Source organism: Crinia signifera, chromosome 19 (genome assembly GCF_055691185.1).
Source record: "Crinia signifera chromosome 19, ASM5569118v1, whole genome shotgun sequence".
NCBI classification, from domain to species: domain Eukaryota; kingdom Metazoa; phylum Chordata; class Amphibia; order Anura; family Myobatrachidae; genus Crinia; species Crinia signifera.
The window spans coordinates 139,546,614-139,616,642 of record NC_139226.1 but is presented as its reverse complement, the minus strand read 5'-3'; the positions used below and the strand labels follow the sequence as shown (position 1 = coordinate 139,616,642).

Genomic DNA, 70,029 nt, shown 5'->3' with positions numbered 1-70,029 from the left:
TGATTCACGGCACACACACCCCCGCGATTCTCGGCACCCCACCCCGTGACCCCCCCTCCCGTGATTCACGGCACACCCCCCGCGACCCCCCCTACCATGATTCGCCGCAACCCCCGCCCCCGTAACCCCCCTCCCGCGATTTGCGGCAACCCACCCCGCGACCCCCCTCCCGCGATTCTCTGCAATCCCTCCCCTCCCGCGATTCGCAGCATCCACCCCCCCACAACCCCCCTCCTGCAATTCGCGGCACCCCCCGCGACCCCCCTCCTGCAATTCGCGGCACCCTCCGCGACCCCCCCTCCCGCGATTTGCGGACACCTAAGTTGCAATACAGGGCATCTTTCATACAATTCTAACCATATTTCTCATATACAAACGTTCACAAATTAAGGGGGCGCAGCCCCTTACGACGGTGTGAAGAGCGCCCGTAGGGCGCGAGGAATCACCTAGTTATCATCATATTACAGGGGCTGCCGGACGGGGTCCCGACAGTCATTAACCCGACGTCGGGATCCCGACTGTTAAAACACAGATGGCCGGGTTCCCGACGGCCGTCGGCTATTTTCCCTCGTGGGGGTCCGCAGCGTGGCGAGCACAGCGAGCCCGCAAGAGGCTTTGTTGCGCTGGCCACGCTGTCTGAGACCAGGCAGTCGGGATCCCGACTGTCGGTGAATCATACCACACCCATTACAGGGTCCTGTGACCGTATACACGCATGTTGGCGGCAGCGCATGACAGAGGGCACGCATGTTAGCGGCAGCGTATGACAGTGGGGCGCGCATGTAAGTGGCAGTGTAGTACAGTGGGGCACGCATGTTGGCGGCAGCGCATGTCAGCAGGGTGCGCATGTTGGCGGCAGCGCATGACAGCGGCGCACACATGTTGGCGGCAGCGTATGACAGCGGGCGGGCATGTTGGCGGCAGCGCATGACAGCGGGGCACACAAGTTGGCGGCAGTGTAAGTAGGCCAGACTCTTACAATGGGACATGTTAGCGGGGAGGCCTAGCACTGAAGCGCTTGGCTGAGCTGGTCCTATAAAAGCATTAAAGCGCTTGGCTGAGCTGGTCCTATAACGGCACTGAAGCGCTTGGCTGAGCTGGTCCAATAACAACACTGAAGCGCTTGGCTGAGCTGGTCCTATAACAGCACTGAAGCGCTTGGTTGAGCTGGTCATATAACAGCACTGAAGCGCTTGGTTGAGCTGGTCATATAACAGCACTGAAGCGCTTGGCTGAGCTGGTCCTATAACGGCACTGAAGCGCTTGGCTGAGCTGGTGCTATAACAGCACTGAAGCGCTTGGCTGAGCTGGTCCTATAACGGCACTGAAGCGCTTGGCTGAGCTGGTCCTATAACAGCATTTTCTGTACGGAGATCACGTCGTGTTCGGACGTGCGCAGAAACGCCTCTGCACATGCACAAGTACTAAACATCAGCCTTCCGACCGCTCACGCAGCCGTCCGACTCATTCAGAATAAGGGCCTTTGTTAGAAGAATGAGGCCAGAGGCCTTGTGGGTCCAGTTACTGTATGTAGGCCACCTCCACCCCGGCTCTGTCATATTAGCAGCCAGTTTGCTCCGGTTCCTGTGAAATCATTGTGGAATGGGCGTGGAGTGGTGTATAATAGGGAGAATGTGCTGGTACCAGTACACATCAATCATATGCCATTCCTATGTGTGTGTGCTGGTACCAGCGCATTCTCCACTCAGTCCACACCCCAGAACATGAACTTTCCTCTCACTGGTGCAACCTCTCGGGGGGAAGTGTGTGTGTGTGGAGGGGGGTAGGGTTGGCTAGGGCGTCTTACACAACCAGGAACTCTTATCTTGGGTCCAAGTACACCGGTACATGTCACCATGTGCACTGCTTGTAGGGTAGCTCCGAGTTAGGAGAATGGGGCCTGTTAGGTTATAACCGGAGTAATATACGTTTATGTACAAGTAGTGCTGACAAGTGATCATTACTGGGAGCCCCCTCTGGTCACAGCATTGCTGTTAGTACAGGTTTCCACTGTGAGAGGAGCACGCTGGGATCTGTAGTTCCACAACTTATGTAGTATCGGCTACGGGAATCGCTCCCTTGTGCCCAGCCAGCATTAGAGGTCAGAGGCGGAGCTCTATCGATTATCGCCCAGCCTGGATCAGGTCTGAATAACCCCCATTGCCATGCAGTAACTTATTATTGGGTGTCCTGTGGGGGTTGGGATCACTTGGTCTACAGCTTGATGGTCGACAGTCATTAGGTCTCCACCATTAGGTCGACATGGTTCTATGTCGACATGGTTCTAGGTCAAAAGGTCATCAGTTCGACAGGTCATTAGTTCGACAATGCCTATGTCGACAGTCAAAAGGTCGAAATGGGGGTTTTCACTGTTTTTGTACCTAAATGTCAACACAGTCGACATGGACACAGTTTCAAGTGCACCGCATCCCCTCGCATTGCTCGCTGCGCTCGCGATGCATCGGGCATGTTTCCTCGCTGTACTCGGCACACTGTTTTGTTCTCCCGCCACGCCCTAGTGGATGGTAGGGCATGAAATACCCCGTCAGCACATGTCGGCTCAAAAACCAGTGAAAAACCCCATGTCGCCCTTTTGACTGTCTACTTAGACATTGTTGAACTAATGACCTGTCGAACTAACGACCTGTCGAACTAATGACCTTTCGACCTAGAATTTTCCTATGTCGACCTAGACCCATGTCGACATTTTCCCATGTCGACCTAATGGTGTCGACCTAATGACCGCATCCTGTCCAGGGGATGCGTTATACTCCGTGTGGATCCTGCAGCGATATACAGGACACATACTGTCATACTGTACACAACAGTCATTTTTGGGGTATTTAAACCAAAGGTTATTAAATTAACCCTTACACGTGAGACACACAGCACATCAACTAGGGTGTCAAAATAAATGTCCTGCACCCTAATTTATTATGCTGTTCTTTTCGGGGCGGCTCTGCAGTGACTAATTTAATACACTAAGCCACAAATATTAAATGATAAATGGGCCCCTAATGGGAGTTAGCCGCATTCTGTTCTGCAGGGTCCCCCATCCCCCCCCTCCCCCCCCCTCCAGGAATGGTCAGGGGGCTCCCAAAAGGTGAGCAACCCTTACAGATACCGGCGGGGCCCCCCACATCTCCCACGCGGCAACGTTAATTTTCCGCGATACGTGGCTTTCGGGGGGGGGGGGGGCTAAAGATGAAAATTGTGTTAAATTGATGTCCTCTACATCCGGCCCCGCCCCCCATGGAGTGCTGCTGACAGTCCCCTCTCCAGGCTTCTCTGGGATTTTATATCTGATCCTTAACAAATGGGCCCCCCCATGTATATAGGGCCTTATTCTAGTTCACTCTTAGAAGCAAATTCCTTCTTAGCTGGACAAAACCATGTGCACTGCAGGGGGGGCAGATGTAACAGGTGCAGAGAGAATTAGATTTGGGTGATTTTGTTGCTATGTAGGGTAAATACTGTCTGCTTTATTTTTACACTGCAATATAGATCTCACTTTGAAGAAAAACCCACCCAAATCTAATTCTCTCTGCACAAGTAACATCTGCCCCACCTGCAGTGCACATGGTTTTGTCCAGCTAAGAAGGAATTTGCCTCTTAGAGTGAACTAGAATAATGCCCATAGTGTGTACAGACCTTGGTAAGTGCTTTGAATATAAGATCAGAAAATATATTTTGTTTCTATTTTCATCAAACGATCAAGAAAGCAAAAAAAAAATCCTTTCAGTCTATTTTTCATTATTTGCACAACAATCTACCCCCGGGGAAAATGAACAATATATCATTTTAGTGCAATCAAAGCACTTGTCATTGTCATAAACCGGCTTCTGTGGAACCACAAACACGGAGCTGGATCCCGTACAAAGTGCTGCAGAGCAAACAGTGTCCCTGGCAAAGGCGAACGAGTGCAGAGGTGAGCTCGAGGCCTTGGGCCACTCCCTGGACCGGTGGTCGCTCAGCTGTGTAGATGGCAGTGTTACTGTAATGCGTACACTTATTGACATGCTTGTACCTTTTTTGGGGTCACCAACTGCCCATTGTAAGTATAGGAAAGTGACCCAGCCCCCTTTCCCCGTGCCCACACCCCCTTTCCAAATTTGTAGCGCTTTTTGCTCTTCAGATGTTGGAGGGTATGGGGGTGCATGGTCTCTGTAGATTCCAATGGGTCTGGCCGTCCTTATAGAATCTGCTGAAAATGTCCCTCCAAAAATGGCTGCCGCAATGGAGGAGACAGATTCTAGAGGTCCAGATGGATAAATGCTACTGGGTAGAGTATATAGCCACCCGGAAGTTACAGATTCCCAGTAGCAATATTTAGTCCCCCTGGAATATGTACTGTATATGTGTATATAAACTACAATTTAATGCCAAAAAATGCAAAATCATGCACTTGGGTCTCAAAAATCCAAAGACTAAATATAGTATACATGGGGGGCGGTGGTGGGGGGACGGAGACGCTGCCGGGAGGGGGTGCAGTGCGGGTGAATATGTAGGTGGGAGGGGAGTGGGTGGAGATGCTGTGGGGGAGGGGGTGGGTGCGGGCAGAGAACCTCCCAGGAGAAGGGGGAAGGAGATGCTGCCGGGAGGGGGTGCGGTGCGATACAACTCCCGTACTCTGTGCTTGGCCTCCCCCATGAGAAGCGGCTTCCCAGCATAACTGTGCGGGCAGCGGGTATGGTGGAAGAGGACACCTGGCCTCTTTCCTGAGCTCATGCCCCAATACCCCACAAACTCCCTCTTCTGCTGCCCTCTGTGCCCCTCCTGCCCTCACAACCTCCCCACATCACTGCCACCAATCCCCCCTGGAGCCGGTGGGTCGCTGCCGCAGAGCCAGGGAATGGTAAACACACTCCTGCCAGTTGGGTCCTATCTGCCATCCGGATGCCCGGGCCTCGATTTTTAACTGCCGCCTGCCAGAACTTTGGTCCGGCACCCCGCGGCGGCCGCTCCCGGGACCAGAGAACCCACCCGGGTATAGCCGGGCAGCCCTGCTCCCCCTGGGGCTAGCACAGCACACTGTCACCTGGCTGGTGCGGGTGGCAGGTCCCGTGGTAAATAGAAGCCAGTGGTTGGCGACCGCCATCTTGCCAACCACCCCACTGGACTGTGTAACACATGAGTGACAGATTGGAGCGCTGTATAACACTGGGCGGTGACTGTGTAACTCTGCCCAGCGTTATACACACACAAGATTGACAGATCTGGCTAAATATATAAGAGATATACATACACAGAATATCCAAAAATAAGAGCACTCACCAGTCTTCCAATTATGATGCAGATAAAAAGTTTAATACATCTCCACATTAGCACTGGGATAATGTCGACGTTTCCAGTCACGCTGGGCTCTTTGTGAAGACCAAGCTGTAGATAGGTCACAGCCTCAGAAGATCCCTCACAGCAATCAACTGAACGCCTTAAATACAATAGGGGCAGCGGGGCTCGAAACTTCGACATTATGCTAGTGATACTCTGGTGATATATGAAACCTTTACCTGCATCATAATTGGAAGACTGGTGAGTGCTCTTATTTTTGGATATTCTGTATATTTGGCTGTACCCCCTGTAACTCAGCGTGAGATATGCACCCCAGCTGTTGGATATGTGGATTGTGTGTACCAGCTCTATCTCTATATCTCTCTCTCTCTCATATATATATATATATATATATATATATCTCAAAAAAATATCACTAACAATTTGCGCTAGATAAAAGGCGGTCGCCAATAACACTAGACCCCCTACTAGAGGGATCCACACAATCCAATACACAACCCAATAGTGTTATTCGGCGCCCAGTAACACTATTGGGTTGTATATATATATATCTATATATATATATAGTTGGGGGGAAGACCGCACTCGCACTCATCCAGTGCAACTTGGGGTGCCTTATAAGAGGTGCATATTGTTAGGTATACACCCAAATATAGTCCAGGGTTCCCACACAAGTGTGTGTAGGATATAGGGCACTCGCCGGAATTATGAGTATCAAACTCAATAATCAATCATCAAAGACATGTGTTTATTTCACAGAGAGGTGCTCCATATGCTCCAACGTTTCGGTCCCTGCCTTGGACCTTTGTCAAGGAGCTTTGTATGGAGAAAGAGCCAGCGTAGTCAGGAATGGAAGGAACCTCCAGGATACGGAGTCAGTCGTGCTGACTCCGTATCCTGGAGGTTCCTTCCATTCCTGACTACGCTGGCTCTTTCTCCATACAAAGCTCCTTGACAAAGGTCCAAGGCAGGGACCGAAACGTTGGAGCATATGGAGCACCTCTCTGTGAAATAAACACATGTCTTTGATGATTGATTATTGAGTTTGATACTCATAATTCCGGCGAGTGCCCTATATCCTACACACACTTGTGTGGGAACCCTGGACTATATATATATATAGATATATATATATATATCTATATAAATATATACAGTATGGTATAGAATAGAGGACGCTAGTGTATCCACCGCCTTCTTCAATTACATCAATCATCTATTGTCAAAAGTGTTAGCTGTACAGAACAACTGGTAAAACAAATGTATTTTTATAAAATATTTCTTAAAACTTCATTATCCATGTCTGTTTGTTCGGCTTTATGGTAATAGTAGACCACACGATATACGTCCAAATCCCCTATGCGTTTCGTCTAACAGACTTCATCAGGGGTTAAACTGGACACATGCAGGTAGTATATGGAAACATAATGCAAATAAATCCTTAAGATAGAAATAGGGATATTCAGCATCCAAGTAACCTTCAGATGGAATTTTTGACGAAGATATTATGTAATTCAGCGACATTCAGCTTCTGCAGAATCTTGTACTTCAGCGATGTTGAGTACTTCAACGGGGGTACCAAAATAACTCAAAATACTTCAGTGGCAGGAAAGGGATCTAGCTCTGGAGCTTCTCAAAAAGAAGTACAAAAATCGGTACTTGTGTATTTTGGCGGTGCCCATCGCATCGCATACCATAACACATACGATGGTATGCGATGCGACGCGATATCGTACGATAGTGCACGATGGCATACAATTTTGAAATTGTATGCCATTGTACATGGCATACGATGCCATAGGATGTGATGCGATGCGATTAAACATTGTATAAGCACCCTAATGGGTGCTTATACTATGTTAAGCACCCAAATGGGTGCTTACAATGTTAAATGCACCCCCACGCCACCCCCCACTATAAACGTGAACCCGAAGCGTGGCGAGCCCGCGAGGGGCGGCGGTACGCGTCCTACGACCTTTTCATACCCCCACTATCCACGTCGGCGTGGAGTTGAGAATAGAATAGTGTGGCGAGCACAGCGAGCCTCCGAGCCTGAAGCGTGGCGAGCGCAGCGAGCCCCGCGAGGGGACGCGGATACCTTCACGGGTAAACGCGTCCCCTCGCGGGCTTCACAGGTGTCCGCGTCGCCACGGACACCTGTGAAGCCCGCGAGGGGACGCGTATAACTGTGAAGGTCGTAGGACGCGTACCGCCGCCGCTCGCCACGCTTCGGGTTCACGTTTATAGTGGGGGGGGCGTGGGGGTGCATTTAACATTGTTAGCACCCATTTGGGTGCTCAAAAGCACCCTTTAGGGTGCTTATACGATTTTTGGTCGTATAGGGGGTCAAAATCTCGTCGCATCGCATGCCATCGGGTGCATGGCATGCGATGCGATCTGTTCGTCGTACGACGGACATCGGGGGCGCCGCCAAAATACACAAGTACCCAAAATTCTGTATCTCGCTGTATAACGGGCACCTGGATCTGAGGGGGGGGGGGCACCATTGTCATAAGACCCCGGATGTCTCTGTGCCTACTGCAGGTGGGGGCTGTGTATATTATGCAATCTCCACCCTTTGATTGGCAGGGCAGTGGGTGTTGGGGGTGAAGGAGTAGTAGGCTGAGGAGGTGCAGAGACGCTATGTGGCACATGCAGGGCCCGAGAAGCCGCCCACTGCGCTGCTTTGTGTAGTACGGTGTTCACGTGTACAGTACGATTCCATGGTTGATAGAATTTGGCATGGCCCATTCCCAGGACTGTTATTTGGGTACTCAGAGAAGAAATACGCCCAATGCTCGGATTTACCCATATTGTACATGGTGCGTGGCAGTATATACCCCATAACAGTATACACAAGGTCTAGTTGCATGTGGCACACAAAGCTTTCCGAGTTATACCCCAGCATGAATGTCATTATATACTGTATGTGAATGGCAGGTTTGTGGTTCGTCAGTCCTGGATTCCAGTATGAATGTGAGAATGAGGATTTGCCTGTCCTGTGCATAGTACTGTATGAATGACAGACCTAGGCGTTGTCCATCCTTTACAGCGTGAATGACAGATGTAAACATCACCTCTCCCAAACTCTGGTAGGCAGGTTTGGGGCATTGCGCACCCTTCAGTGGAAAAGGCAGAGCTTGGGATTGTCCACCAGGTACTCTGGTATAAAAGTCAGAGATTGGGATTGTCCGATATGTACTCTGGTATAGAAGTCAGAGCTCGGGTTTGCTTACAATGTACTATTGTATAAAACTCAGAGCTGGGGATTGCTACCCTACACTTTGGTATAAAAGTCACAGCTTGGGATTGCTTACGATGTACTATGGTATAAAAATCAGAGCTCAGGATTGCTTACAATGTACTCTGGTATAAAAGTCACAGCTTGGTATCACTTACGATGTACTATGGTATAAAAATCAGAGCTCAGGATTGCTTACAATATACTGTACTCTGGTATAAAGTCACAGCTTGGGATTGCTTGTGAATTCAAGGCTCGGAGACTTGCGTTATGTATTGGAGTACCCGGACTACCCCAACCAGAAATTTTATCTCGGCATTAGCCGCAGTCTGTGAAGAAGCTGCAATAGGGTTATTGCTGGGAGTGGTCTCTCCATACGGGATGCAGTTAACGTGCCAACAATCGTGGTGCCAGCAGTCAAAGATCTTCGGACAGACAGCCAGGATCCCAATCGTAAGTATGTCGGGAAAGGATGGGGGTGTTAGGGTGTGGGGCTGTGGGGAGGGAAGGGGGGTTGGCACTAAGAGGGGAGGGTTAGGCATCAGGTAGGGTGGGTTAGGGGGCTGTGGGTAGAGGGTAGTAAGTATAATTACCCAGCCCCTGTCTTGAGTCTGATCATCGGTATGGGTTGTGGGCACCCCCTCCGCGGGTCTCCCGTCTCTGCAGGGGTGAATTTGGCCAAGTTGCAGCATTATTACACCGTACTCAGACCGACCCTTTTGTGGTTAGAGTTTGGATGTGGCCTAGAGTTTGCCTCTCCACATCCATAAAAAATAAAGCTGAGCCGGTTATGTAATTGACGTTGCTTCATTTTTTTATTTATTTTTTCTTTTTATTAAAAAAAGTGTGTGGCTATACACAGTGGGCATTTACAGGGGTCATGGCTTTGTACAGGTCACTAATTAAAATAGGATTTTTCATATACATCAAATTTATAATATGCAGCTTATCTCCTCATTTGTTCAACAAATAGGATCTATATATATATATAACATGTATATGGGTCCACTGTGCCAGGGAAGGTCTGACGTGGTCCAGGGAACTTCAGTAATACATGTTCTTGTCCCACCAGCCTGGAAGAGAGGAAAGGGCAGATTAGTGGCATGTGAGGAACCTACAGACAGAGACACATGTGACGTAACAGTTGATACACATAGGGAATGCGGTACAAGGTGTCCAGCGGAAGCGGAGACGGGCCATGCACAGTGGAGGAGGAGGCGGGCCATGCACAGTGGAGGAGGAGACGGGCCATGCACAGTGGAGGAGGAGGCGGGCCATGCACAGTGGAGGAGGAGGCGGGCCATGCACAGTGGAGGAGGAGGCGGGCCATGCACAGTGGAGGAGGAGGCGGGCCATGCACAGTGGAGGAGGAGGCGGGCCATGCACAGTGGAGGAGGAGGCGGGCCATGCACAGTGGAGGCGGAGGCGGGCCATGCACAGTGGAGGCGGAGGCGGGCCATGCACAGTGGAGGAGGAGACGGGCCATGCACAGTGGAGGAGGAGACGGGCCATGCACAGTGGAGGAGGAGACGGGCCATGCACAGTGGAGGAGGAGACGGGCCATGCACAGTGGAGGAGGAGACGGGCCATGCACAGTGGAGGAGGAGACGGGCCATGCACAGTGGAGGAGGAGACGGGCCATGCACAGTGGAGGAGGAGACGGGCCATGCACAGTGGATGAGGAGACGGGCCATGGACAGTGGAGGAGGAGACGGGCCATGCACAGTGGAGGAGGAGACGGGCCATGCACAGTGGAGGAGGAGACGGGCCATGCACAGTGGAGGAGGAGACGGGCCATGCACAGTGGAGGAGGAGACGGGCCATGCACAGTGGAGGCGGAGGCGGGCCATGCACAGTGGAGGAGGAGACGGGCCATGCACAGTGGAGGCGGAGGCGGGCCATGCACAGTGGAGGCGGAGGCGGGCCATGCACAGTGGAGCAGGAGGCGGGCCATGCACAGTGGAGGCGGGCCATGCACAGTGGAGGCGGAGGCGGGCCATGCACAGTGGAGGCGGAGGCGGGCCATGCACAGTGGAGCAGGAGGCGGGCCATGCACAGTGGAGGCGGGCCATGCACAGTGGAGGCGGAGGTGGGCCATGCACAGTGGAGGAGGAGATGGGCCATGCACAGTGGAGGCGGAGGCGGGCCATGCACAGTGGAGGCGGAGGCGGGCCATGCACAGTGGAGGCGGAGGCGGGCCATGCACAGTGGAGGCGGAGGCGGGCCATGCACAGTGGAGGCGGAGGCGGGCCATGCACAGTGGAGGCGGAGGCGGGCCATGCACAGTGGAGGCTGAGGCGGGCCATGCACAGTGGAGGAGGAGATGGGCCATGCACAGTGGAGGCGGAGGCGGGCCATACACAGTGGAGGAGGAGATGGGCCATGCACAGTGGAGGCGGAGGCGGGCCATGCACAGTGGAGGCGGAGGCGGGCCATGCACAGTGGAGGAGGAGACGGGCCATGCACAGTGGAGGAGTAGACGGGCCATGCACAGTGGAGGAGGAGACGGGCCATGCACAGTGGAGGAGGAGACGGGCCATGCACAGTGGAGGAGGAGACCGGCCATGCACAGTGGAGGAGGAGACGGGCCATGCACAGTGGAGGAGGAGACGGGCCATGCACAGTGGAGGAGGAGACCGGCCATGCACAGTGGAGGAGGAGACGGGCCATGTACAGTGGAGGAGGAGACGGGCCATGCACAGTGGAGGCGGAGGCGGGCCATGCACAGTGGAGGAGGAGACGGGCCATGCACAGTAGAGACGGGCCATGCACAGTGGAGGAGGAGGCAGGCCATGCACAGTGGAGGAGGAGACGGGCCATGCACAGTGGAGGAGGAGACGGGCCATGCACAGTGGAGGAGGAGACGGGCCATGCACAGTGGAGGAGGAGACGGGCCATGCACAGTGGAGGCGGAGACGGGCCATGCACAGTGGAGGAGGAGACGGGCCATGCACAGTAGAGGCGGGCCATGCACAGTGGAGGAGGAGACCGGCCATGCACAGTGGAGGAGGAGACGGGCCATGCACAGTGGAGGAGGAGACGGGCCATGCACAGTGGAGGAGGAGACGGGCCATGCACAGTGGAGGCGGAGGTGGGCCATGCACAGTGGAGGCGGAGGCGGGCCATGCACAGTGGAGCAGGAGGCGGGCCATGCACAGTGGAGGCGGACCATGCACAGTGGAGGCGGAGGCGGGCCATGCACAGTGGAAGCGGAGGCGGGCCATGCACAGTGGAGGAGGAGACAGGCCATGCACAGTGGAGGCGGAGGCGGGCCATGCACAGTGGAGCAGGAGGCGGGCCATGCACAGTGGAGGCGGACCATGCACAGTGGAGGCGGAGGCGGGCCATGCACAGTGGAAGCGGAGGCGGGCCATGCACAGTGGAGGAGGAGACAGGCCATGCACAGTGGAGGCGGAGTTGGGCCATGCACAGTGGAGGCGGAGGTGGGCCATGCACAGTGGAGGCAGGCCATGCACAGTGGAGGCGGAGGAAGCCATGCACAGTGGAGGTGGAGGCGGGCCATGCACAGTGGAGGTGGAGGCGGGCCATGCACAGTGGAGGAGGAGACCGGCCATGCACAGTGGAGGAGGAGACCGGCCATGCACAGTGGAGGAGGAGACGGGCCATGCACAGTGGAGGAGGAGACGGGCCATGCACAGTGGAGGACGGAGGCGGGCCATGCACAGTGGAGCAGGAGGCGGGCCATGCACAGTGGAGCAGGAGGCGGGCCATGCACAGTGGAGCAGGAGGCGGGCCATGCACAGTGGAGGCGGAGGCGGGCCATGCACAGTGGAAGCGGAGGCGGGCCATGCACAGTGGAGGAGGAGACGGGCCATGCACAGTGGAGGCGGAGTTGGGCCATGCACAGTGGAGGCGGAGTTGGGCCATGCACAGTGGAGGCGGAGGTGGGCCATGCACAGTGGAGGAGGAGATGGGCCATGCACAGTGGAGGCGGAGGCGGGCCATGCACAGTGGAGGCGGAGGCGGGCCATGCACAGTGGAGGCGGAGGCGGGCCATGCACAGTGGAGGCTGAGGCGGGCCATGCACAGTGGAGGAGGAGGCGGGCCATGCACAGTGGAGGAGGAGACGGGCCATGCACAGTGGAGGAGGAGACGGGCCATGCACAGTGGAGGAGGAGACGGGCCATGCACAGTGGAGGAGGAGACGGGCCATGCACAGTGGAGGAGGAGACGGGCCATGCACAGTGGAGGAGGAGGTGGGCCATGCACAGTGGAGGCGGAGGCGGGCCATGCACAGTGGAGGAGGAGACGGGCCATGCACAGTGGAGGCGGAGGCGGGCCATGTACAGTGGAGGAGGAGGCAGGCCATGCACAGTGGAGGAGGAGACCGGCCATGCACAGTGGAGGAGGAGACGGGCCATGCACAGTGGAGGAGGAGACGGGCCATGCACAGTGGAGGTGGAGGTGGGCCATGCACAGTGGAGGCGGAGGCGGGCCATGCACAGTGGAACAGGAGGCGGGCCATGCACAGTGGAGGCGGGCCATGCACAGTGGAGGTGGAGGCGGGCCATGCACAGTGGAAGCGGAGGCGGGCCATGCACAGTGGAGGAGGAGACAGGCCATGCACAGTGGAGGCGGAGTTGGGCCATGCACAGTGGAGGTGGAGGCGGGCCATGCACAGTGGAGGAGGAGACGGGCCATGCACAGTGGAGGAGGAGACGGGCCATGCACAGTGGAGGAGGAGACGGGCCATGCACAGTGGAGGAGGAGACGGGCCATGCACAGTGGAGGAGGAGACGGGCCATGCACAGTGGAGGAGGAGACGGGCCATGCACAGTGGAGGAGGAGGTGGGCCATGCACAGTGGAGGCGGAGGCGGGCCATGCACAGTGGAGGAGGAGACGGGCCATGCACAGTAGAGGCGGAGGCGGGCCATGTACAGTGGAGGAGGAGGCAGGCCATGCACAGTGAAGGAGGAGACCGGCCATGCACAGTGGAGGAGGAGACGGGCCATGCACAGAGGAGGAGACGGGCCATGCACAGTGGAGGTGGGCCATGCACAGTGGAGGCGGAGGCGGGCCATGCACAGTGGAGCAGGAGGCGGGCCATGCACAGTGGAGGCGGGCCATGCACAGTGGAGGTGGAGGCGGGCCATGCACAGTGGAAGCGGAGGCGGGCCATGCACAGTGGAGGAGGAGACAGGCCATGCACAGTGGAGGCGGAGTTGGGCCATGCACAGTGGAGGTGGAGGCGGGCCATGCACAGTGGAGGCGGAGGTGGGCCATGCACATTGGAGGCAGGCCATGCACAGTGGAGGCGGAGGCAGGCCATGCACAGTGGAGGTGGAGGCGGTCCATGCACAGTGGAGGTGGAGGCGGGCCATGCACAGTGGAGGAGGAGACGGGCCATGCACAGTGGAGGCGGAGGTGGGCCATGCACATTGGAGGCAGGCCATGCACAGTGGAGGAGGAGACGGGCCATGCACAGTGGAGGAGGAGGCGGGCCATGCACAGTGGAGGAGGAGGCGGGCCATGCACAGTGGAGGTGGAGGTGGGCCATGCACAGTGGAGGAGGAGACGGGCCATGCACAGTGGAGGCAGAGGTGGGCCATGCACAGTGGAGGTGGAGGCGGGCCATGCACAGTGGAGAAGGAGACAGGCCGTGCACAGTGGAGGAGGAGGCGGGCCAAGCACAGTGGAGGCGGAGACGGGCCATGCACAGTGGAGGCGGAGACGGGCCATGCACAGTGGAGGCGGAGGCAGGCTATGCACAGTGGAGGTGGAGGCAGGCCATGCACAGTGGAGGAGGAGGCGGGTCATGCACAGTGGAGGAGGAGACGGGCCATGCACAGTGGAGGAGGAGACGGGCCATGCACAGTGGAGGCAGAGGTGGGCCATGCACAGTGGAGGAGGAGACCGGCCATGCACAGTGGAGGAGGAGACGGGCCATGCACAGTGGAGGCGGAGGCGGGCCATGCACAGTGGAGCAGGAGGCGGGCCATGCACAGTGGAGGAGGAGACGGGCCATGCACAGTGGAGGCGGAGGTGGGCCATGCACAGTGGAGGCGGGCCATGCACAGTGGAGGCGGAGGCGGGCCATGCACAGTGGAGGCGGAGGCGGGCCATGCACAGTGGAGCAGGAGGCGGGCCATGCACAGTGGAGGCGGGCCATGCACAGTGGAGGCGGAGGCGGGCCATGCACAGTGGAGGCGGAGGCGGGCCATGCACAGTGGAGGCGGAGGCGGGCCATGCACAGTGGAAGCGGAGGCGGGCCATGCACAGTGGAAGCGGAGGCGGGCCATGCACAGTGGAAGCGGAGGCGGGCCATGCACAGTGGAAGCTAATCATTCATGCCTGGATTCTCCTGTAGCTGTGGTTGGCACATAACAAGTGCAGCCATCTTGTTTTAGTGGTCAACTGAACGCTCAAACCATCCACATTGTCTCTATGCTCACATGACTCACACATCCAATCCACTGCTAGATCCCTCTATATAAACTGCTCCCTGCCAGTATAAGTCTCCTAGGACGCCTGGGATTCAGTATTGAATCCCGGCGGTCGGGATCCCGGCGTTTAGAATCCCGACGCCGGAATCCCGACAGCCGAAATGCCGACAAGGGGGGGACGTGGATCACCCCCCCCCCCCCCCTTTGCGGGCTCGCTGCGCTCGCCAAGCAAGGGCCCGGTGCCTCGCTACGCTTGGCACACTAATTTATTCTCCCTCCAGGGGTGTCGTGGACACCCACAGAGGGAGAATGTGTCGGCATTGGGATTCTGAACGCCGGGATTCCGACCGCCGGGATTGTAACTGCATCCCGACTCCTGGTCCCGCGTGGCAGTTCCCTGTTCCTGTATCTCCAGTCCCTATAACAGTTACCTTCATTAACCTATTCCTGCGGATTCTGCCTGCACGGCACTCTGCCATATGCAGAGGTTGCCATATTCCCTTTGCCGCCAGAACGCAATCTAATATATGGGGAGCTGAAACGGTGCCGCAATGTTTTCCAATCATGTTCAGTCCAGGATTATATTGCAGGGGACCGCCATACAGACCTTTTACTCTCTTTTTGTTGTACGGATTTTCTGCCTATTATATTTGCTTATAAAATGCAATATAAACCAATAAGTAGTACAATAAAAGATGTAGAAAGGCAAATATTGCTGGGACTAATGAGCTTGTAAATATCCTTTTATTGTACTAGTTATTGGCTTATATTGCATTCTATGTGCAGATACTGTATAATAAAGTTATATTTTAATAATCAATCCGTGCACCAGCAAAAAGACACAATGACTGATAACAAGAGGCCAAAAAGGAGAAAAAGGTCTATTAACACCAGTGTGCTGTCTGCCTCCTGCCGCTACACCTGTGCTTCATCCAGTCTGCTTCCAAACCCCCTGGATACAGTCTCCTCACTACTTTATCACCTGTGTCCTGAGCCGACTACTGACTGTAAAAGTTATTCAGACATTGAACCCTTGTGTGTTCAGACTGATCTAGCGAGTACTTAGTTATTCATTGTACCACTGCCACATACAGGAATTCTACTGCGCTCTCCTAGAACTCTCAGTCTCCTACATTTCCATAGCAGTTTAACCTAATCCTCTTTACATGTATTCTAGTAGGCCGATAGTCAGCCCTGGCCTGCGGCCTCAGATTCAGGTCACGTTACACAGTCGGAGTCGCTCTGTAATCTCTGCAGCGGAATCTGGTCTTACCACTCTGTTATCAATGAAAGTTGTGCAGGAGCAGCAAGTGCAGCCAAATAGCTCAATTATGGCTACGACAAAGCAACACAACTGCACAACAGAGGGAAAGTTCATCTTACGTTATTGCATTTAATTAATGTCGTCAAACCTTTACACGCCTTCGGGGTCATTCTGAATGATTCGCCCCCCCCCCCATGTATTCACACAGGGGAGCGATATTTTCAGTCTGTGCATGTGCAGGGTCCCTGGGCGTACGGACCCGGTGACTTGCATAGGCGCCGAACCATTTGCACAGAAGAGTGCGGGCGTTCCCCTGGTAATTCGGCGATGACACGAGTGCAGGGGGATGGCAGCTTCCCGTACAGGGAGCACACAGATGTAGAGCACCAGAGAGTGTCTTAGATCTGAGAAACATTCAATGGTCGGCCACTGACAAATCTGCTGTTGGTCACCTACACACCACATACACCACCACCCCCCCCCCTACACACACACACACCGCTATGTGTGACCCCATCACATTTACTTACTGCCAGGATAGCGCCGGATGAACAGTTTGCGGATTTCATCATAAACAAAGATCAGGATAGCGAATGGTATAGACACAAACCAGTACTGAACCCTGGACATAAGCAGAGGGGAGAAACCGTTACACGTTGTGTGCTACATACTGTATACTACACCACACGTACATGACACAGGATACAGTACATGTACATTACACAGGATACATTACATGTACATTACACAGTATACATTACATGTACCGCGCTCTAATACCACACCACACGTACATGACACAGGATACATTACATGTACATTACACAGGATACATTACATGTACATTACATGTACCGCGCTCTAATACTACACCACACGTACATGACACAGGATACATTACATGTACCGCGCTCTAATACTACACCACACGTACATGACACAGGATACATTACATGTACCGCGCTCTAATACTACACCACACGTACATGACACAGGATACATTACATGTACCGCGCTCTAATACCACACCACACGTAAATGACACAGGATACATTACATGTACATTACACAGGATATATTACATGTACCGCGCTCTAATACTACACCACACGTACATGACACAGGATACATTACATGTACATTACACAGGATACATTACATGTACATTACACAGGATACATTACATGTACCGCGCTCTAATACTACACCACACGTACATGACACAGGATACATTACATGTACCGCGCTCTAATACTACACCACACGTACATTACACAGGACACATTACATGTACCGCGCTCTAATACTACACCACACGTACATGACACAGTATACATTACATGTACCGCGCTCTAATACTACACAACACGTACATGACACAGGATACATTACATGTACCGCGCTCTAATACACACCACACGTACATGACACAGGATACATTACATGTACCGCGCTCTAATACTACACCACACAGGATACATTACATGTACATTACACAGGATACATTACATGTACCACGCTCTAATACTACACCACACGTACATGACACAGGATACATTACATGTTCATTACACGGGATACATTACACGTACCGCGCTCTAATACACACCACATGTACATTACACAGGATACATTACACGTACATTACACAGGATACATTACATGTACCGCGCTCTAATACTACACCACACGTACATGACACAGGATACATTACATGTACCGCGCTCTAATACACACCACACGTACATGACACAGGATACATTACACGTACATGACACAGGATACATTACATGTACCGCGCTCTAATACTACACTACACGTACATGACACAGGATACAATACATGTACCGCGCTCTAATACTACACCACACGTACATGACACAGGATACATTACATGTACCGCGCTCTAATACTACACCACACGTACATGACACAGGATACATTACATGTACATGACACAGGATACATTACACGTACATTACACAGGATACATTACATGTACCGCGCTCTAATACTACACCACACAGGATACATTACATGTACCGCGCTCTAAAACTCACCACACGTACATGACACAGGATACATTACATGTACCGCGCTCTAATACTACACCACACATACATGACACAGGATACATTACATGTACCGCGCTCTAATACTACACCACACATACATGACACAGGATACATTACATGTACCGCGCTCTAATACTACACCACACGTACATTACACAGGATACATTACACGTACCGCGCTCTAATACTACACCACACGTACATTACACAGGATACATTACATGTACCGCGCTCAAATACTACACCACACGTACATTACACAGGATACATTACATGAACCGCGCTCTAATACTACAACACACGTACATTACACAGGATACATTACATGTACCGCGCTCTAATACTACACCACACGTACATTACACAGGATACATTACATGTACCGTGCTCTAATACTACACCACACGTACATTACACAGGATACCTTACATGTACCGCGCTCTAATACTACACCACACGTACATTACACAGGATACATTACACGTACATTACATGTACCGCGCTCTAATACTACACCACACGTACATGACACAGGATACATTACATGTACATGACATGGGATACATTACATGTACCGCGCTCTAATACTACACCACACGTACATTACACAGGATACATTACACGTACATTACATGTACCGCGCTCTAATACTACACCACACGTACATGACACAGGATACATTACATGTACATGACATGGGATACATTACATGGACCGCGCTCTAATACTACACCACACGTACATTACACAGGATACATTACATGTACATTACATGTACCACGCTCTAATACTACACCACACGTACATTACACAGGATACATTACATGTACCGTGCTCTAATACTGCACCACACGTACATGACACAGGATACATTACATGTACCGCGCTCTAATACTACACCACACAGGATACATTACACGTACTGCGTCCTCATACTCGCCTCACAGGTTACATTACACGTGCTACGTCCTCATACTCGCCTCACAGGATACATTATACGTGCTACATCCTCATACTCGCCTCACAGGATACATTACACTTACTACGTCCTCATACTCGCCTCACAGGATACATTATACGTGCTACATCCTCATACTCGCCTCACAGGATACATTACACTTACTACGTCCTCATACTCGCCTCACAGGATACATTACACGTACTACGTCTTCATACTCGCCTCACAGGATACATTACACGTACAGTACTATGTCCTCATACTCGCCTCACAGGATACAATACACGTACTGCGTCCTTATACTCGCCTCACAGGATACATTACACGTACTGCGTCCTCATACTCCCCTCACAGGATACATTACACGTACTACGTCCTCATACTCGCCTCACAGGTTACATTACACGTACTACGTCCTCATACTCTCCTTACAGGATACATTACACGTACTACGTCCTCATACTCTCCTTACAGGATACATTACACGTACTGCGTCCTCATACTCTCCTTACAGGATACATTACACGTACTACGTCCTCATACTCGCCTCACAGGATACATTACACGTACTACGTCCTCACATTCGCCTCACAGGATACATTACACGTACTACTTCCTCACACTCGCCACACAAGATACATTACACGTACTACGTCCTCACACTCTCCTCACAGGATACATTACACGTACTACGTCCTCATACTCGCCTCACAGGATACATTACACGTACTACGTCCTCATACTCGCCTCACAGGATACATTACACGTACTACGTCCTCATGCTCGCCTCACAGGATACATTACACGTACTACGTGCTCAAACTCGCCTCACAGGATACATTACACGTACTACGTCCTCATACTCGCCTCACAGGATACATTACACGTACTACGTCCTCATACTCGCCTCACAGGATACATTACACGTACAGTACTATGTCCTCATACTCGCCTCACAGGATACATTACACGTACTACATCTTCATACTCGCCTCACAGGATACATTACACGTACTACGTCCTCATACTCGCCTCACAGGTTACATTACACGTACTACGTCCTCATACTCGCCTCACAGGATACATTACACGTACTACGTCCTCATACTCGCCTCACAGGATACATTACACATACTACGTCCTCATACTCGCCTCACAGGTTACATTACACGTACTACGTCCTCATACTCGCCTCACAGGTTACATTACACGTATTACGTCCTCATACTCGCCTCACAGGTTACATTACACGTACTACGTCCTCATACTCGCCTCACAGGATACATTACACGTACTATGTCCTCATACTCGCCTCACAGGATACAATACACGTACTGCGTCCTCATACTCGCCTCACAGGATACATTACACGTACTACGTCCTCATACTCGCCTCACAGGTTACATTACACGTACTACGTCCTCATACTCTTCTTACAGGATACATTACACGTACTACGTCCTCATACTCGCCTCACAGGATACATTACACGTACTACATCCTCATACTCGCCTCACAGGATACATTACACGTACTACGTCCTCATACTCGCCTCACAGGATACATTACACGTACTACAGCCTCATACTCTCCTTACAGGATACATTACACGTACTACATCCTCATACTCGCCTCACAGGTTACATTACACGTACTACGTCCTCATACTCGCCTCACAGGATACATTACACGTACTACGTCCTCATACTCGCCTCACAGGTTACATTACACGTACTACGTCCTCATACTCGCCTCACAGGTTACATTACACGTACTACGTCCTCATACTCGCCTCACAGGATACATTACAGGTACTATGTCCTCACACTCGCCTCACAGGATACATTACACATACTATGTCCTCATACTCGCCTCACAGGATACATTACACGTACTACGTCCTCATACTCGCCTCACAGGATACATTACACGTACTTCCAGTGGCGGATTCAGGGGGGGGCACCTGGGCACGTGCCCCCCCTGTCATTTATTTTGTAGCTGAGGACCAGGGCTTTCCAACGAGCCCAGCCCTGTGTCTCTAGCCCCCCGGGAACCGGAGATATCGCCTGTCAAACCTGTAACGTTTTTTCCCCATAGGATAATATGGGACCAGTCACTTCCGACCCCCACCCGGTTCCGACGGCTGCCAGTTCCCGCCCTGGCATCACAGAAGCTTGTGGTTGATTTCATTCAATTCCAAATCGCTGGGCCTTCAATATGATATCAGGCTGGTCCAAATCGGACAATCGGTTCCAGAGATATTGCGTGTAAACCGATTTTTTTATTTTTGAAATGTAATTTCATGGCTGTTCATGTTCTTTGAGGGCAGATTACTCTGGAACCAAACGTCCCAGTTTCACGGGACCAAAATTATTCAAAGCCCGACCAAAAGTTCTTCAATATGATACTTGTCTCATGTAAATGGGTCAGTTGGTTCCGAAGATATAGCCGGTTAAATGAGATAACTGGTTAAAGGGGGGAGGGGTGGTTTTCTCTCCCCCTCACACCAGAAAATGCAGGGACTAGGCTGGTGTAAAAGGGGCCAACCTGGGAATGCATTTTCTGGTGTGAAAGAGGTATTATTTCAAATAGCCGGGAAATGCAGTGCTCTGAATACAGCCAGGCTCTGCCACTGTCAGTGGCTATCACTTCTGCCTGGCGGCGGCTGTCCCCCATTTACCACGAGCATGTATTCCCCCTTGGCAATGAGCATGTAATCCCACATGGCAACGAGCATGGAACCTCTGGCAATGAGCATGTAGAGAAGTAGCATTTATGTAGCATCATTTTTAATAGGCATTATGGTGTTTGGCATAACACATAATGGACATAATGGCGTGTAACTTAACGTGTAATGGACATTATGGTGTAAATGTTTAATGCGAGCCTTTGGTGGACAATGTCCCTGTTTATGAAGTGTATTGTGAATTTTGGCTTTATCTGTTTGGCATTATGTGAATTCTGGCTCAATCCATGTGGCATTATGTGAATTTTGGCTCAATCCGTGTGGCATTGTGTGAATTTTGGCTCAATCCATGTGGCATTGTGTGAATTTTGGCTCAATCCATGTGGCATTGTGTGAATTTTGACTCAATCCGTATGGCATTTTATGCATTTGGCTCAATCCGTGTGGCATTATGTGAATTTTGACACAATCCATTTGGCATTATTTGAATTTTGGCTCAATCCATGTGGCATTATGTCAATTTTGGCTCATTCCATTTGGCATCATGTTTAAGGGGCAAGTATAATGGGGTCTAGTATTTTGTTGCATAATGTGTAGAAGTTGTATATGGTGTTGACACGCCCCCTGTTGAGTGGCCACACACCCTTTTCCGGAGCGCGCCTTAGACGCGCACGCAACTACATCCCTCACTTTTGTCGCCATGGTGGGCCTGCATACTTTAAATGCCAGGGCCTATTTTTAATTCCATTCCCACCCTCTCCTGCCGCTCTCTTAGCATGTACACTGGCACCACTAACACCGCCCCTCCCCCACCCAAACCCTTTTTTTTTATCATGGTGCCCCCCCTGTCATTTTATCCTGGATCCGCCCCTGCGTACTACGTCCTCATACTCGCCACATGTATATTTCACAGGACTGGTATTAGGAAACATTGGGGTAGGGTAGAGGTCCCGACATCAGGTCATGTTTTGTGAATGTCATTAATCAAGTACAGGTGAGTTAATGTAGGTTGCTGGGCTAGTAATTTTCTACCTGCCCTCACAGACAGATATCCAGAAAACATGGCCTGTTGAGAAAACCTGAAGTTTAGGAATATTTCAAGATTCATGAATTTTTATTTGATTTCTTTTGGAGGTGGTGGCTCCCATTTACCCAGCTGGTTAGATACCAGGTGGAGTAGTATATGAGTGTATCTAACATGTACCACATTGCAAGTTCTCTGGAATATTTTGGATGAATGTAATGTTGCACAACCCTGTATGACACATTCATGTTTTATGTTAATTATGACTGCAAGCTGATATATTTTTATGAGAGCACCCAATAACATTGCATTGTCCATACACACTGTTCAGCATATTATTAATGGGCACCATTACACAGACCAGTACATGTCTCCAGCCGCCCCCCACTCACCTTATCGGGCAAAACTTTAATGCATATGGCATCCCAGGGCAATAAGATAGAAATGCTCCAATAGCAATTTGTGACGCCAGCCCAAACAGGAGGAATTTATTGCTGCAAAGCGGGAGAGAGGAAGCAGAGTTGAGGGGTTATTTCCGAGTTGATCGCTGTTATGTGAAGTCGCAAGTCTGCACAGTGGTGTTTATGGGCAAACAAAATGTACAATTGTCACCCTAATATTTTGTCAACTTACCTGAAAAAGCCCTGTTGGAACAAAGAATTTCTCCTGGTCTTTCGGATGATCAGATCAGCAAGCTGCTGCATAACAATGCTGATAAAAAATGCAGTGTATACCGTCCACTCCTCGAACTGCCGCTGAGCGAAGGTCTGCAACACAGGTCACCACGGGTCAGAGGAAGGAGAGTGGTGGGAGCAACACAGGTCACCACGGGTCAGAGGAAGGAGAGTGGTGGGAGGTACACAGGTCACCATGGGTCAGAGGAAGGAGAGTGGTGGGAGCAACACAGGTCACCACGGGTCAGAGGAAGGAGAGTGGTGGGAGCAACACAGGTCACCATGGGTCAGAGGAAGGAGAGTGGTGGGAGCAACACAAGTCACCATGGGTCAGAGGAAGGAGAGTGGTGGGAGGTACACAGGTCACCATGGGTCAGAGGAAGGAGAGTGGTGGGAGCTACACAGGTCACCATGGGTCAGAGAAAGGAGAGTGGTGGGAGCAACACAGGTCACCATGGGTCAGAGGAAGGAGAGTGGTGGGAGCAACACAAGTCACCACGGGTCAGAGGAAGGAGAGTGGTGGGAGCTACACAGGTCACCACGGGTCAGAGAAAGGAGAGTGGTGGGAGCTATACAGGTCACCATGGGTCAGAGGAAGGAGAGTGGTGGGAGGTACACAGGTCACCATGGGTCAGAGGAAGGAGAGTGGTCGGAGGTACACAGGTCACCATGGGTCAGAGGAAGGAGAGTGGTGGGAGCTACACAGGTCACCATGGGTCAGAGGAAGGAGAGTGGTGGGAGGTACACAGGTCACCATGGGTCAGAGGAAGGAGAGTGGTGGGAGCTACACAGGTCACCATGGGTCAGAGGAAGGAGAGTGGTGGGAGCTACACAGGTCACCATGGGTCAGAGGAAGGAGAGTGGTGGGAGCAACACAGGTCACCACGGGTCAGAGGAAGGAGAGTGGTGGGAGCTATACAGGTCACCATGGGTCAGAGGAAGGAGAGTGGTGGGAGGTACACCGGTCACCACGGGTCAGAGGAAGGAGAGTGGTCGGAGGTACACAGGTCACCACGGGTCAGAGGAAGGAGAGTGGTCGGAGGTACACAGGTCACCACGGGTCAGAGGAAGGAGAGTGGTGGGAGCTACACAGGTCACCACGGGTCAGAGGAAGGAGAGTGGTGGGAGGTACACAGGTCACCATGGGTCAGAGGAAGGAGAGTGGTGGGAGCTACACAGGTCACCACGGGTCAGAGGAAGGAGAGTAGTGGGAGCTACACAGGTCACCACGGGTCAGAGGAAGGAGAGTGGTGGGAGGTACACAGGTCACCATGGGTCAGAGGAAGGAGAGTGGTGGGAGCAACACAGGTCACCGTGGGTAAGAGGAAGGAGAGTGGTGGGAGCTACACAGGTCACCGTGGGTCAGAGGAAGGAGAGTGGTGGGAGCAACACAGGTCACCGTGGGTCAGAGGAAGGAGAGTGGTGGGAGGTACACAGGTCACCACGGGTCAGAGGAAGGAGAGTGGTGGGAGGTACACAGGTCACCACGGGTCAGAGGAAGGAGAGTGGTGGGAGCAACACAGGTCACCACGGGTAAGAGGAAGGAGAGTGGTGGGAGCTACACAGGTCACCACGGGTCAGAGGAAGGAGAGGGGTGGGAGCAACACAGGTCACCACGGGTCAGAGGAAGGAGAGTGGTGGGAGGTACACAGGTCACCACGGGTCAGAGGAAGGAGAGTGGTGGGAGGTACACAGGTCACCATGGGTCAGAGGAAGGAGAGTGGTGGGAGGTACACAGGTCACCATGGGTCAGAGGAAGGAGAGTGGTGGGAGCAACACAGGTCACCGTGGGTAAGAGGAAGGAGAGTGGTGGGAGCTACACAGGTCACCACGGGTCAGAGGAAGGAGAGTGGTGGGAGCAACACAGGTCACCACGGGTCAGAGGAAGGAGAGTGGTGGGAGCTACACAGGTCACCATGGGTCAGAGGAAGGAGAGTAGTGGGAGCTACACAGGTCACCATGGGTCAGAGGAAGGAGAGTAGTGGGAGCTACACAGGTCACCATGGGTCAGAGAAAGGAGAGTGGTGGGAGCTACACAGGTCACCATGGGTCAGAGGAAGGAGAGTGGTGGGAGCAACACAGGTCACCATGGGTCAGAGGAAGGAGAGTGGTGGGAGAAACACAGGTCACCGTGGGTCAGAGGAAGGAGAGTGATGGGAGCTACATATGTCACCGTGGGTCAGAGGAAGGAGAGTGATGGGAGGTACACATGTCATCGTGGGTCAGAGGAAGGAGAGTGGTGGGAGCAACACAGGTCACCACGGGTCAGAGGAAGGAGAGTGGTGGGAGCAACACAGGTCACCATGGGTCAGAGGAAGGAGAGTGGTGGGAGCAACACAGGTCACCACGGGTCAGAGGAAGGAGAGTGGTGGGTGGTACACAGGTCACCACGGTACAGAGGAAGGAGAGTGGTGGGAGGAACACAGGTCCCCTTGGGTCAGAGGAAGGAGAGTGGTGGGAGCTACAGTACACAGGTCACCACGGGTCAGAGGAAGGAGAGTGGTGGGAGGTACACAGGTCCTCATGGGTTAGAGGAAGGAGAGTACTTATAGATGCTTCACAATAAAGCAGGGCACTCACCAATTTGAAGCTTAAATCAGCACAATTTATTTGTAGTTTTTCAAATGATAGTCGACGTTTCGATCCTCTGGGTACCTTCTCCAGCTTGCTGTGCCTAGAATGATGTGCTGTCTTGACAAAGGCCCCCAGAGGGTCGAAACGTCGACTATCATTTGAGTGTTTGACCTCTTTGGGCACCGGGGCCCGTTGCTGAGTGTGTGTGTGTGTGTGTGTGTGTGTGTGTGTGTGTGTGTGTGTGTGTGTGTGTGTGTGTGTGTGTGTGTGTGTGTGTATATATATATATATATATATATATATATATATATATACACAGTATATGCAGTTACCCATTGACCAAGTTTATTCTGCCTTTACTCTGTGTTTTGACAGTGTAATATTCTCCCATGCAGTGTGCGCCCAATAATGACAAGTGCAAGGGGGCCCCCCTGTCTAAAGTACCCCGGGCCCCCCGAAGGCTTAATCTGGCACTGGCTGTGAGGCAGTAATGCTGACCATTACACCGTCCGTGCTTATCCCACATTGTCTTGTACTGTAAGTCGCTGTGTTGCTTGGTTAGGCCCTGCAGACCTTGTGGCACCATATAAATAATAAGAATGCATGTTGGCGCAGTAACTTACCCACTCCTGCCCATAGCTGTCCTGCAGTTCATTGTTTGTCGCGTCCTCCCATGGTACGCGCAGTCCGAGCAGCGTGTAGGGCAGATATCCCTGTTGTGCCAGAACGGTGAAATAACAGAAGAAAGCTCCCACAGACTGGATAATGCCTGCAAGCAGGAAAGTCAGGAATTGGCGCACGCCGTGACATGGTCGGAATTAGTGCGGCGCAGCCGATGTACTCACCAATCTGCACATAAGCATACAGGGCGAGGTTCATGTTCACCAATCTGTCCACATTCTTCCTGCGCGGTTGTCTGTTCATTATGTCTCTCTCCGCTCTCTCATAGGCGAAGGAGACCGAAGGGATCTGCGGGAACAGTCATCAGAAATGTGCGTCAGACATGGCGCAGGACGTCAGGTGCGGCGCTTAGTCATTCGCTGTCTGTCTCCCTTCGTTATGTGCACTACTGAGAGGATTCCTGGTAACACCCCAACTTAAGGAGCCACCATGACCGCCTCATCGATGGGCTTATCAATGTGTGACAAGAGTCATTGTGATAAATGGTGCTCCAGCCAATCAGCTTCCAACTGGCAAGGGTCCCATGCCCAACTGTCTTGTGTTTGAAAAATGAAAGTTGGGGACTTAAAGGTGGAAAATGCGGTTTAACGTTGAAAAATGTAAAGTCATTTATTATGGGAACAAAAATGAACAAGCTACTTATAGGCTAAATGGAGTTATTATAGGGAATTCCGCTGTAGAGAAGGACTTGGGGGTCATCATAGATGATTATTTGGGTAATAGTGCACACTGCTCAAGTGCAGCAACAACAGCAAACCGGACACTGGCATTAATAGGGGAATAAATTCAAGGGATGCCAATGTGATGGTGCCTCTTTACAAGGCATTGGTGAGACCACACTTGGAGTATTGTGTTCAGTTCTGGGCACCGCACCTTAAAAAGGACATAAATGAATTGGAACAGGTACAGAGAAGGGCGACTAAGCTAGTAACAGGTCTGGAATCACTAGAATACAAATATAGGCTAACCAGGCTGAATATGTTATCACTGGAGAAACGGAGGCTGAGAGGTGATATGATTAGTACAGTATGTTCACATACAGGATTGGGAATCATATGGAACTGGGAGATGATTGGTCAGTAACAGGCCTATACTTAGGGGAGGTAACTATGATCTAACAGTGTAATGTGGGCTAGGTGACATGAGGGAGATTGCTAGACTAATGAGGGAGAGAGAGAGAGATTACTACTATGTCAGGGAGTCTCCTGCAGAATGCAGGAGGGGAGGTAACTATGATGTAACCGTGTAATGTGGGCTAGGTGACATGAGGGAGATTGCTAGACTAATGAGGGAGAGAGGGAGATTGCTGATATGTCAGGGAGTCTCCTGCAGAATGCAGGGGGGGGGGAGGTAACTGTGATGTAACAGTGTAATGTGGGCTAGGTGACATGAGGGAGATTGCTAGACTAATGAGGGAGAGAGGGAGATTGCTGTTATGTCAGGGAGTCTCCTGCAGAATGCAGGAGGGGAGGTAACTATGATGTAACAGTGTAATGTGGGCTAGGTGACATGAGGGAGATTGCTAGACTAATGAATGAGAGAGGGAGATTGCTGCTACGTCAGGGAGTCTCCTGCAGAATGCAGGAGGGGAGTTAACTATGATGTAACAGTGTAATGTGGGCTAGGTGACATGAGGGAGATTGCTAGACTAATGAGGGAGAGAGGGAGATTGCTGCTATGTCAGGGAGTCTCCTGCAGAATGCAGGAGGGGAGGTAACTATGATGTAACAGTGTAATGTGGGCTAGGTGACATGAGGGAGATTGCTAGACTAATGAATGAAAGAGGGAGATTGCTGCTACGTCAGGGAGTATCCTGCAGAATGCCGGAGGGGAGGTAACTATGATGTAACAGTGTAATGTGGGCTAGGTGACATGAGGGAGATTGCTAGACTAATGAGGGAGAGAGGGAGATTGCTGTTATGTCAGGGAGTCTCCTGCAGAATGCAGGAGGGGAGGTAACTATGATGTAACAGTGTAATGTGGGCTAGGTGACATTAGGGAGATTGCTAGACTAATGAGGGAGAGAGAGAGAGATTACTACTATGTCAGGGAGTCTCCTGCAGAATGCAGGAGGGTAGGTAACTATGATGTAACCGTGTAATGTGGGCTAGGTGACATGAGGGAGATTGCTAGTCTAATGAGGAAGAGAGGGAGATTGCTGCTATGTCAGTGAGCCTCCTGCAGAATGCAGGAGGGGAGGTAACTAATATGTAACAGTGTAATGTGGGCTAGGTGACATGAGGGAGATTGCTAGACTAATGAGGGAGAGAGGGAGATTGCTGTTATGCCAGGGAGTCTCCTGCAGAATGCAGGAGGGGAGGTAACTATGATGTAACAGTGTAATGTGGGCTAGGTGACATTAGGGAGATTGCTAGACTAATGAGGGAGAGAGAGAGAGATTACTACTATGTCAGGGAGTCTCCTGCAGAATGCAGGAGGGGAGGTAACTATGATGTAACCGTGTAATGTGGGCTAGGTGACATGAGGGAGATTGCTAGACTAATGAGGGAGAAAGGGAGATTGCTGCTATGTCAAGGAGTCTCCTGCAGAATGCAGGAGGGGAGGTAACTATGATGTAACAGTGTAATGTGGGCTAGGTGACATGAGGGAGATTGCTAGACTAATGAATGAGAGAGGGAGATTGCTGCTACGTCAGGGAGTCTCCTGCAGAATGCAGGAGGGGAGTTAACTATGATGTAACAGTGTAATGTGGGCTAGGTGACATGAGGGAGATTGCTAGACTAATGAGGGAGAGAGGGAGATTGCTGCTATGTCAGGGAGTCTCCTGCAGAATGCAGGAGGGGAGGTAACTATGATGTAACAGTGAAATGTGGGCTAGGTGACATGAGGGAGATTGCTAGACTAATGAATGAAAGAGGGAGATTGCTGCTACGTCAGGGAGTATCCTGCAGAATGCAGGAGGGGAGGTAACTATGATGTAACAGTGTAATGTGGGCTAGGTGACATGAGGGAGATTCCTAGACTAATGAGGGAGAGAGGGAGATTGCTGATATGTCAGGGAGTCTCCTGCAGAATGCAGGAGGGGAGGTAACTTATGTACCAGTGTAATGTGGGCTATGTGACATGAGGGAGATTGCTAGTCTAATGAGGAAGAGAGGGAGATTGCTGCTATGTCAGTGAGCCTCCTGCAGAATGCAGGAGGGGAGGTAACTAATATGTAACAGTGTAATGTGGGCTAGGTGACACGAGGGAGATTGCTAGACTAATGAGGGAGAGAGGGAGATTGCTGTTATGTCAGGGAGTCTCCTGCAGAATGCAGGAGGGGAGGTAACTATGATGTAACAGTGTAATGTGGGCTAGGTGACATTAGGGAGATTGCTAGACTAATGAGGGAGAGAGAGAGAGATTACTACTATGTCAGGGAGTCTCCTGCAGAATGCAGGAGGGGAGGTAACTATGATGTAACCGTGTAATGTGGGCTAGGTGACATGAGGGAGATTGCTAGACTAATGAGGGAGAGAGGGAGATTGCTGTTATGTCAGGGAGTCTCCTGCATAATGCAGGAGGGGAGGTAACTATGATGTAACAGTGTAATGTGGGCTAGGTGACAGGAGGGAGATTACTAGACTAATGAGGGAGAGAGGGAGATTGCTGCTATGTCAGGGAGTCTCCTGCAGAATGCAGGAGGGGAGGTAACTATGATGTAACAGTGTAATGTGGGCTAGGTGACATGAGGGAGATTGCTAGACTAATGAATGAGAGAGGGAGATTGCTGCTACGTCAGGGAGTCTCCTGCAGAATGCAGGAGGGGAGGTAACTATGATGTAACAGTGTAATGTGGGCTAGGTGACATGAGGGAGATTGCTAGACTAATGAGGGAGAGAGGGAGATTGCTGCTATGTCAGGGAGTCTCCTGCAGAATGCAGGACGGGAGGTAACTATGATGTAACAGTGTAATGTGGGCTAGGTGACATGAGGGAGATTGCTAGACTAATGAGGGAGAGGGGGAGATTGCTGCTATGTCAGGGAGTCTCCTGCAGAATGCAGGAGGGGAGGTAACTATGATGTAACCGTGTAATGTGGACTAGGTGACATGAGGGAGATTGCTAGACTAATGAGGGAGAGAGGGAGATTGCTGATATGTCAGGGAGTCTCCTGCAGAATGCAGGGGGGGGAGGTAACTGTGATGTAACAGTGTAATGTGGGCTAGGTGACATGAGGGAGATTGCTAGACTAATGAGGGAGAGAGGGAGATTGCTGTTATGTCAGGGAGTCTCCTGCAGAATGCAGGAGGGGTGGTAACTATGATGTAACAGTGTAATGTGGGCTAGGTGACATGAGGGAGATTGCTAGACTAATGAGGGAGAGAGGGAGATTGCTGATATGTCAGGGAGTCTCCTGCAGAATGCAGGGGGGGGAGGTAACTGTGATGTAACAGTGTAATGTGGGCTAGGTGACATGAGGGAGATTGCTAGACTAATGAGGGAGAGAGGGAGATTGCTGTTATGTCAGGGAGTCTCCTGCAGAATGCAGGAGGGGAGGTAACTATGATGTAACAGTGTAATGTGGGCTAGGTGACATGAGGGAGATTGCTAGACTAATGAGGGAGAGAGGGAGATTGCTGCTATGTCATATAGACACACACATACATACATACATACATACATACATACACACACACACACACACACACACATACATATATATATATATATATATATATAGACACACACATACATACACACACACACACACATACATATATATATATATAGACACACACACATATATAGACACACACACACACACACATATATAGACACACACACACACACACATATATAGACACACCCACCCACGCTGTGACGTACGGTATTTCCTGTACTTTTATACTCACAATGTCTGTCCCCAGGTCAATGAACAGGATGGTGATGGTGCCAATGGGAAGCGGGCAGTCTGCAATGATGTAGATCAGGAAGGGGCAGAGCTCCGCAATGTTCTTGGTTAAGGTGTATCCGATGGATTTCTTGATGTTATCAAAGATCAAACGCCCTACAATGTGCAGCAATGATTAAGGGAGAGATGTGCAGTAAGGTCTATATACAGTACAATATATAGGAGAGAGATAAAGTGGAGAGGGGACAAAGCACCAGCCAGTCATCTGCTAACTGCTGTTACAGCCTTAGGCAGTGTTTGAAAAATGCCAGTTAGTAGCCATTTGGTTCTACTTGATCTCTCTCCAAGGCTTAGTACATAGACATGTCCTATGTCACTTCTCCCGTACAGTAAGTGAGGCTGGAAGCGTACAGCCTCTCATATCGCCACACGGAACCCAAACCCCCGCCAGGCCCTGAGGTATTACCAGGTTACTGTCCCTGTGATGATCAGTATTAGCCACAGAACCTGTTGGGCGAATTCAGAAACTACAGCAAACCCTTCAGGACAATTAGTCGGCTTTCACATCGCAGAACCTGCTTAGAGCCGCTATTCAAAACGTTTCTTAAAACAGGTCAGAGCAAGTTACACCCCTTTCACATCGCATGTTGTAAACAATTACCGTTTTTGTACCTTTCACATTGAACCCCATAGAAAACAGGTGGAGTGTTTGCTGCACCCCGAACACCCCCCCCCCCCCCAAATAAAAATAAATTCATATATGTTGCATATATAAATATGGTGGACGCTGGCTGACAGACGTCCAGGCAGCACTGAGTAGCTGGTCCCGCCCCGTGCATATATAATGAGCGGGACCCAGTGCAGTGCATATCTAATGAACGAGACCCAGCGCAGTGCATATTTAATGAGTGGGGCCCAGCACAGTGCATATTTACTGAGCGGGACCCAGTGCAGTGCATATTTAATGAGCAGGTCCCCACCCCGTGCATATATAATGAGCAGGACCCAGTGCAGTGCATATCTAATGAACGAGACCCAGCGCAGTGCATATTTAATGAGTGGGGCCCAGCACAGTGCATATTTACTGAGCGGGACCCAGTGCAGTGCATATTTAATGAGCAGGTCCCCACCCCGTGCATATATAATGAGCGGGACCCAGTGCAGTGCATATCTAATGAACGAGACCCAGCGCAGTGCATATTTAATGAGCGGGGCCCAGCACAGTGCATATTTACTGAGCGAGACCCAGTGCAGTGCATATTTAATGAGCAGGACCCAGCACAGTGCATATTTAATGAGCGGGTCCCCACCCCGTGCATATATAATGAGCGGGACCCGCTCATTACATATGCAGGGGGCGGGGACCCGCTCATTAAATATGCACTGCGCTTGGGTCCCCGCTCATTAGATATGAACGGAGCGGGACCAGCTCACTGCCTGGGTACTAAATAGTTCAGACCCATTCACACAACACAAAAAAATGGGTCTGAACCGTGTAGGATCCTTTTTAAACGTTTTCAAATACTGGTTTTCTGTAACGGGTAAATTCACTAGGGCGTTTTCACATCGCAGCTATTACCATTTTAATAGGGCAAATACCGGGTTTTAGCTGCGATGTGGGGTATTAGTCTGGCTCGGATTAACCCTTTCCCGGCAGATACAGTTACCACAGTCCTGAGAAGAGGACGTTACCTTCTTCCACGCCCGTGACAATAGATGCAAAGTTATCATCCAGCAAAATCATATCGGCAGCATTTTTGGCAGCATCTGAACCAGCGATCCCCATGGCGATGCCAATATCCGCCTTCTTCAGGGCTGGCGAGTCATTGACGCCATCCCCGGTCACCGCAACCACCTTGTTCTGGAACAGAGAACACGCCATCATTATCCATATTCCCAGTAGTCTACTTGTTCTCCATTGAGGCGAACAGTGAATAGCGCGGCCCGCGATTAGGGACCTAGATCCAGGATAATGGCTCTCACCTGTCTCTGACAACCTTCCACTATAATCAGCTTCTGCTGCGGCGACGTCCGGGCAAAGACAATCTCGGAATGGTTGGCGAGGATGTCGTCCAGCTCTTCTGGAGTTACGTCCTTCAGCTCTCCGCCATTTACCACCGCTGCCTTTGCCTCGCTGTATCAGGGAGAAGGACGGAACATTGCCTGTGATACATTGTAGCATGCTCCCTGTCACCTTCCCAGGTGATACATTGTAATTGTAACATTCCCCATGTGACCCTCTGATGTGATACATTGTTACATTCCCCCTGAGACCCTCTGATGTGATACATTGTAACATCCCCTGGGACCCCGTGATGTGATACATTGTAACATCCCCTGGGACCCCGTGATGTGATACATTGTAACATCCCCTGGGACCCCGTGATGTGATACATTGTAACATCCCCTGGGACCCCGTGATGTGATACATTGTTACATCCCCCCTGAAACCCTCAGATGTGATACATTGTAACATTCCCCATGTGATCCTCAGATGTGATACATTGTAACATCCCCTGGGACCCCGTGATGTGATACATTGTTGCATTCCCCACGTGACCCTCAGATGTGATACATTGTTACATTCCCCCTGAGACCCTCAGATGTGATACATTGTTACATTCCCCCTGAGACCCTCAGATGTGATACATTGTATAATTCCCCTGGGATCCTACGATGTGATTCATTGTATCATTCCTCCGGTGACTCTCCGATGTGTTACATTGTAACATTCCCCTGTGGCACTCCAATGTGATACATTGTAACATTCCCCTGTGGCCCTCCAATGTGATACATTGTAACATTCCCCTGTGGCCCTCCAATGTGATACATTGTAACATTCCCCTGTGGCCCTCCAATGTGATACATTGTAACATTCCCCTGTGGCCCTCCAATGTGATACATTGTAACATTCCCCTGTGGCCCTCTGATGTAACATTCCCCCTGTGACCTTGTAAATGTGATACATTGTGACATCCCCCCCTGAGACCCTCCAATGTGATACATTGTATCATTCCTCCTGTGACCCTCCGATGTGATACATTGTAACATTACCCCCGTGGCCCTCCAATGTGATACATTGTACCATTCCCCCGCTTGTGACCCTCTGATGTGATACATTGTAACATCCCCCCTGAGACCCTCCAATGTGATACATTGTATCATTCCTCCTGTGGCCCTCCAATGTGATACATTGTACCATTCCCTGCTTGTGACCCTCTGATGTGATACATTGTACCATTCCCCCACTTGTGACCCTCTGATGTGATACATTGTACCATTCCCCCGCTTGTGACCCTCTGATGTGATACATTGTACCATTCCCCCGCTTGTGACCCTCTGATGTGATACATTGTACCATTCCCCCGCTTGTGACCCTCTGATGTGATACATTGTACCATTCCCCCGCTTGTGACCCTCTGATGTGATACATTGTACCATTCCCCCATGTGACCCTCTGATGTGATACATTGTAGCATCCCCCTGGAACCCCCCAGCAGATGATGTATACACACTTACCGCTTATTCACTTGTTGCACTGAAATGTTTAGGCGTTTGGCGATGTCGTCCACTGTTTCACTCCCAGCTGAAATAATACCAACACTTTTGGCTATGGCCTTTGCTGTGATTGGATGGTCACCAGTGACCATTATAACCTACGTGGAATGAAAATACGGTGCATTGAGCAACATAACAACATGTAAACCGTTTCTGTGGGGGCAGATGGTTAGCTCAGCAGGATACCACCGGGCAAGGGTAAAAACCGGAACGGACGGAACACCGGACAGGCTCCATTCATCCATTTCTGTCATTTTGTAGCTTGCAGTGTCTGGTCCAGGGGGTGCCTATACGGGGGGCTGTCACCGGGGAGAGAATAAGGCATGGCTGTAAGGACCGGGCATAGAGCAAAAACCGGAACGGTGCAGACCACATGTGGATGCTGTAATCTCCCCTTCCCCATATCACAGGCATCCCCCCGGATGGGACACTACAAGCTCCGGAATACAGAGTTTGATGTCTGGTCCGGCATTCCAGGGTCCAGTTCAGTTTACCGATACCGCCGTCCCTACCCAGGAAGATTTCATTCTGACACATTGACAGCGCTTCTACCTTGATCCCAGCACTCCGGCACTTGGTTACCGCATCGGGCACTGTGGAACGAGGTGGATCTATCAAAGACAGGAGCCCAACGAAGCAGAGGTTCTCAGTTGGGAAGTTCATAGCTTCTACGTCAAATGGGTAGGACGGAGGGTACTGATCTTCTGGGAGGAACAGGTGGCAAAATCCTGGGACCAGAAGGAAAGGGTGAGGTGAGATAGGGCCACAGGGACTACTCACACGTAATAATCTCTCCATTATATTATAGGTTATAGTCATGCGTCTCACCTAGCACCCGCTCCCCCAGGCCTCCCAGCTCCATGTAAGCCGTCTGGAAGGAATCCTGCATAGACTCATTCAGCAGCATCTCAGTTCCCTTTACCATAATGGTGGAACATTTCTCCAGTATCTTCTCTGGGGCACCTTTCATGACCAGCAGAAGCCTCTTGTCATGGGGATTGTCCATCTCGTGTATGGACAGCTGTAAATATAAGCAGACACCAATGAAGTTCTAGCACAGGTACAGTACATGTAGATGTGAGGCCCGGCGCTCATATGGACCTACCTGGAACTTGTTTGTGGAATTGAAAGGTATTTCAACCACCTTCTTATTCTGCTCCCTGATGTTCATCACGTTTCCCGTCAGCACCTCTGAGAACTTCAGGAGGGCCGTTTCTGACGCGTCCCCCACCACAAGTTTCTGCAGGAGAGAAGCAAAGTATGCAATGGGCGGTGTGTGAGGGACGCTCTCCTGAGGTCTTAATGCTGCGCAGTATCCGGGTGATAATTCTACAGTGACTAGGAAGGCAGTCAACGGGTCAATATCATAGAACCAACATTCATTAGGTCGACGGGCACAAAGTCGACAGATGAACGGTGGACCATGTGAGTGTAGACATTAATCGACACATTTATTTCATGTTTACAATGCACACGTCAGCAACGTTTCATGCTAGGAAATTATTTCCGTCTCCGAGTTGCGTCGAAGAGCAGAACTTAAAAGACTTCATCAGGGTTACATCTGTAAAATGCGACCAAGAGCCAAAAATACGGGCCAAATGGTCTAGGGTTTGTGTATTGTCACTTTTTAAATAAATATTGTATTAGGAAAAGTCATTTTGAAAGTTTCATATGAAAAAAAAATTTATATTGTAAATGACAAGCTCAAGAAATTCATAAAATTCCGATAAGGAGTGAAAATGCAGGCGTACCAGAAACAGAGATAGGCCCGTCATTTAGTGGTTGTGACAGGTGATGGGCACCCATAATATACTACACCAGGTGGCGCTATTTTACCATGCAATGAGATATATATATATATATCATATAGATTAGGGTTCATACAGTACCTTCATAATTGGTACGTCTTCCTGTCCGGCCCTGAACTCAGCCCGGTTACACAGAGTCACAATCCTGCACAACGCAATCCACGTCTCAGACGTCTGATCAAAAGCGTGATCTGGTTAAATACAGAACAAGCCCAATGATATTTCATTCGGATATCAGTGGAAAAACTGCTCCAGCTAAAGACATCCCCATCACCGTGAGCTACAGACAGTGTGATATTCCCACTCAGCCAAAACGTCACAGGCGGCAACCAGTCCCCTGATGGTCACAGGAATACAACAGACGTCTCTATAGATGTAAATGCAGTGGTCCCAGTCTCTAAGCTTCCCGAGGAATAGAAAACCTCTAGAAGTTCCAAGACAGAGAACAGCGCTGGTTTCCTTCCACAACTCACGTGATTGGTCTTCACTAGTGTCCGCTGAATGAATGTGGTCATCAAACCAAAGGTGCGCTACGGTCATTCTGTTCTGCGTCAGGGTTCCAGTCTTATCTGAGCAGATGATGGAGGTAGAGCCCAGGGTCTCCACAGCCTCCAGGTTCTTCACCATACAGTTCTTCTTAGCCATACGCTTTGCGGTCAGGGACAGTGTTACCTGGGGGTAAGAGATGATTGTGGTTTGGTAGATCTGACATGGCTCCTATAGAGGACACGGAAGGTCCTATCAGATGTAGGGGGTGAGACACCATGAGACAGAAGAAGAGATAACATACTCAGTACGCTGGCTGATAAGGTACTCCCAGGAGGAGGAGTACTCACCGTTACGGTAGCCAGGAGTCCCTCAGGTACATTGGCCACAATGATCCCGATGAGGAAGATGATGGAGTTGAGGGCGGAGTACCCCATGCTCATGGCAATGATGAAGAATATGATTCCAACGGACACAGCTACACTTGCCACAATGTGTACAAAGTGTTCTATCTCCACAGCAATGGGGGTCTTCTCGTTGCCCACCCCGGATGCCAGCGTAGCAATCCGACCAATAATAGTCCGGTCACCAGTATTTATGACAATACCTCTGGCTGTGCCTAGAGAAGAAGATAAAACTCCTTAGCAGACAGAAAGTGAAACGCAATGTTCACGGTTAGACGCAAAACGTTGGAAGTGTCTGGGATTCCGCTCAGTGCACTGCCCTGCCCGTCCCGCACACAACCTCGCTGTGTTACCTTCCATGCAGGTGGTGGAGTAGAAGGCGATGTTCTTAGTTTCAAGAGGGTTTTCGTGGGTGTATTCGCTTGAGCGGCTCTGAGCTTCCGACTCGCCGGTGAGGGATGAATTATCCACCTGGAGGGATAACATCACAATAATTATAGTTACAATAAATGTACTTTATGAAAAAGGCCAACATTCATAATTGCAGCCATCATGTCATCAATACGCCGCAAGGTGAAGACGATAGCTGGGCTATATGAAGAGATCAACTCTATGGTGGAGGCAGCGATTACCTTACAGCCTTGGGCAAAGATGAGCCTGAGATCTGCAGGGATCCGGTCTCCCCCTTTGATGTCCACCAGATCTCCTACCACAAGCTCGGTGGCTGCGACCTCCAGCTTCTCTCCTTCCCGGGTGACAACAGCTTGCTAGAGACGGAGGGATAAAGGAATGTCTATGTACATACTGTATGTTTCATGGACTAGGCATAATATAAATGGCACACTTGGGTCCAGATAGGGCTACGCATGATCTGACACCATCTTTGCGTGCGTCGAGGGTGCTATTTTAGATCAACAAGCAATAGGTCAACCCCAAAAGGGTGACATAGACAAGAGGTCAACACAAGAAGTGGTCAAGTGGTCAATATGGGTTTCTTAAGTTTTTTTGGTGCCAGTATTAACACCCGAGCACATGGAACCCCGATTAGTCATCTCCCCCATAACCGGACCTAGCTAGACATCCGCTCACCTGTGGGATCATCTTATTGAAGCTCGCCATGATGTTCGTGCTTTTGGCCTCTTGGTAGTAGGCAAAGCAGCCGGTGAAGAAGACGACGAAGGCCAACACAACTCCCAACCACAGCTGAGCAGAAGGAGAAAGGGGTCAGCCATTGTACACCAGATAGGATGGATTGGGGGTACAGAGAGGACACTAAACGCTAAAGGCCGGATGGCTGCCCACTCCGGACCCTCGTTATATGGTGACTTCAGAAGCCAAGCCTCAGCTAAGGTGGCTCCCTGTCATTATCTGCCTGGTAGGCCTTGAGCAGTGGTTCTCAAATTAGGACCTCAGGACCTCACATAGTTCACATTTTCCAGGTCACCCGTCAGGTGCACTCATTACATAGACACATTTTTAAAAGGTCCACAGGTGGAGCTACTGTAATTATGTCACTTGTGATTCTGTGGGGACCTGTGGCCCAGAGATACCACCCATCCAGCAGGCACCGTAATCATTACAGGGCAGCAAAACAACACTGTGGTCGGGAAACGGTCCCTAATAAACATGATGTAACTTAGCAGGACAGGTATATCCTGATGTCCTGATAAGAAGCAGCCGCTATTCTGCTTACATTGTCCCGCGGAATGTTGTTGTCCTGGGAATACTGTATGGCATATGCAATCCAGCAGAGGAGGGCACCAGCCCATAGGAGGATGGAGAAACCACCGATCATCTGCTTGAGGAACTTGACGATCTCGGGGGTGCCCTTAGGGGGGGTCAGTTCGTTGGGACCATCACGATCCAGATACTCTGCAGCTTTTGTACGTGTGAGACCCTGTAGGAACAAACAGGGGAAGTTAGACCTCAGAGGACATTGTGAGATGGCCACGTGGCGATAGGCTCCCTGGCATATTTCCAGCCACGACACTGGCAGAACATGGGACTGGGCAGTATAGCTGGCTGTACTGGGAGAACTGGGACCCTGATAACATCTCCACAGAGTTCCTGTGATTTATGCTCCAGCTCCAGCACAGAAACTTGTCTTGTGAATGCCTAACCCCCACACGGACGTCCCCCCGGGTACTGATTAACCAGAGCGGCATGTGGGCATCACTCCTGATGCAGACCGGATGGAGCAGCATGCTAGCGCATTCTTATTCTACATTTAGTGGATACCCTGTGCCAGCCCGACGCCAGCCTCGCTGGTACCATCTTACTCACTTTCAGAAGACTTGTTTCATATTTCGATTCCAGATCCTCAGCACTAAGTTTATGGTCCTCCTAGAAGTTGTCAGAGAGAGAGAGAGATACAATGAACATAACAGCATCAGATAGCAAGCTCTTGTGCCCAGGTTCCACATCCATTCTTATGCTTCAGTTTCTAGTATGTAAAATGAGGATACTTCACAAATAATGGATAATACCAAGTAGCGGATGTGCCCGCTTTCAACTGGGTAAAGGTTTGCCGGGCAGAACATTTTACCCTATTTTCCCCACTTAGGAGTCAATATGATAAAATCCCTGGTTAGAGGGTGGCTGCAAATAACTGCCACTGTACCCTTCAACCAGCTCCTAACTTCCATGTTACAGGCGGTGTTCGATAAATGACAGTTAGGGTCTGGATGACCTCTGACCTCACTGTATACTGGGATATACGTTTTATGCAGGGTACAGTGCAGGGTATATGGACACGCAGGGTACAGTGCAGAGTATATGGACACGCAGGGTACAATGCAGGGTATATGGACACACAGGGTACAGTGCAGGGTATATGGACACACAGGGTACAGTGCAGGGTATATGGACACACAGGATACAGTGCAGGGTATATGGACACGCAGGGAACAGTTCAGAGTATATGGACACGCAGGGTACAGTGCAGAGTATATGGACATGCAGGGTACAGTGCAGGGTATATGGACAAGCCAGGCACAGTGCAGGGTATATGGACACGCAGGGTACATTGCAGGGTATATTGACACGCAGGGTAAAGTGCAGAGTATATGGACATGCAGGGTACAGTGCAGGGTATATGGACACGCAGGGTATATGGACACGCAGGGAACAGTGCAGAGTATATTGACACGCAGGGTACAGTGCAGAGTATATGGACATGCAGGGTACAGTGCAGGGTATATGGACAAGCCGGGCACAGTGCAGGGTATATGGACATGCTGGGAATTCCTCACCAGTTCCAGTTCTTGCTTAAGGTCATCCACTTTCTTTCCTTTCTTCTTTTTCTTTTTCAGACCCTTAGATTTGCCGCCGTCCTGCTCCTTCTCTGGGTACTCCGCCATGTTCTTTCCATTGCCCTCCACGGTGTAAACATCAGGCAGTCCCTGAATAGAGAGCGTCGCGTTATCAGTGTCAGTAAGTATAGCACACACAATGCTCAGTGTCAGTAAGTATAGCACACAATGCTCAGTGTCAGTAAGTATAGCACACACAATGCTCAGTGTCAGTAAGTATAGCACACACAATGCTCAGTGTCAGTAAGTATAGCACACACAATGCTCAGTGTCAGTGAGTATAGCACACACAATGCTCAGTGTCAGTAAGTATAGCACACACCATGCTCAGTGTCAGTAAGTATAGCACACACCATGCTCAGTGTCAGTAAGTATAGCACACACAATGCTCAGTGTCATTAAGTATGCCACAACATGCTCAGTGTCAGTAAGTATAGCACACACAATGCTCAGTGTCAGTAAGTATAGCACACACAATGCTCAGTGTCAGTAAGTATAGCACACACAATGCTCAGTGTCAGTAAGTATAGCACACACAATACCCAGTGTCAGTAAGTATAGCACACACAATACCCAGTGTCAGTAAGTATAGCACACACAATGCTCAGTGTCAGTAAGTATGCCACACACCATGCTCAGTGTCAGTAAGTATAGCACACACAATGCTCAGTGTCAGTAAGTATAGCACACACAATGCTCAGTGTCAGTAAGTATAGCACACACCATGCTCAGTGTCAGTAAGTATGCCACACACCATGCTCAGTGTCAGTAAGTATAGCACACACAATGCTCAGTGTCAGTAAGTATAGCACACACAATGCTCAGTGTCAGTAAGTATAGCACACACCATGCTCAGTGTCAGTAAGTATAGCACACACCATGCTCAGTGTCAGTAAGTATAGCACACACAATGCTCAGTGTCATTAAGTATGCCACAACATGCTCAGTGTCAGTAAGTATAGCACACACCATGCTCAGTGTCAGTAAGTATGCCACACACCATGCTCAGTGTCAGTAAGTATAGTACACACAATGCTCAGTGTCAGTAAGTATAGCACACACAATACCCAGTGTCAGTAAGTATAGCACACACAATGCTCAGTGTCAGTAAGTATAGCACACACAATGCTCAGTGTCAGTAAGTATGCCACACACCATGCTCAGTGTCAGTAAGTATGCCACACACCATGCTCAGTGTCAGTAAGTATAGCACACACCATGCTCAGTGTCAGTAAGTATAGCACACACCATGCTCAGTGTCAGTAAGTATAGCACACACAATGCTCAGTGTCAGTAAGTATAGCACACACAATGCTCAGTGTCAGTAAGTATAGCAAGTATAGCACACACAATGCTCAGTGTCAGTAAGTATAGCACACACAATGCTCAGTGTCAGTAAGTATAGCACACAATGCTCAGTGTCAGTAAGTATAGCACACACAATGCTCAGTGTCAGTAAGTATAGCACACACAATGCTCAGTGTCAGTAAGTATAGCACACACAATGCTCAGTGTCAGTGAGTATAGCACACACAATGCTCAGTGTCAGTAAGTATAGCACACACCATGCTCAGTGTCAATAAGTATAGCACACACCATGCTCAGTGTCAGTAAGTATAGCACACACCATGCTCAGTGTCAGTAAGTATAGCACACACAATGCTCAGTGTCATTAAGTATGCCACAACTTGCTCAGTGTCAGTAAGTATAGCACACACAATGCTCAGTGTCAGTAAGTATAGCACACACAATGCTCAGTGTCAGTCAGTAAGTATAGCACACACAATGCTCAGTGTCAGTAAGTATAGCACACACAATACCCAGTGTCAGTAAGTATAGCACACACAATGCTCAGTGTCAGTAAGTATGCCACACACCATGCTCAGTGTCAGTAAGTATGCCACACACCATGCTCAGTGTCAGTAAGTATAGCACACACAATGCTCAGTGTCAGTAAGTATAGCACACACAATGCTCAGTGTCAGTAAGTATAGCACACACAATGCTCAGTGTCAGTAAGTATAGCACACACCATGCTCAGTGTCAGTAAGTATGCCACACACCATGCTCAGTGTCAGTAAGTATAGCACACACAATGCTCAGTGTCAGTAAGTATAGCACACACAATGCTCAGTGTCAGTAAGTATGCCACACAATGCTCAGTGTCAGTAAGTATAGCACACACAATACCCAGTGTCAGTAAGTATAGCACACACAATGCTCAGTGTCAGTAAGTATAGCACACACAATGCTCAGTGTCAGTAAGTATAGCACACACCATGCTCAGTGTCAGTAAGTATGCCACACACCATGCTCAGTGTCAGTAAGTATAGCACACACAATGCTCAGTGTCAGTAAGTATAGCACACACCATGCTCAGTGTCAGTAAGTATGCCACACACCATGCTCAGTGTCAGTAAGTATAGCACACACAATGCTCAGTGTCAGTAAGTATAGCACACACAATGCTCAGTGTCAGTAAGTATGCCACACAATGCTCAGTGTCAGTAAGTATAGCACACACAATACCCAGTGTCAGTAAGTATAGCACACACAATGCTCAGTGTCAGTAAGTATAGCACACACAATGCTCAGTGTCAGTAAGTATAGCACACACAATACCCAGTGTCAGTAAGTATAGCACACACAATGCTCAGTATCAGTAAGTATGCCACACACCATGCTCAGTGTCAGTAAGTATAGCACACACCATGCTCAGTGTCAGTAAGTATAGCACACACAATGCTCAGTGTCAGTAAGTATAGCAAGTATAGCACACACAATGCTCAGTGTCAGTAAGTATAGCACACACAATGCTCAGTGTCAGTAAGTATGCCACACACAATGCCCAGTGTCAGTAAGTATAGCACACACAATGCTCAGTGTCAGTAAGTATAGCACACACAATGCTCAGTGTCAGTAAGTATAGCACACACCATGCTCAGTGTCAGTAAGTATGCCACACACCATGCTCAGTGTCAGTAAGTATAGCACACACAATGCTCAGTGTCAGTAAGTATGCCACACACAATGCCCAGTGTCAGTAAGTATAGCACCCACCATGCTCAGTGTCAGTAAGTATAGCACACACAATGCTCAGTGTCAGTAAGTATAGCACACACAATGCTCAGTGTCAGTAAGTAGAGCACACACAATGCTCAGTGTCAGTAAGTAGAGCACACACCATGCTCAGTGTCAGTAAGTATGCCACACACCATGCTCAGTGTCAGTAAGTATAGCACACACAATGCTCAGTGTCAGTAAGTATAGCACACACAATGCTCAGTGTCAGTAAGTATGCCACACACAATGCCCAGTGTCAGTAAGTATAGCACCCACCATGCTCAGTGTCAGTAAGTATAGCACACACAATGCCCAGTGTCAGTAAGTATAGCACACACAATGCTCAGTGTCAGTAAGTATAGCACACACAATACCCAGTGTCAGTAAGTATAGCACACACAATGCTCAGTGTCATTAAGTATGCCACACAATGCTCAGTGTCAGTAAGTATAGCACACACAATGCTCAGTGTCAGTAAGTATAGCACACACCATGCTCAGTGTCAGTAAGTATGCCACACACAATGCTCAGTGTCAGTAAGTATAGCACACACAATGCTCAGTGTCATTAAGTATGCCACACAATGCTCAGTGTCAGTAAGTATAGCACACACAATGCTCAGTGTCAGTAAGTATAGCACACACCATGCTCAGTGTCAGTAAGTATGCCACACACAATGCTCAGTGTCAGTAAGTATGCCACACACAATACCCAGTGTCAGTAAGTATGCCACACAATGCTCAGTGTCAGTAAGTATGCCACACACAATGCTCAGTGTCAGTAAGTATGCCACACACAATGCTCAGTGTCAGTAAGTATGCCACACAATGCTCAGTGTCAGTAAGTATGCCACACACAATGCTCAGTGTCAGTAAGTATGCCACACACAATGCTCAGTGTCAGTAAGTATGCCACACACAATGCTCAGTGTCAGTAAGTATAGCACACACAATGCTCAGTGTCAGTAAGTATGCCACACACAATGCTCAGTGTCAGTAAGTATGCCACACACAATGCTCAGTGTCAGTAAGTATGCCACACACAATGCTCAGTGTCAGTAAGTATGCCACACACAATGCTCAGTGTCAGTAAGTATGCCACACACAATGCTCAGTGTCAGTAAGTATGCCACACACAATGCTCAGTGTCAGTAAGTATGCCACACACAATGCTCAGTGTCAGTAAGTATGCCACACACAATGCTCAGTGTCAGTAAGTATGCCACACACAATGCTCAGTGTCAGTAAGTAAAGCACACACAATGTTCAGTGTCAGTAAGTATAGCACACACAATGCTCAGTGTCAGTAAGTATAGCACACACAATGCTCAGTGTCAGTAAGTATAGCACACACCATGCTCAGTGTCAGTAAGTATAGCACACACAATGCTCAGTGTCAGTAAGTATGCCACACACAATGCTCAGTGTCAGTAAGTATAGCACACACCATGCTCAGTGTCAGTAAGTATAGCACACACAATGCTCAGTGTCAGTAAGTATGCCACACACCATGCTCAGTGTCAGTAAGTATAGCACACACAATGCTCAGTGTCAGTAAGTAAAGCACACACAATGCTCAGTGTCAGTAAGTATAGCACACACAATGCTCAGTGTCAGTAAGTAGAGCACACACAATGCTCAGTGTCAGTAAGTAGAGCACACACCATGCTCAGTGTCAGTAAGTATGCCACACACCATGCTCAGTGTCAGTAAGTATAGCACACACAATGCTCAGTGTCAGTAAGTATAGCACACACCATGCTCAGTGTCAGTAAGTATAGCACACACCATGCTCAGTGTCAGTAAGTATGCCACACACCATGCTCAGTGTCAGTAAGTATAGCACACACTATGCTCAGTGTCAGTAAGTAAAGCACACACAATGCTCAGTGTCAGTAAGTAAAGCACACACAATGCTCAGTGTCAGTAAGTATAGCACACACAATGCTCAGTGTCAGTAAGTAGAGCACACACAATGCTCAGTGTCAGTAAGTAGAGCACACACCATGCTCAGTGTCAGTAAGTATGCCACACACCATGCTCAGTGTCAGTAAGTATAGCACACACAATGCTCAGTGTCAGTAAGTATAGCACACACCATGCTCAGTGTCAGTAAGTATAGCACACACCATGCTCAGTGTCAGTAAGTATGCCACACACCATGCTCAGTGTCAGTAAGTATAGCACACACTATGCTCAGTGTCAGTAAGTATAGCACACACCATGCTCAGTGTCAGTAAGTATAGCACACACCATGCTCAGTGTCAGTAAGTATAGCACACACCATGCTCAGTGTCAGTAAGTATAGCACACACAATGCTCAGTGTCAGTAAGTATAGCACACACCATGCTCAGTGTCAGTAAGTATAGCACACACCATGCTCAGTGTCAGTAAGTATAGCACACACAATGCTCAGTGTCAGTAAGTATCAAACAAATTATGCTGTATCCCTGATATGTGATCCTGTGTGCCTGATGCTGGGTCCCGTGTGCCTGATATGTGATCATGTGTGCCTGATGCTGGGTCCCATGTGCCTGATATATGATCCGGTGTGCCTGATGCTGGGTCCCGTGTGCCTGATCTGTGCTCACATGTGCCTGATGCTGGGTCCCATGTGCCTGATATGTGATCCTGTGTGCCTGATGCTGGGTCCCGTGTGCCTGATATATGATCCTGTGTGCCTGATGCTGCCTGGGTCCCGTGTGCCTGATATGAAATCCTCTGTGTATGATGCTGGGTCCTGTGTGCCTGATATGTGATGCTGGGTCCCGTGTGCCTGATATGTGATGCTGGGTCCCAAGTGCCTGATCTGTGCTCACATGTGCCTGATATTGGGTCCTGTGTGCCTGATGCTTGGTCCCGTGTGCATGATATGAAATCCTCTGTGTATGATGCTGGGTCACATGTGCCTGATATGTGATCCTGTGTGCATGATGCTGGGTCCTGTGTGCCTGATCTGTGCTCACATGTGCCTGATATGTGATGCTGGGTCCCGTGTGCCTGATATGTGATGCTGGGTCCCGTGTGCCTGATCTGTGCTCACGTGTGCCCGATGCCGCGTCCTAGGAGAAGCCACTCACCTCAGTGCCCATGGTCTGCGTGTGTCAGGACAGGTATGTGCTGCGCTGGGATGAGATTGTACAAATGCTTTAGAGCTTGTGTCCGTCCCAACGAGGAGCCAATGTTAGCTGCACTGTGTCATCCTGACAGGAAAGCCTTCCAACACACCCTGTGCCTGAGCATCAACCTGTGCACCTATATGTACCTGCCAGCCAGAGGCTCCGCCCACACACCTGGTCCTGCCCAATCCCATCACCTGGCCAGGTGGAAAACTACCACAGCTCAGCATGCTGGAATCTAACACATCCCAATCACCTGCATCACCTGTATGTCAGTGTACAACTGTATGTGCGGTTACTTCCCTACAGCGATCCCCCCTGCACCGCCTGTATGTCAGTGTACCATCATATCATACTGTATGTGCGGCTACTTCCCCCAAATACACAAATATTATATATCCCCCGATCCCTACAGCGATCCCTCCTGCACCGCCTGTATGTCAGTGTACCATCATATCATACTGTATCATACTGTGTGATATTATATATCACTCGATCTCCGATCCCTACAGCGATCCCTCCTGCACCGCCTGTATGTCAGTGTACCATCATATCATACTGTATGTGCGGCTACTTCCCCCAAATACACAAATATTATATATCCCCCGATCCCTACAGCGATCCCTCCTGCACCGCCTGTATGTCAGTGTACCATCATATCATACTGTATCATACTGTGTGATATTATATATCACTCGATCTCCGATCCCTACAGCGATCCCTCCTGCACCGCCTGTATGTCAGTGTACCATCATATCATACTGTATGTGCGGCTACTTCCCCCAAATACACAAATATTATATATCCCCCGATCCCTACAGCGATCCCTCCTGCACCGCCTGTATGTCAGTGTACAATCATATCATACTGTATCATACTGTGTGATATTATATATGGAAAGATAGTGTCAGATACCTAAGTATCTGGCACTTTAAGAAGCGCAATCCTGCTCAGAAAATTAAATTAGAATGTCCTTACAGTTTTTATGAATATATAAATCAATTTATTAAAAAAGCATATAAAGTGGAATCAATCCACACAAAAATTCATATAACAATACAATTGTGCACAATTTAACAGACAAACAGGACAGACAACATATAACATATATTTGCAATAAAAAAGCTGAAGTTTGCTGGGATTGCCGTTTTTCTTGTATATATTATAGTCACTCGAGTCAGGAATGAAATATGAGGCTTACTAAAGGCAGTGATAAATTCTCATAATTACCAGTCCTGCATGAACTTTCTGTGGTGGATATCAAGGTCAGTCTTTCCAACTGGTATATTACCAGATACCAGATATTATATATCACTCGATCTCCGATCCCTACAGCGATCCCTCCTGCACCGCCTGTATGTCAGTGTACAATCATATCATACTGTATGTGCGGCTACTTCCCTACAGCGATCCCTCCTGCACCGCCTGTATGTCAGTGTACAATCATATCATACTGTATGTGCTGCTACTTCCCCCAAATACACAAACATTATATATCCCCCGATCCCTACAGCGATCCCTCCTGCACCGCCTGTATGTCAGTGTACCATCATATCATACTGTATGTGCAGCTACTTCCCCCAAATACACAAATATTATATATCCCCGATCTCCGATCCCTACAGCGATCCCTCCTGCACCGCCCGCATACCCCATAGGTTACTAAGATGGTGTTAGCGGGCTACTGGCAACCGGCACCCGGGGAAGCAGAGCGCAGGGGGTGGTCTCCGTGCCCCTGCCCCTTACTCTGCCCGGTGATACAGCTAACTAGAAGGATGGCATATTGTAATGTGACCCTGGGCGGTATGTGCCATCCAATGATACATTCAGGTGATGGATCGCTCTGTGCCCTCATATCGAGTCATACACAATATACAAGTGTAGTATACAGTATATCAGATAAGTCAGCGCAGTCTGATCTGGCTGCGTCCGCTGTCGCACAGCGCTGTGATGAGGACCAATGTTAATGTGTGCCGAGCGTAGCGAGAGGACGCGGTGCACTTAATCCTGTGTCCATGTCGACTGTGTCGGGTCAAATAACAGTGACAAACCCCATGTCGACCTCTTGACTGTCAACCTAGACCATGTCGACCTAATGACCATTTTGACCTTGACCAATGTCCATCTAGACCCATGTCGACCTTGCAGTATGTCGACCATCTTTAGGTCAACCATACAATCCATTCCTGGATACCCGATAGAAGATAGTGTACTTGGCGTGTGTTACTGTAGGCAGCAGGCAGGGGGCGCTGTAAGCACAGCAGTGACAGGCCGGACTAGGCACAGGGGGAGATTTCTGGTACCCAGACTCTGGCCTCTAAACCGGACTGATTACAACACGGTTATCTAGGAAATTGGGCAAATGTGTACCCCAGAGCTTCGCCCTCCTATATTGGTGTATTGTCTGGAGACACACACACACACACACACATATATATATATATATATGTACACACACACACATATATATATGTACACACACACACACACATCTTGTACTGAAAGCACACTATAAGAACAGGCATTTCCTGGTTATGTTATGTCGGGGACACACACACACATGTATATATATGTACACACGCACACACACACACACACACACACGCACACACACACACCTTGTACTGAAAGCATACTATAAGAACAGGCATCTCCTGGTTATGTTATGTCGGACACACACACACACACACACACACACACACACACATCTTGTACTGAAAGCACACTATAAGAACAGGCATCTCCTGGTTTCATCAGGGAACGGAGACAATTTTGCAGCCTGTAAAAGTTTGATGAGAACCATTGTGGCGGTTCCCAGGAGCCGGCTCATAGAAGCTCAGCAGTAAATCTGGAGGGTTATGTACCACACAAAGTGCTTTATCTGCTATCTCTGGATACACTCAGTAATGGGAGAGAGCCAGCAGAACACTTTGGGCCTCAGTCTGCCGGTTCCAACAGGAATCACTGCAGTATATTGCTCCCAATCAGTGGCAGAGCTGCACTGACCGGCCCGGCAGGACGAGCCAGTCCCTCCACATTGCTGCCACCTACCAGCAGTCTTACAGGCAGCGGATAGGCTTGAGGTTTTTAAAGAAACAGCAATGACTAAGGGACCGTAACATCGCAATGTCTAATGGAGCGTACACACTGTGAGATATGCACTGTTTTTCTATTTGATTTTTCTTATTTTGCAAAATCGATTAGAAAATCGAATGGGCATCAAATGTTTTTTTCTACATGCAGATTTGATGCAGATTCTATACCAACGCTCGCTCCCGTGTGGGGGATATTGACAGCCAAGACTACATAAATGTATACTTTTCTTTTCACCTCTCCGGGACATGAATGACACCACTTGGCCCCGCCCCAATGCCACAAACTCCTTGGTTCGCGGGCCGCGGAGAGGGGGAAAGCTTAACTTAAGCAAAATGACAGTACTGCGTCATTTTAGCCCCACCCCCTCTCCGTGGACCCGCGATTAGTGGTAATAGAATCAGCAGGGAAGGGGGTGCGGGGACTCTTGCCGACAAGTAGGAGACTTGCCCACCTTCCCGGGATGAACAGTCCATATCTAATAGAAATCGAATATGGAATCGAACCTTTGGGGACTGCACTACGTCAGGCTGGCTCACGGGCAATGCAATACATAGGGGCCCCTACCCCAGTGACGCCCGGCTACAGAGGAGCCCATTACAATCCTGGAGCCACTAAGCCCAATGGAAGAGTCTCCCCTGGTTACAGTTAGAGATGAGCGGTTCGGAATCTGAACATAGGCCCCCAATCCATCCGTGAGCCGCGCTCGCAAGTTTCCAGCTTTGTTTGGAAACCCAATCGCGGTACTTTTGCATCGGATTCTCACAAGACAGTGAGGCATTAAAGGTTCAGCGTCCCGAGAATTCGGTGCCATTTCACACACGCTTCCATAAGCTGCGCACAGCTCTGCTCAGTGTAGTGTCTGTGGGGTGTTTATTACTGGCAGTGGTGTGCTGACTGGAGATGGGTCACTCTGTGTGGCAGAGGGGTGTTGTGAAGTGCAGAGGGGTGTTGTGCAGACTCAGAGGGGTGTTGTGTAGTGCAGAGGGGTGTTGTGCAGACTCATTGGGGTGTTGTTGTGCAGTGCAAAGGGGTGTTGTGCAGTGTAGAGGGTTGTTGTTGTGCAGTGCAAAGGGGTGTTGTGCAGTGCAGAGGGGTGTTGTGCAGACTCAAAGGGGTGTTGTGCAGTGCAGAGGGGTGTTGTGCAGTGCAGAGGGGTGTTGTGCAGTGCAGAGGGGTGTTGTGCAGACTCAGAGGGGTGTTGTGCAGTGCAGAGGGGTGTTGTGCAGTGCAGAGGGGTGTTGTGTAGTGCAGAGGGGTGTTGTGCAGACTCAGAGGGGTGTTGTGCAGTGCAGAGGGGTGTTGTGCAGTGCAGAGGGGTGTTGTTGTGCAGTGCAAAGGGGTGTTGTTATGCAGTGCAGAGGGGTGTTGTGCAGACTCAGAGGGGTGTTGTTGTGCAGTGCAGAGGGGTGTTGTTGTGCAGTGCAAAGGGGTGTTGTTGTGCAGTGCAGAGGGGTGTTGTGTAGTGCAGAGGGGTGTTGTGCAGACTCAGAGGGGTGTTGTGCAGTGCAGAGGGGTGTTGTGCAGTGCAGAGGGGTGTTGTGCAGACTCAGAGGGGTGTTGTTGTGCAGTGCAGAGGGGTGTTGTTGTGCAGTGCAGAGGGGTGTTGCTGTGCAGTGCAGAGGGGTGTTGTGCAGTGCAGAGGGGTGTTGTGTAGTGCAGAGGGGTGTTGTGCAGTGCAGAGGGGTGTTGTGCAGACTCAGAGGGGTGTTGTGCAGTGCAGAGGGGTGTTGTTATGCAGTGCAGAGGGGTGTTGTGCAGACTCAGAGGGTTGTTGTTGTGCAGTGTAGAGGGTTGTTGTTGTTGTGCAGTGCAAAGGGGTGTTGTTATGCAGTGCAGAGGGGTGTTGTGCTGGGTATTGTACTGGTCGTGTGTTGTTAGGCAGTGCAGAGGGGTGTTGTTGTGCAGTGCAGAGGGGTGTTGTTGTGCAGTGCAGAGGGGTGCCGTGCAGTGCAGAGGGGTGTCGTGCAGTGCATAGGGGGTGTTGAGCAGAGGGGTGTTGTGCAGTGCAGAGGGGTGTTGTGCTGGGTATTGTACTGGTCGTGTGTTGTTAGGTAGGCTGTCAGTCAGCTTTTCATTATTTAATTTTTTTCATTATTTGTGGTGTGTGGTGTGTTGCACTACACCCCAATCAGTGGCAGTTTTTACTTATGGGCTACAGGGCTGCAGCCCCCCCCCCCCCCGTGGTAAAATCTACCACTGTAGCGAAGCCAGATGCAGTCTGTGAGACTGCTCTGGCTTCACTGTGACCGGCAGTGACTTCCTATTGGAAGTCTGACCTGCCAGTCACCAAGGCAGTCCCATTGGGAGCAATGTTCCCTCTAATTTTACGAAGGCTGTGTGCGGCAAAAGATTTTGGCTGTGCAACTTTGGAAGGAAATTACAATTTTTGTGCGTCACTTATATATAACTGGAAAATGACATTCAGCATTTGTGTTAACTTTACTTCAAAATGATATTAAACATTGAAAACACAGCACACAATGTAGTTAATGGGTGAAACACACATTAATTGAGTCCACAACTGCAAAAAGGGACCACTGCTGCTATGTGCGCTCTGTTGTAATGTCTGTGCGCACGCTCGGCGAGTTGTGTGCGCGCGCACACGCGCACAGCTTAGAGGGAACACTGATTGGGAGGTGTTCATTCCCCCCGGGACGCCTTTGTCATACCTCCCAACTTTGTGAGTTCAGCAGGCGGGACGCTGCTGCTGCGCGCCGTAGGCACGCCGAAATTTTCGGGGGGCGTGGCCTAATTCGGGGGCATGGCCTATACTCGCGGCTCTCCCGCGAGGCCACGCCCCCATTTTGCCGCTATGGGGGCATGACCCAGAGGCATGACCCAGAGGCTCTGTGAGCCTCTAGCCATACCCCCAGCCCCCAGCCCCCTGGCTGCGGGAATAGACGCTGTGCGCATAGCGTTTATTCCCCGCTGCTTAGCAGCTGACAGGGGGGGACTCCCAACAGCCCCCCCACACCGCGGGACACTGCCGCCCGCGGGTGGGACAGCGGGACAGGCCCTGATAATCGGGACTGTCCCGCTAAAATCGGGACTGTTGGGAGGTATGCTTTGTGCAGGCTGCCGTGCATAATCGCCAATTGCGCATGCACAGTACCTATAACAGTACTGCGCACGCGCTGGTCCAGGTGCCTGTCATTGTATTGTACGGGCCATGATTCCTTCTATGGGCTGTTGCCGAAACAGCAGACACATACACATACGCGGACACATACATGCATACAGACATACACATATAAGAGACACATACATACATGCATACACAAACACAAAGCAGATGCAGACACATATATGCAGACACATATTACATACAGACATACACATATAAGAGACACATACATACATGCATACACAAACACAAAGCAGATGCAGACACATACACGCAGACACATACATACATGCAGACACATACATATACGGGATGCAGTTACCATCCCGGCGGTCGGGATCCCGGCGTTCAGAATCCCGACGCTGGAATCCCGACCGCCGAAAATCCCGACACTTTCTCCCTCCGTGGGTGTCCACGACACCCCTGGAGGGAGAATAAATTAGCGTGCCGAGCGTATCGAGGCACCGGGCCCGCTGCGTGGCGAGCGCAGCAAGCCCGCAAGGGGGGGCGGTCCACATACCCCCCTTGTCGGGATTTCGGCGGTCGGGATTCCGGCGTCGGGATTTTGAACGCCGGGATCCCGACCGCCGGGATTTCATACTGAATCCACATATACATGCAGACATACACCTACATGCAGACACATATACGCAGACTATACACATACATAAAGACACAGTGGGTGCCGTGTGTACACAAAGGACAATTTAATTTAATAAATAACAATACAAAACAATAAAATTTATTAATTGCATGCAAAAAATGGGGGTACATTTAAAATGACCACAGAAATAGATAGAAAACTGTCCAAATCTGTGCAAGCTCACTGAAGCCGGGAGGGGGAAAGGGCCGGTCTGGGGGCGGAGCCACGAACGGGCTGCTCTATTGGGGGAGGTGTCTAGTGCGATTGCGTCATTTTAGCCCTGCCCCCCACAGTGCAATGCCTGTATTTCATGGCATGCAGACACATACATGCAGACACATACATGCAGACACATACATGCAGACACATACACATACATGCAGACCATACACATACATGCCGACACATACACATACATGCAGACACATACACATACACATACATGCAGACACATACACATACATGCAGACCATACACATACATGCCGACACATACACATACATGCAGACACATACACATACATGCAGATCATACACATACATGTAGACACATACATGCAGATCATACACATACATGTATTTATTTATTTATTTATTAACAGTTTCTTATATAGCGCAGCATATTCCGTTGCGCTTTACAATAGCAGACAGTGAAACAAAACAGGGTATTTACAGACAGTCAAAATGTAGGAGGGCCCTGCTCGCAAGCTTACAATCTATAGGGAAATAGGCATTGATACATAAGGATAGATACTGTATTCTTTATTGCATCGATTCCACCAGAACGCAAGGTTCTATGACTGGTTCTGGAATTTGATAAGCTTGCCTGAAGAGATGAGTCTTCAGGGAACGCTTATAGGTTTGGAGACTGGAGGAGAGTCTTATTGTGCTTGGGAGGGCATTCCACAGAGTGGGTGCAGCCCGAAGAAAGTCCTGCAGTCGGGAATGGGAGCAGGTAATGAGTGTGGATGAGAGACGCAGATCTTGGGAGGAGCGTAGAGGTCGTGTTGGATGATATTTTGAGATAAGAGAGGATATGTATGTTGGTGTAGTTTGGTTTATGGCTTTGTGTGTAAGTAAAAGAATTTTGTATTGAATACGGTAGAATACAGGTAACCAATGAAGTGACTGACAGAGTAGCTTTGCAGACGATGAACGTCTGGCTAGGAAGATTAGCCTTGCAGCTGCATTCATTATGGACTGTAGTGGTGAGAGTCTGTATTGGGGAAGGCCAATAAGGAGACTATTGCAATAATCAATGCGTGAGATGATGAGAGCATGGATTAGAGTTTTTGCAGTGTCTTGTGTAAGGTAAGGGCGAATTTTAAATATGTTTTTTAGGTGCATGTGGCATGATTTTGAGACAGATTGAATGTGGGGTACAAAGGAAAGTTCTGAGTCAAGGATAACACCTAGGCAGCGAGCTTGAGAGGTAGGAGTGATTGTCATCTTCTCAACAGCGATAGAGATATCAGGTTGGTAACTACTATTTATTGGCGGAAATATAATTAATTCTGTTTTTGAGATATTAAGTTTGAGGTGCCGAGATGACATCCAGGATGAAACAGCAGAAAGGCATTCAGAGACACGGCTCAATACAGATGGGGACAGGTCCGGGGAGGATAGGTAGAGCTGAGTATCATCCGCATACAGATGATACTGAAATCCAAAGGAGCTGATTAGTTTGCCAAGAGATGAGGTATAGATTGAGAAAAGCAAGGGACCTAAAACTGAACCCTGAGGTACTCCAACTGAAAGAGGTAGCGAAGAAGAGGTAGAATCAGAGAAACGAACACTAAAGGAGCGGTTAGAGAGGTAGGATGAGAACCAAGAGAGGGCTGTGTCTTTAAGACCTATGGATTGTAGTGTTTGTATGAGAAGTGTGTGGTCAACAGTGTCAAAAGCAGCAGAGAGATCTAGAAGAATTAGTAGTGAGTAGTGGCCTTTAGACTTAGCAGTGACCAGATCATTCACAACTTTAGTCAGTGCTGTCTCTGTGGAGTGTTGGGCACGAAAGCCTGACTGATGCGGGTCCATTAAGTTGTGCAAGTTAAGAAAGTGTGTGAGGCGAGTATAAGCAAGTCTTTCAAGTAGTTTGGAGGTGCATGGAAGTTGAGAAATGGGACGGTAGTTTGAGAGAGAGCTTGGATCAGAATTCTGTTTTTTCAGAATCGGAGTAATAACTGCTTGTTTGAACAATGAAGGAAAGACACCAGTAGAGAAAGAGAGGTTACAGATTTTAGTTAATAGACACATGTAGACACATACACATACATGCAGATCATACACATACATGCAGATTATACACATACATGCAGACACATACACATACATGCAGACCATACACATACATGCCGACACATACATGCCGACACATACACATACATGCAGACACATACACATACATGCAGATCATACACATACATGTAGACACATACACATACATGCAGATCATACACATACATGTAGACACATACACATACATGCAGATCATACAAATACATGTAGACACATACATGCAGACACATACATGCAGACACATACAAATACATGCAGGCCATACACATACATGCAGAGACATACACATACATACATGCAGACACACACATACATACATACATGCAGACAGACACATACACATACATGCAGACCATGCAAATGCATGCAGACACATTCATGCAGACCATACACACACATGCAGACACATACTCATACATGCAGACACATACATGCAGACCATGTACATACATGCAGACACATACACATGCACATGCATGCAGACACATACACATACATGCAGACACATACACATACATGCAGGCACATACATACATACATACATACATACATACATACAGACAGACACATACACATACATGCAGACACATACACATACATGCAGGCACATACATACATACATACATACATACATACATGCAGACACATACATATACATGCAGACACATACACATGCATGTAGACGCATACACATACATGTAGACACATACACATACATGCAGACACATACATGCAGACAGACACATACACATACATGCAGACACATACATGCAGACACGTACACATACATGCAGGCACATACATGTAGACACATACACATACATGCAGACCATACACATACATGCAGAGACATACACACACATGCAGACACACACATACATGCAGAGAGACACATACACGCAGACCATGCAAATGCATGCAGACACATACATGCAGACCATACACATGCAGACACATACTCATACATGCAGACACATACATGCAGACACATACAAATACATGCAGACCATACACATACATGCAGAGACATACACATACATGCAGACACACACATACATGCAGACACACACATACATGCAGACACACACACACACACACACACATACATGCAGACCATGCAAATGCATGCAGACACATACATACATGCAGACCATACACATACACACACATGCAGACACATACTCATACATGCAGACACATACACATACATGCAGACACATACACATACATGCAGGCACATACATACATACATACATACATACATACATGCAGACACATACACATACATGCAGACACATACACATACATGCAGACACATACACATACATGCAGGCACATACATACATACATACACATACACATACATGCAGACACATACACATACATGCAGGCACATACATACATACATACATACATACATGCAGACACATACATATACATGCAGACACATACACATACATGCAGGCACATACATACATACATACATACATACATGCAGACACATACACATGCATGCAGACACATACACATACATGCAGACACATACACATACATGCAGGCACATACATATACATGCAGACACATACACATACATACATACATACATGCATGCAGACACATACATGTAGACGCATACACATACATGCAGACACATACATGTAGACGCATACACATACATGTAGACACATACACATACATGCAGACACATACATGCAGACAGACACATACACATACATGCAGACACATACACATATATGCAGACACATACACATACATGCAGACCATAAACAAACATACACATACATGCAGACCATACACATGCATGCAGACACATACACATACATGCAGACCATACACATACATACATTCATACATACACATACATGCAGACACATACATGCAGACCATAAACAAACATACACATACATGCAGACACATACACATGCATGCAGACACATACACTTGCATGCAGACACATACATGCAGATTATACACATACATGCAGACACATACACATACATGTAGACACATACACGTGCATGCAGACACATACATGCAGACCATACACATACATGCAGACACATACACATACATGCAGACACATACACATGCATGCAGACAGACACATACATGCAGATTATACACATACATGCAGACCATAAACATACATGCAGACAAACACATACATGTAGACACATACACATGCAGACACATACACATACATGCAGACCATACACATACATGCAGACACATACACATACATGTAGACACATACATGCAGACCATACACATACATGCAGACACATACACATACATGCAGACACATACACATACATGTAGACACATACATGCAGACACAAGTTCAGAATTTGAACATGTTAGCAGGTGTGTGTTATGTAAATAATAATAATATATAGTTTCTGCTAATTGCACAGCGAGTCAGATCTTTGCATTTGTAATTGTCTCTTTGCATAATTTTCTCATTATCTTGTCATCGTTTCTTTTTAAATTTAATTAAGAATTCAGTTTATCGGATTATCTAAAATCCTGGAACGCTTCCTGCTTCCTACTGACACCGGTCCTGCCCTGAGTGCCCCCGTAGATATGGCATGGTGTTACCGCGGGAGACGGATGCATTAGGGCTGGCTAGACCCAGGCAAAACACATGTGATTGGACATTTTTAATCCGATTTATTAGACCGATCAGTCAGAGTCGGATATGTCCAAGTGTATGGACACCTTTACATGGGAGTTTAGAGCAGATTGCCTGGTACATTATCTCTCTCCACTTTATTTCTCTGCAAGGCTTTGTACAGAATCAGATTGGTTGCTACGGGAAACACCAGGTTTATGAGGGGTCTCAGATCTTATCTGACATCCTACCTTCAGAGAATTCTACAGATGGTCCCTCTGAGGGAATGTCCACAGGGGCAGGGGTCAAATTAAGGTTACACACATACTACATACTACATGACATGCCCTGATCTCACACATAATAATAGCAGACATGATTCTACAAACAATACCAGAAATACATTGATCTCACCCCTAATAATAACAGGAGGCATGCTTTATTCGTTCCATCACATGATCGGATCGCGACAGAAGCTTACGTAAATTTACCCCTAAATCCTGGGGCGACATACAGATAAATTGCCCCAACATGATAATGTCTACACTGCGGCTGGCCCACGTGTGATATAGAAGTCCTGTCGTCCATGGTCCCGCCCATCAGCGGCCGGTGTCTAACTAGCGTTACTGCCGCTCAAGCACCCGCCGACTATACGCGACTAAAGGCGGTAGGTCATAACCTGGTAGGTCCCCGTCAACCCAGCAACCGGAGACTGGCTGAACCAGGGGTCTCCCCCCTCCAGGGTCTCCTGTAGGGAAGTTCCAAAAAGCAACAAGAGACATAGGAGGTCATTCTGGTCTTCCCGCTCCCCCGGGCGTTGCTTTGCTACTGCGCATTCACATATGCAGGCTTCAATGGTGAACGGACACGGCGACTTGTATACAAGTTCCCGGCGGGGAGCAGTGTGGCAGAGGGTTCTGGACGTTCCCATGGTAATTCAGCCGTGACGTGGGTGCCAGAGACTTCACTGGATGTCAGCTGCCGGCCCAGTTCACGTACCAGGGCGCCGCAAATCTAAGCCACCAGATTCACAGCTTTACTAGTCAACCGGAATGATCGCCGATATTGACATTGCCGCCCACCCAAGTAAAGTTAAGCACCCCCCTTACCACCGCATTCCAGGTCCGGCACCGCAGATATCCTCCTGGCTCCGTCTCCTGCAGTTGTAACGAAAAATGACACGACAAAATGGATGCCGCCTAATAGCAGACAGTTTTTAAGGATGCTAGAGGAGGCCGCCGCCGCCTCCTCTAACATTCCTAAAAAAACTATCTGCTGTATGGGGGCAGCCATTTTGTCGTGACATTTTTCATTAGAACGGCAGGAGACGGAGCCAGGAGGATATCTGCGGTGCCGGACCAGGAATGCGGCGGCGGCACGGGTGGCTCTCAGCAGGCGCTGGGTGACTGTCTGCCCTGATGAGCACCGGCGGCGCCCCGCTGGCACTTGCTCCCCCAAGCAGCCGCGGTGGCTGCCATATGGTAGCTACGCCACTGCATCCCACCGCCCATGTACTATCATATGCGGTACATCCACCACCCGTGTACTAACATATGCTCATATACTAACATTTGATCCCCGACGCTGCCTGGTCTTCCTCATTTAGAACAGGTAAGTCCCTCTGCACATGCTCAGAGACACTGGTGGCAGTGGGGCATGCTGGGAGGGATCCATGTCCGATCTCTCACACAGCAGCGCTCCATAGGCTGGAGCTGATGTAACCCCCCGCAGTGGAGCCCCGGCGGGAGGTGCTTTACTGCATTTAAAAATGCGGTAAAAACCCAGAAAACTGTACTTTTACCGCAAGTTTTTGTTAGTACATCCCACCCATGCATACAAAGGACCATAATGGGGGAGATGCACTAAGCCTTGAAAAGTGATAAAATGGAGAGTGATAAACCACCAGACAATCAGCTCCTACCTGTCATTTTTTAAACACAGCCTGTGACATGGTAGGTAGGAGCTGATTGGCTGGTAGTTTATCACTCTCCATTTTATCCTTTTCAAGGCTTTGTACATCTGGCCGAAAGATTGGTGTGGAAAGAATCTGCTGTTGCTCGTAGCAGTCAATCAGCAAAGGGAATGTCTGGCTGGTTGCTATGGGTTACAGCGCCGTTTTCTTGTGCGCCCATCTCATAGCGTGGTAGGAAGAGGGTTGTTATATATGCGGTTGCATCATGGCTGCTTGTGTAATAATATAGGTAAAAGGGCAGATGTGGCATATAATAGGCTTATACTGTAATAGTAATTAGGGCAGAGGCTATAATTAGCTTCAGGGCTGGCACCTGGCACAGCGATGGGAAACAGTGTCTCACAGGAGCCAATGACAAAACATTTCCTCATTGGCATCATCAATATCAACATCTCTGCTACTAATGTGACAACTCTGCTGGCACCGCACTTATTGTGCATTGCTGGCATTCCGGAATACATGAACTATATATATATATATATATCTCCAGCTGTCATTCACATTATTCTCATTGCCATGGTTACATGCCTAGGGGGAGATTCTCTAAGCTAGAAATGCGGTAAAAACCCCGTTATCTGGGTTTTTACCGCATGTTGGGATTTAGCTGCAAATATTAGTTGATAAATGGGCCCCAAAGTGTAGTAAATCCAGTGTTCAGGGGTTTGTATGTACAATGCCAGCAATGCCAGGGTTCTGTGCGTAGGGTAACACCAGCTATTGATTCATTGTGATGTGCTTGGTACATACAGATTTAAGAACGATACAGAGGACATACCACAGGAGGTTGGTACATACAGATGTAAGAACGATACAGAGGACATACCACAGGAGCTTGTTACATATGGCCATAAGAACGATACAGAGGACATACCACAGGAGATTGTTACATACGGACGTAAGAACGATACAGAGGACATACCAAAGGAGCTTGGTACATATGGGTGTAAGAACGATACAGAGGACATACCACAGGAGGTTGGTACAACGGCCAAATTAACTATATAGAGGACATACCACAGCACCTTGGTATATACGGCCGTACAAATGATACAGAGGCCATACCACTGGAGCTTGGTTTATACAGCTGGATGAACAATACAGAGGACATACCACAGAAGCTTGTTACATATGACCATAAGAACAATACAGAGGACATACCACATGAGATTGTTACATATGGACGTAAGAACGATACAGAGGACATACCAAAGGAGCTTGGTACATATGGGTGTAAGAACGATACAGAGGACATACCACAGCACCTTGGCAGGGCCGGCGCCACCACTAGGCAAATCTAGGCATTTGCCTAGGGCGCCGGCCACTGGAGGGCGTCATTTTGTGCCGCCCGGGTACCTGTCCTACGGCGCTGTGTATTTAAATCTGGCGGCGGAGGCAGCGGGGGTCCCTGCAGTCCATTAGAAATCACGAGCGCTATCCGCCGGGCTATGCGGAAGCGCTTCTAGTGTGAAAACTCTGGCAGCACGGCGCACGCTGATCTCAGCCAATCAGCGTGCTGCCAGTGTTTTCACACTAGAAGCGCTTCCGCATAGCCCGGCGGATAGTGCTCGTGATTTCTAATGGACTGCAGGGACCCCCGCTGCCTCCGCCGCCAGATTTAAATACACAGCGCCGCAGGACAGGTACCCCCCCGGCACCGGGGCGCCCCCACCCCGACTCGCCTGGGGCGCTCCGGTGCCTTGCACCGGCCCTGCACCTTGGTATATACGGCCGTACAAATGATACAGAGGCCATACCACTGGAGCTTGGTTTATACAGCTGGATGAACAATACAGAGGACATACCACAGGAGCTTGGTACATACGGGTGTAAGCACGATACAGAGGACATACCCCAGAAGCATGGTACATATGGCCGGATGAACAATACAGAGGACATTCCACAGGAGCTTGGAATATATGGCCATAAGAATGATACAGAGAACATACCACAGGAGCTTGGTACATACGGCCGTATGAACAATACAGAGGACATACCGCAGGTGCTTGGTATATACGGCCATAAGAACGATACAGAGGACATACCACAGGATCCTGGCATATACAGCCACAAGAATACAAATACAAATACAAATACAGAGGACATACCACAGGCACTTGTTATATTTGGCCTTAAGAAAGATACAGAGGACATCCCACAGGTGCTTGGTATATACAGCCACAAGAATGATACAGAGGACATACAGGTACCACAAGAGCCTGGTATATACAGACGTAAGAACAATACAGAGGACATACTACAGGAGCTTGGTATATACAACGTAAGAATGATACAGAGGACATACCACAGGCACTTGTTATATACGGCCGGATGAACAATACAGAGGACATACCACAGGAGCTTGGTATATACGGCCGGATGAACAATACAGAGGACATACCACAGGAGCTTGGTACAAACAGCTGGATGAACAATACAGAGGACATACCACAGGAGCTTGGTACATACGGCAATAAGAACAATACAGAGGACATACCACAGGAGCTTGGTACAAACAGCTGGATGAACAATACAGAGGACATACCACAGGAGCTTGGTACATACGGCAATAAGAACAATACAGAGGACATACCACAGGAGCTTGGTATATACGGCCGTAAGAACGATACAGAGGACAGATAATTACACAAATTGAGCTAAGACGTATTACAAACATTCTTATTAATATAAATGATGTACATGCCTCACACCCATACCTCGCGGCTCACGCAGCTATACCTCACACCTCACACAGCCATACCTCAAACATACTTTCAGAGAGGGTTGTAGTATTGTGAAACTCTGCAAACTGCCACCATGGTGGCAGGCTACGGGGGTTCCCAGAACTCTCGCACATGACCGGCTGCCCCTGGCTATGCAGTCGAGCTGTGGCCCTCCACCAACAACATGCTCTTCACCAGCCCCGCAATGGTCCATGGAGGGGGCGCCTGGACAGACCAGGTGGTGCCATAGAGTGGAGCGGACACAGAGATGGTGTAAGGGTCTGTAGGCTGGTAGGAAGGTGACATGTGTGTGTGTGTGTGTGGGGGGGGGGAGGTGCCCAGACAGACCAGGTGGTGGCATAGAGCGGGGAGGGCACAGAGATGGTGTAATGGTCTGTAGGCTGGCAGTAAGGTGACATGTGGTGGTGGTGGGGGGGGGGGCCTGGACAGACCAGGTTGTGGCATAAAGCGGGGAGGGCACAGAGATAGTGTAAGGGTCTGAAGGTTGGCAGGGAGGTGACACATGTGGGGTGTGCCCAGACAGACCAGGTGGTGGCATAGAGCGGGGAGGGCACAGAGATGGTATAAGGGGCTGTAGGCTGGCAGGGAGGGGACATATGTTGGGTGGGGGGGGCGCTCAGACAGACCAGGTGGTGGCATAGAGCGGGGAGGGCACAGAGATAGTGTAAGGGTCTGTAGGTTGGCAGGGAGGTGACACGTGGGGTGTGCCTAGACAGTCCAGGTGGTGGCATAGAGCGGGGAGGGCACAGACATGGTGTAAGGGTCTGTAGGCTGGCAGGAAGGTGACATGTGGGGGGGGGTGCCCAGACAGACCAGGTGGTGGCATAGAGCGGGGAGGGCACAGAGATAGTGTAAGGGTCTGAAGGTTGGCAGGGAGGTGACACATGTGGGTGTGCCCAGACAGACCAGGTGGTGGCATAGAGGGGGGAGGGCACAGAGATGGTGTAAGGGTCTGTAGGTTGGCAGGAAGGTGACATGTGGGGGGGGGATGCCTAGACAGACCAGGTGGTGGCATAGAGCGGGGAGGGCACAGAGATGGTATAAGGGGCTGTAGGCTGGCAGGGAGGGGACATATGTTGGGGGGGGGGGCGCTCAGACAGACCAGGTGGTGGCATAGAGTGGAGCGCACAGAGATGTAAGGGTCTGCAGGCTGGCATGGAGGTGAAGCATGTGGCAGTCAGACAGACAAGGTGCCCGCTGTGTGTGTGCTGATTCATGGCACTGACAACAGACAGAATGTGACTACTGGGAAACATACAAGTGGTGTTATACAGAGGTTGCACTTGTAACCTACAGCCCTGGGCTACGCTATACACAACAACAACCACCAGATCCCTGCTTGTCCCTGGGTGTAAATATAGCACCGACTGACATTCTTATGGCATGGTGCCAATGGTATAGTGACCAGCAGGGGGTCCTGGCAGGCCTCTCCATCTTCTCAGGAAACCTATTGAAGGATCTCTTGGACCAGTTGATTTGGTTTTAAGACCGTGAGGCTAAAACATCCTTCTACCGTATCTATGTCCACTAGTGAAATTGGTCTATAACTGTATCCAGTCAGATGGTCGTCTGTCGCCATGTCAGCATCCGGAGGACGGCATTGTTAGGGTTGACACTGCCGGGAGGGTTGGAGCTAGGCCATTGGGGTGTTGCTCTGGCAATGTCCTAGCTCCAGGTGCAGGTATAAATAGGAAGTACCACATGCTCATTGGTGCAGATGATCAGGTGACAGTTCAGAGTTCAGCATGGCTGTGTCCGTGTTCTTGGTCAGCTGATTACATATTGGAAGTTTGTCTGATGCTTTGAGAGCAGATTGTGTACGACAACTGGACGTTGTAGTGATGCTGGGACCAGAGTATGACTGTTAGGGTGTGTATGTATGTTTGGGGGGGGTAGGTATTTGGGGAGGGTAAGGAATACTACTGTTGAGACATCGCTTCCAGAACTGCTTTGACATCACAGCTGTAAGTCACCACTAGACCACCAGGGGCAGCCTTTTGACAGTTCATCATGTTGACATCGTCACCATTGACCAATCACACCACACCCCTGGAACACAATTATGTACCCCATACTTCCTTAGGTATGGCTACCATTTTTGCTGCATTGATGGCCTCGTCAAAGGTCAGCCCAAGAGAGGCATTATGGAGGTCTAGTAAGAATTGGGAGAGGGTTGGATTAAGTTGTTTTTTTCAAAAATTTATAAAAAGGGGGCAGACGTTGCCTTGCTCACCCCAACTGAATGGAAGCTCTCTGGCCTAATATCCGTGTTGGGCATGGAGTTGTGTTGGTGAAGAGGACGATTGCAGGAGTAGATAGACAGGGTCTGGACTCAGCGTAGAACACATGTGAGGCTTCAGAATCAACCCCCAACCCGGTTCTGATTGCTGCCAGTTCCTCCCCGGCATCACAGAAGCTTGAGGTTGATCTCATTCCAACCCAAATCGCTGGGCCAATCGGTTCCAGGGATATTGCGGGTAAACCGATTTTTTTTATTTCTGAAATGTAATTTCATGGCTGTTCATGTTGTTTGAGGGCAGATTTCTCTGGACCCAAACGGCCCAGTGTCACGGGACCAAAATCATTCGAAGCCCACTCAAAAGTTCTTCAATATGATACTGGTCTCATGTAAATCAGTTGGTTCCGAAGATATAGCCGGTTAAAGGGGGGGGGGGGGGTTCTCTCCCCTCACACCAGAAAATGCAATGCAGGGACTAGGCTGGTGTAAAAGTGGCCAACCCGGGAATGTCCCTGCATGATCCTGGGACCATATCCCCAGGAAAGTCCCAGCATTTTCTGGTGTGAAAGGGGTATTGTTTCATTTTTTTTATAAAAAAAATATATATATATATATATATATATATAAAAATTTTCAAAATCTGTTATTTGTCTCCATTAAATACAATTACATTTTTTAGAAAATGATGAGAATCAGTGAGACGTCTTCCTGCGATAGTCTTCTTAGTGCAATGTAACCGCAGATACAGTATTAACTCTGTAATGTACCAGACACTGCAGGAACATGTTCCAACATGACCATGCTGCCACCTGGTGGCCAGACTGGAGCATCTCAGGAAAGTGTACCATTGCTCTTCTCCTATGCTGCCACCTAGTGGCCAGACGGGAGCATCACAGGACAGTGCACCTTTGCTCTTATCCTATGCTGCCACCTGGTGGCCAGACGTGAGCATCTCAGGGCAGTACACCTTTGCTCTTCTCCTATGCTGCCACCTGGTGGACAGACGGGACTATCACAGGACAGTGCACCATTGTTCTTTTTACCAGGCTCATCTTTGTTTGGCTGGATTTCAATTTAATACCTAAACTTTCTTCTAATTGCTTTTATTCCCTGCCATCGCCTTTTTGGGACTGCATTTAAACATTTTATCCCTTCTTATTTATCTCTGTCCTCAAGGCAATAACAGTTCAGGTTTTAAGGATATTTATGCTTGAGCAGAGATGGTTAAATACGTTTTTTATTTTGGATAAGTCCAGGTTCTGAACAGGGGGGAGGACAGGACCAATGAGGTTTTCAGCTGTCCTCACCACCCTTGCGGGGGGGAACACAACAGTCGGATTCCTTCTGTACCAACTCTACAGTTTTGAGTGAATTCAGAACAAGGTTGTTGCTGCCACACCATAATGCCAGCCGGTCCAGACCACACACCCTGGCAATTAGACCACACCCACTATTCAGACTGCCACGCCTTCTGGTGCAGTGAGTTTAGTGCGCACCAGATGTCACCACACTCGATGACGCCATTTCGGGTTTCCGTCCGAAGTTGTCCATTTTTTTAAAGGGGCAATCACTTACCCAGGCCGGTACAGGACAGATTACGCCATGGGTATACACTTTCTACAGAGATTGGGATCACTAACCGGGATGTTCCTGTCCCGCGCAGGACATGATAGCATGGGTTTGGTATGGGGTCCACCAGTGGGTACTCCGACAGGGGGGCAAGCACATCGTATCCCCTTAAGGGAACGCTGCGGGCTCGTGGCTCGCCACAGGTACCATTCTCCTTCTATCAGGGTCGTGGACCCCCATGAGGGAAAATGGCCCCTCAGGATTCAGATTGTCGGGATTTTAACAGTCGGGATTTTGACGTCGGTCTACTGACAACCAGATTCCCAACTGTCGAGAGGTCATCCGTCACCTGAGAAGCGCAGAGCCGCAGGTGAGGACGGCATGGCTGCGCGGGCAGTGAGGTTGCCATGACGAGGGGGGGGGGGGGTTATGCACTTATTACATAACAAGGTATAATACATTCAGCAATGCTTGTGGCTCATGCTTGTGTGACCCTCCCGATGAGGATGCCAGCCCTGGGTACAGGTGGAGAACCAGTCTCCACCATCTCACCAGTGGTGTCTGACCATGACATCATCTCTAAATGACATTATGCAAATCTGCTTCTGTGTCTGTTACAATTGTGCTCCCATGTTACCGCGCGCCATAGAGATTCCTCCCTCCCACTCGTGCAACGCCCACGTGTGCCCGTAGCTGGCAAGCCATGCTGTCTACATCATACTGTATGAGCCCCTTCCCAGGATGCACCGAGCTCCATTCCCTGACTGCGCTGTATCCTGCCGCGTCCTCACCGTCATCTGAGGACTAATTATATCTCCAGCTACTGACCCGCTTACAGGCTCACACAGGGACCGCGCCAGCAGAGGTTCTGGCTCTAGGATCCGGTCTGAATTAGGGCCCTGTATGGGGCTTAAGAAATGGAAACTTGTAGAAATGTTCTGAATTCTCTATCACAGAAACAGTTTCCATTATTGGGCATAATTGCAGGTTAATTAGCAGAGAGATTAGCATCTTGTGTAAGTGCTACAGTATGTTCCAGGCTCCCACGCTCCTCTCGCTCTCTGCAGGGGCTATTGTAGGAGCTGTGAGTCAGAGAACAGTCACATCAGGGCTATTGTAGGAGCTGTGAGTCAGAACAGTCACATCAGCGCTATTGCAGCGCTCTGTATGTACAGTAAGGGAACGGTCTCTTATGGGGCGAGAGACACCCGACTGTAGGAGCTGTCAGTCAGAGAACAGTCACATCAGGGCTATTGCAGCGCTCTGTATGTACAGTAAGGGAACGGTCTCTTATGGGGCGAGAGACACCCGACTGTAGGAGCTGTCAGTCAGAGAACAGTAACATCAGGGCTATTGCAGCGCTCTGTATGTACAGTAAGGGAACGGTCTCTTATGGGGCGAGAGACACCCGACTGTAGGAGCTGTCAGTCAGAGAACAGTCACATCAGGGCTATTGCAGCGCTCTGTATGTACAGTAAGGGAACGGTCTCTTATGGGGCGAGAGACACCCAACTGTAGGAGAAGAGTCAGAGAACAGTCACATCAGGGCAGACAAATGGAGCGCAGCGCTCTGTATTTACCAGTGACAGCCGCACACACACAGTACACGGTGACCAGTGACAGCCACACACACACAGTACACGGTGACCAGTGACAGCCGCACACACACAGTACACGGTGACCAGTGACTGCCGCACACACACAGTACACGGTGACCAGTGACAGCCGCACACACACAGTACACGGTGACCAGTGACAGCCGCACACACACAGTACACGGTGACCAGTGACAGCCGCACACACACAGTACACGGTGACCAGTGACAGCCGCACACACACAGTACACGGTGACCAGTGACAGCCGCACACACACAGTACACAGTGAAAGCCGCACACACACAGTACACAGTGACAGCCGCACACACACACAGTACACGGTGATCAGTGACAGCCGCACACACAGTACACAGTGACCAGTGACAGCTGCACACACACACACACAGTACACGGTGACCAGTGACAGCCGCACACACACAGTACACGGTGACTAGTGACAGCCGCACACACACAGTACACGGTGACCAGTGACAGCCGCACACACACACACATTACACGGTGACCAGTGACAGCTGCACACACACAGTACACGGTGACCAGTGACAGCCGCTCACACACAGTACACGGTGACCAGTGACAGCCACACATACATAGTACACGGTGACCAGTGACAGCTGCA

General features: G+C 49.6%; 1 protein-coding gene across 1 annotated transcript; it reads right to left on the bottom strand.

Moving 5' to 3' along the window:
- Window positions 1-9,340: 9,340 nt before the first annotated feature.
- Window positions 9,341-41,409, bottom strand: LOC146043099 (potassium-transporting ATPase alpha chain 2). Its single transcript, XM_083163524.1, has 22 exons — window positions 41,239-41,409; window positions 40,271-40,330; window positions 39,681-39,884; window positions 39,077-39,190; window positions 38,620-38,754; window positions 38,341-38,458; window positions 37,934-38,202; window positions 37,571-37,769; window positions 37,179-37,288; window positions 36,395-36,529; window positions 36,118-36,310; window positions 35,842-36,017; window positions 35,251-35,387; window positions 33,715-33,865; window positions 33,424-33,592; window positions 31,733-31,887; window positions 27,039-27,162; window positions 26,817-26,962; window positions 23,579-23,712; window positions 23,338-23,439; window positions 16,733-16,824; window positions 9,341-9,606 (listed from the first exon to the last, which is right to left on the bottom strand). The coding sequence occupies exons 1-22, from the start codon at window positions 41,344-41,346 to the stop codon at window positions 9,578-9,580; spliced, it is 3,060 nt and encodes a 1,019-aa protein (XP_083019650.1). The 5' UTR covers window positions 41,347-41,409; the 3' UTR covers window positions 9,341-9,577.
- Window positions 41,410-70,029: the final 28,620 nt, after the last annotated feature.

Coding starts and splice junctions, on each gene's coding strand:
- LOC146043099 (XM_083163524.1), bottom strand. CDS start 41,346: ATGGCGGAGTACCCAGAGAAGGAGCAGGACGGCGGCAAATCTAAGGGT. Junction 33,866..35,250: donor GTGCAACAAGTGAATAAGCG/GTAAGTGTGTAT, acceptor TCCCTGATACAG/CGAGGCAAAGGCAGCGGTGG. Junction 33,593..33,714: donor TGGAAGGTTGTCAGAGACAG/GTGAGAGCCATT, acceptor TCTCTGTTCCAG/AACAAGGTGGTTGCGGTGAC.